The 72,089-nt window shown below is 37.7% G+C and overlaps 2 protein-coding genes and 1 pseudogene across 2 annotated transcripts; all 3 read left to right on the forward strand.

Annotated features, from left to right (window-relative positions):
• Window positions 1–15,877: 15,877 nt before the first annotated feature.
• On the forward strand, window positions 15,878–16,657 carry LOC113324541. The gene has a single exon (XM_026572858.1). The coding sequence runs from the start codon at window positions 15,878–15,880 to the stop codon at window positions 16,655–16,657; it is 780 nt and encodes a 259-aa protein (XP_026428643.1).
• Window positions 16,658–24,454: 7,797 nt separating this feature from the next.
• Window positions 24,455–33,504, forward strand: LOC113324542 (tubulin gamma-3 chain). The gene is made up of 12 exons (XM_026572859.1): window positions 24,455–24,508; window positions 26,390–26,590; window positions 27,135–27,246; window positions 28,136–28,536; window positions 29,774–29,827; window positions 29,914–30,018; window positions 31,187–31,261; window positions 31,346–31,390; window positions 31,532–31,660; window positions 32,297–32,401; window positions 32,521–32,597; window positions 33,311–33,504. Exons 1-11 carry the CDS (start codon window positions 24,455–24,457, stop codon window positions 32,587–32,589), a joined length of 1,350 nt encoding a protein of 449 aa, XP_026428644.1. The 3' UTR covers window positions 32,590–32,597; window positions 33,311–33,504.
• Window positions 33,505–38,644: 5,140 nt separating this feature from the next.
• Window positions 38,645–50,836, forward strand: LOC113324543 (annotated as a pseudogene).
• The last annotated feature ends 21,253 nt before the right edge of the window (window positions 50,837–72,089 follow it).

The following is a 72,089-nucleotide window of genomic DNA, read 5'->3' on the forward strand; positions in this document are numbered from 1 at the left end:
TCAGTCTCCATTGATCTTCGCACAATCTCAGCTTCCCTCCCTACAGACTGACCATTCTCCTTCTCTTGTGACTGAATTGAACCGGGAACGACCATTGTATTGGTTTAGGCTAGGGTCCTACAGATTGGTCCCTCGAACTCAAAGTACTCCCTGCAGTACATTTGTTTGAAGGCTCAGACGATTCACAACTCTGAGCACCTGCTTTAGCGAGCACTTTCCCATTCACCATTTTTTTACCAGAAAACCTGTGAGTTGTTTTTACCCACAAACAGTTATGTTCATTTAATACCTTCACACTAGCTAGAATATCAATAGGTCTTGTTCATTTTTTAGTCAACACTTTTACTAGCTTCTTTTCTTTGGAATTGAGCCTTTCCAGATAAGGATGATTAAGAAAACTCTCCGGAATAGGATGGTTATTGAAAAAGCGGGGGTCTAACAACCTCACCCAATATTTCGCTTAGCAATCTGTATGGACTAACTCCAGTATACTTTCAAGAGAATCAACTAGAAAGTCAGATTCAATATTAAGAAAAGTATATCAAAGAATTATGTCTTAATCTCTCAATTCAATCAGCAATCAAACAAACAATAATTTGCGAGCCCGATTGAATATAAGAGAGATAAACTTGAACCGTACTAAAGACCAATGTTCAGGGATCAATCAATTTCAATCAACAACCAAAGGTTGGATTTACCAATTGATCAATTCAACGCACAACCTGTGATATTTCAATTATATAACAAAATATAACGCAAAAAAGAAATAACACAGACACCAGAAGTTTTGTTAACGAGAAACCGCAAATGCAGAAAAACCCCGGGATATAGTCCAAATAGAATACCACACTGTATTAAGCCTCTACAGACACTAGCCTACTACAAACTAACTTCGTTCTGGATTGTAGTTGAACCCCAATCAATCTCACACTGATTCAAGGTACAGTTGCGCTCCTTACGTCTCTGATCCCAGCAGGATACTACGCACTTGATTCCCTTAGTTGATCTCACCCACACTAAGATTTGTTACGACCCAAAATCAAAGACTTTAATAAACAAATCTGTCTCACACAGAAAAGTCTACATGAATAGATAAATCTGTCCCCACAGAAATACCTACAAGTTTTGTTCCGTCTTTTGATAAATCAAGGTGAATAGGAACCAATCGATATACCAGACTTATATTCCCGAAGAACAGCCTAGAAATATCAATCACCTCATAATAATCTTAATCGAATAGCGAAACAAGATATTGTGGAATCACAAACTATGTGATGAAGGTGTTTGTGACTACTTTTCTATCTTGCCTATCGAAGAAATTAATCTCAAGCCAATCTTACGATTGTACTCAAATACGATAGAAACAACAAGATCAGATCACGCAACTACAAAGAAAATAGGGTCTGGCTTCACAATCCCAATGAAGTCTTTACGTCGTTAACCTACATGGTCTCGATAACAACCTAAGGTTAAAGGAGAATCGAATCTAGCTTACAACTAGTATCACACAGTATCACACAGGAGGTGTGGGGATTAGGTTTCCCAGTTGCTAGAGTTCTCCTTTACATAGTCTCCAAATCAGGGTTTGCAATCTAAGTTACCTTGGTAACAAAGCATTCAATATTCACCGTTAGATGAAAACCTGATTAGATTCAAGCTAATATCTTTGAACTGTTAGATCGAACTTAGCTTGTTATACACAAATGAAATGTAACTTCATTTAGGTTTGAGTAACCGTACCTAAATGTGTACACTTAGTTGGTTCAACAATAGTTAACCAATGATTAGCCATATGAGCACTTTCATATCAACCTTATTCATCTTCACCATAACTAGTTCAATGACTCAAAAAACTAGTTTGAGAGTTATTCAATTGCTTAGATCTCATAAAAGTATATAAGACACAATCGAAGCAAAAACGGTTTTGATTCACTCTAATCGATTCATGAACATTATAGCCACGGTTTGCAAAGATTGCATTCCTTAATTTATAAATGTCTTAGTTCACGAATAAATCATTTTCAGAAAATAACCCACTTAAGTACGCATACCGATACGCATACTTAAATACCCGGATTGAGCATGTTTTTGGTTCACAAACTCCAGCAGAAATTCACGGGATGTGAACTTCCGATAGTACGCGGACTTAGCTCCTGACATCCTAAACCAGTAAAGTACGCATACTTTCGTTCAAGGAATTTTGGACTTACACAAGTATGAGTTCACATACAATGTTTATATCCAATCATGGTTATATATTCTAAACTCTCATTTCAATCGTTGAAACTTTCTTAGAGGATGTTATATAGTAGTTATTCACAAACTATTTTTCATCAAAGCGATTTTCAAGTTATTGAAATAATCAACATGACTTTCATCACGAGTAAAGATGAACTTGGCCAAAGCGAAAACTTACCAACACATACTTCGAGAAATAAATAAGCGAGATAAACTCGGCTCGAAATAGCAAATGTGTATAATCGAAGTCTATATAGCAATACGACTTTTGTCTCAAGATAGGAAATAGAGTAGATAGACTTTTGAGTGACAGATGAGTTCAAGTCTCCACATACCTTTTTGTCGATGAAGTTCCAACAGTTCCTTGAGTATTTCTTCGTCTTTGCATGACGAATGCTGTGAAGTCTAGAGCTCGACTACACTTATTATCCTAGTCCGAGACTTATCTATAAGTAGACTAGAAATCAAGACTCATAGTTTTGGCAACGAAACTTGACAAACAAGCTTGAGATATAAATACTTGCGAGTTCGACCGAGCAAGGCTCTAACAGTTATGATAACCCGATTTAACTTCATGTCATATCACCAGCCGTGGGAGGATGGTACCGCTTATCAAACTTTTGCATGTTGTTAGCCGATAGGGTTAATAGCCGTTATTAGTAATTAGTTTAAATAATTAATTAATGGTTAATGATCATTGTAAAAAATGGTTGTGATGTAACCATCTGGGAGCTTTATGCCCGTAGATCATAGGTCAAGTAGTGGGGATTTATAATCCAGTGAGTATGTAGAGATAAGGCTATGAAAATGATAATCTAGAGAATCAATTTATCGATTAGGCTTTAGTTCATTGGAATCAAGGAGGTTACTAATTTATCATCAAAGTGTCGATCCAATCTTGTGTGGAAACACAACAATTGGTGTCAGAGCAGCCACGATCCATGGGGGATTTGAAGGCAAGTTCGATTTTACTAATCAAATGTTTATTGAGTTGAATGCTCAATGAGATCATGCAGCCGATCAAGATGAGAAGTCTGAGTTGTTGAAAGGAATTACCTCAATATCTCGGCAATTAAGCTGGATATTCGCCCAAATGTGTGGTATTGATTTGGTTGAAAAAGCTGATCCAGAAGAAGATAATAAAATAGTTGAGGAAATAGCTTCTTCAATAACTACTCAACCACCACTTGAGGAACAATTAGTTGTAGAAAGTGTTACTGAAATTCAGGAAGTCAAATCAATCCCTCCTGTTATTGAAGAGGAGAAATTCGATTTGTCTAATGTTGTGAGTTCTCCATTAGAAGAATTGAAATAATGTTTGCTGGAGTTGAAGACAAGAATGATTTTACCAAGGGTGAGAGTGTACAACTTGAAGAAGTGGCTGAAGCTAAAGTGAATAACTTCAACAAGATTGGTCAAGTCAAAATGGATCAGGTTAATGGTGGGGAACTTGAGAGCTTACAGGTAACACCAAATACTACCCACAACCTACTAATCAGTGAAGGTTTTTACATCATTATCAATTCCTCTAGTATTTTGTTTGATCGTGGCAAGGAGTCTGAAATTATTAAGGTTTTTTTTTTGGAATTATAAATTTTGTTCTATTTCAATTAATTCTTGTTCTTTGGTACCCAATGTGTATTCGAGTCTGAATGATTACAATGGGAAAATTGTTTATGAAGGTCTTCTAAAATTTGGGTACCATTGGGAATGACTGTCTGAGAAATCAATTGTGTTAATGGTGGATATGAATAGTGACAGTGTTAATGGTAGTAAGATGTTTGTAAAAATGCCACAAAAAGGTAATAGAACCAGATGTACTTCTACGCCTCTGTACGTAGGAATGGTTGCAATTAAGAAGACTCATCAGTTGTTTGGTATGTGGGGAGAAGATTCTATTTGGTTGCAATTGTATGATGGGTTTCTTGGTATTGTCGTTCTTCATCTTAAATCATTTAGATGGCTGTGAATTCAGTTAGGTAGTTTTGAAGCTGCCAATGAGTCTATTCCAGTGGTTGTTGAAACTATAATTCACCAAGGACTCTTGGAACTGCAGTTTGAGGGTCTTTCCTATCTGGTGTTGTTGTCTTATTCAAATAGTGCGGTGCTCATGATGCTTCAAATTCTAGATATACTAATGCTGGTAGATTACTTGAAGTGGAAATTTAAAATGTTTTTGATTGATTCAAAGAGTATGGAAGGGGGAGGTAGTTCAAAATGGTTCACCATTGTGCTGCTTAGATTACCTAAATTGACTGCATGTAGATGTAGTGAAATGTACGTAGAGTGTGAAAGTAAGAGTTAGCAATGGGTGTATTGTTACTATTATGATGGTTCCATGTTAAATTCCAAGGTTACACCGCAACCTCCACTCGATACTTCAGCTATATTCTATCACTGGTTCTGTCAAGTACATCCTGGCTTCAATGTTCATCACGTGTTGCAACCATGGTGTGATTATGGTGTTTGTTATTATCCTTATTTTGATTTTAGTCGGCCATTATTTGATCATGGGAAGGAGTTAAAATTCGTAAGATGGAATTCCTGTTTCGATGAATGTAATTCCATAGTGGGGAAGTGTCAAATTTATCTATCAAGAAGTGTATTTCCCTTGCACTTTTATTTGCTTAGATCTGAGTCATGCAAGAGTTTCTCAACGAATGAGACAGTGTTTGTGACAGAGGGGTATTCCCATCTGATGGGTGTATATGAAGGTGATTCCAGTAGGTATTCTTGTCTTTGTTACAGGTATATGCAAACAAAAAAGAATTCTCGTTGTGTTAATTATGTGTATGCAGGGAGGGTGAGAAGTATTGACATGACAATTCAATACTCTGTTTTGAGCTGTGACAAGTGTTTTTACATGAAAAATAGTTTCCCTTAACTAGGCTGGGGTGCCCCAAAGAGGGGAAAGGCCACACACAAAACATGGGTACTAAGGCCCAAGTCCACCAATAAAGTATCCATAAGATGGAAGGGATAATGAAAGAATCAACAAGAAAGAAGAAGGTTATATTAGAGAAGGGATGGCACTAATAGTAATTAAGGAGGTTTATGACACATGTAAAGATGTCATAAAAAGAAGGGGCTTTTGAAGAGTCTATATAAGGAAAGTATAATGGAAAGAACAACTCTCTCTCATACTATTCTAAGAAAAGTGAGGTCATCTTGGTGCACTAGGACGGGTAGGACCTAACGAGAATTCTGGTATTAACATTTAGCGACCACACCGGGAGGCTCGTGCCTAGTTCATCATGATGCAGCCGAGTGGTACCAACCCTAACGCAACCGGAAGTCAGTTGAATAACCCACCTCCTAACCTATAAGGGGAGCGGATAGGGATAGTAGCAGACCCAATCACGCAAGCGAGAAGACCTGAAGTGACGCAAGAGAAGGATAAGCAACTAGAGGGCGGAAGCACGTCACCTGCGCAACCCACCTTGAAAGAAATACAGAAAGAGTTGGAGGAGCACATCCGCAGGGAGAAAGAGTTGAGAAGATTGCTGAAAGAGGCCAGCAATGAGCAAAACGTCAAGGAAGCGTTAGAGAACGAGGAGAACAGAGGAGAGGATCACGGCGTGATGACAAAGGAGGCGATGGCCAAGTTTTTCGAAATGAACTACAAAGTGGTAAAACAGAATAATTACGACTTCATGTGAAGCCCGTACACCTATGAAGTTGTGGTTATCAATATCCAGAGGATTATACTTCACCAAAATTCAAGGTGTATGATGGACAAGGGAATGCGCGAGAGCATCTTAGTCGGTTTATTGCTTTTATGAATGACCGAGCCACTGATGGAAAGTTATGCTTAAGGGAGTTCTCGAAATCGTTGACTGAGACAGCCTTCACTTGGTATGATAACCTAAAGCCGGGAAGCATCAGCTCATGGGCGGACCTGTCCACACTCTTCCTCAGAAAGTTTTACTCTGCAAAAAGGAAGGTCACGACCATCGACTTGAGTAAATGTAACCAGCGACTAGGGGAAGATGTAGGAAAGTATATCACTCGGTTTCGCCACTTCGCGCTGAAATGCCACGAGGATATTAAAGAAGATGCACTAGTGAAGATCTGCGTGTGCGAAATGACACCATGCTTCAAGAAAAGCTTGGTAAACTTTCGATTCCCAACCTTCGTCGAGCTAGAAGAAGCTGCAGCAAGAATCACTGATTGCATTGAAGAGATCAATTCAGATTACATATGGCGCAACGCAGTCAATGCTGTCTCAACTATGCCAAGAAACACCCGCGCAAATAACAATCGAGAAGGATGGGGCACGCAAACGAATCAGTCGTACATGGATCAGCCGCTCCCTCCCCCATTGCCTTGCAGCAAAGAGCAGATAGTCGTACTCCTAGAATAATGGGTGGCAAACAACGAAATTCGGTTTCCTCCAACCAGAGCATACCCCAGCGATATCCACAAGAGCGATGCCAAGTACTGTCATTTCCATCGCAGAGTACAACACCCCACGGTCGACTGCTATAACCTAAGAAGAATGTTCCATAAAAAAGTGAAAGTAGGCGAAATTGAAATGGGAGACTCCGAGGGTGGAAAGGTGACTCAAAATCAGGTTATGATGCTCTCCCACGATCCCAGTGGAAACGAATGGAAACCGTGGGAAGAAAAGGATGAAGTATGCGAGATTGCAACGGAGGACCGTGCGTTTACAAACACGGGTAGCGTGGCTAGCAAATTCGTGGGTACAGTATTGGCTCAACAATTTTTCGACTCGCTAGGATTTAGCGAAGATCAAAGTAGGGAGGCGGCCAAATCCATAGCAACGATTGTCGCGGGAAAGCCCTATGATTACCTCCCAAAAGAAGCCATCGTATTCACATAAGAGGATATATGCTACCCGGGAGAGCACCATAGTCCCCTGTATTTGACCGCGTATATTAATAAGATTCCTTTGAAGAGGGCCTTCGTGGATAAGGGTGCATCTCTAAATTTAATCTCTACATACATGCTGGACCTTCTTGGAGTACAACAGTCAGCGATCAAAATGCGGACCACGACGGTAAAATGATTTGGGGACATACTCAGACGGTTATCGGGATCGTCCTTGGTTATGAAAATTGGTCCCATTCATGGGCTTACCTCTTTCTATCTACTAGAAGACGACACAACGTTCCACGTATTGCTAGGATGAGGGTGGTTACTCCATCATAAAGTGGTAGCGTCAACGTACCGTCAGTGTGTCAAGACTAATATAGGGGGGAGACAATTTCGGATACCAGCCACGAGCCACCCCTTTGAACCGGAAGAAGCTTACATGACAGATGCAGTTTTTTACGACTTGGCAAAGGAGTCGGACGAAATTCCTGATGTGAAACTTACTCCGCTACCAAAATGGAGTGAAGAATAGAAGACGAAGCCGACCAAGTCAGTCTTTAGCCCGTCCAGAATGACGTTCCATCGAAGAGAAAGAGGAAACACGAAGAACAACCCAGGTTCCAGCGTTTCTCAAGACCAGATGGTGGCACGTATACCACTTATAGCAACTAACCGAGGGAGCGTCTACAAATACGCAAAACTCCGAAATACTCGAAGTAGGTCCCCCCTCGAACGGTCAAAACCTAAGCGAGCTACCATACAATAAAATCGGCGATGAAGAACTACGTGAACTACTTACCACGAGCACACAATCTGTAGAAGAGCGATCTCCCGGGGACCTCACCATGGATGGCACAGAAGAAATTAACATCGGAACGGAAGAAGACAAACGACCAATCATGATCAACAGAAGTTTGGATGCGGAAGAAAGGGAAGCATTGATTGCCCTACTCAGGGAATACATGATTAATGATTTTCCGTGGTTGTAGTAATGAGGTTCAAACTCTCGGACTTTTGAAGGTAATGGATTTTTAGATTTAAAAATATATATACAAAAATATTGAAAAATTGGTAGAGAGGTACTGGGACTAATGATTCGGCCAATTTTCATAACATAGGGCTCAATGATTTATTCTCAACAATAATCGCTCAAAACATAAATTATATGGACTCTTATTTTGCCAAAGTAGATTCTCAAAACATTGATTGTAAATGTTAAGCATGGAACATCAAATCACCTAAGCTAAGCATGACCCATCTAATCAAATAACAACCAATTTAATTAAATCATATTTCAATTAATTTTTAATGCAAAAGTCTTAAAAAGAATTAACAAAATTACCCATGTATGAAGCTCGGCCTCCTCCGTCGTCCCAGTGATGGGTTCTAACTCCGCATATTGGAAACACGCTCAAAGGAATTTTTCATTGCTCAAAAGAGGTGTACAAATGATGAAATGGAGATAATAATGAAAATCGGGTGTTTGCAACGTTTATAATTGTTGCAAACACCATTACAAAGAACGATAAATGAAAAGTGCTGTAGTATATAGAATACTACGACCCACAGCTGACAGTCGTTGTTGCTGTAGTATGAACGACTGTCTCTGGTTGTCCAATGTTCTTCGTGTTCTTGAGTTGCAGCAGCAGAAATGGTGGCTCTGCAACTCGATTTTTCTTCACTCTGTAGCCTCCAAATCTTCCCCAAACTCTTGACACCCCTGGTAGTCGACCCAAGGAGCCTTTATATACTGACATGCACGCTGAAATCCCTCACAATAACTCCAAATAATTCTTCTTTACTCGGGCAGTGAAGAGAGAATATTTTGAGATATTTTCTTTCTCCACGCGTTTCCAGCTCTGATTCTTCCCTTGTTTAGACTTTATACGCATCAAAAAATAGTTATAACTCTCCCAGATCATCTCAGCCATACGCAAACACAAGAAATCCCGTGAATAATTCTTCTCTGCACGTTCTCCCCTGTTTCCAGTTCGTGGATTCCCTAGCCAAATTTAATCGACCACAACACTCGCAATATATTTCTAAATGTCCCAGGAACAATACCACAAATTTTCAGCGATTTAATCTCCCTATAACACCTTCATTTTGTTGATTAAAAATCTGCCAGAGAGTAAAAATATTTTCCCGCCAAAAAGTTTATTTGAATTTGAGAAGAAGGAAGGGTGTCCCCCTATCCTGAACTGGGATGCGAATAGCAGGTGTCCAACTGAGGTGCCCCTTAACCAATAGTGAGAGTCCGAATAACAATTGTCCTTCAAGGTTGCCTCGGGAAACTTTTCGAGCTGATTTTTCCAAAAATGTTTTATTCCCAAAAATGCCTACAAATACATAAAACACAAAAATTAGTACAAAATCGAGAGACAACAATATATACATTGAGGACAAATTAGACACAAAAATGTGTCTATCAAATACCCCCAAACTTATTATTTGCTAGTCCTCGAGCAAAACTAAAAAATAAAACCGAGTTAATCTCGGGTGGGTTTAACAGAGGTGTACCCACAAAAACCATGACTTCTAATTGGTCACAAGTATCCAAAGAGCTATGAGAACATACATATTCTCAACCTATCTCCAAGTAACTAGAATGCCAGAGAAATTAAAGGTGTCAGCTCTAAAGATGACTGAAGAAAAGGGGAGACACATCCGCACGACTGCTAGATAAAGAGATATTCGCTACACAGCTAGATAAACATTGTAAGATGCGTCCGCTGCTTTACAGTTGGATAAGATTAGGAGAGAGATAAAGATGAGAGGGACATCTGCTACCAGCTGGACCAATTACGTGTGATGAGTTAAAACAGTGCTAGAAAGATCTTGTGCCAGATTGAAAGCAGATTAACAAAGCAACCAAAATGCATCTTTCTTCGACTCTCTCACAGTGCTCAGTAGAAATAACGTCTTCTTCGGTCTTCAATTGTTGATGATAAACTCTCGAACCTCATAGAACCTTGACAATTAACTCTTCTCTTCAATTTCTTGCTTGACTTATAAATTTCTTCTTCCCTATGGCCTTATTGAACAAAAAGAACGTAATGATGTTTGTTTTTGTTTTTTTTTTCCATTTTTCATTTTTTTTTTTTTTTTTTTTTTTTTTTTTTTTTTTTTTTTTTTTTTTTTTTTTTTTTTTTTTTTTTTTTTTTTTTTGGGAACAAAAATTTACATGGCCATGAGAGAAGGACTTTAGACTTGGATCTTCACAACTTGTGATGTCTTGATATCATGAACTTCAACAACTTATATCATTTGCTCTTGTAACTTCTTGTAACTAAGTCTTCAACTTTGATTTTTGAATTATTCTTTTCTATTGTTGCTTCTAAACCTTAAACGTCTTCAACTTTTTCATAAATTTTGATGTCACTCCGCTTGTTGATGATGATAAGTTTCTACTGAGAGAGAGTCGTAATCCAGTAACTAAGACTACACTGTGAGGTTGCTCTGTCTTTCTGGCATTTCCTTCTGACCTACTTGCCTTTCCATCATGGATGGTTAGGTCCATCACGGTTACCCTCTAAAAAGAACAAGTTCTCTCCTGAATTTCAAGATCTCAATGTCTTTTTCTCTAATGTCTCAATAGGTTGTTATCTCTAGCATTCCAATTTCTATATTTTCGGTGAGAAACAGTATGTAAACTTAGCTAACCGGGTACTATGTGACGCTAGAATTTTCAAAAATGCGACTAAAATGTTTCTCCCATACCCCCAAACTTAAATCTAACATTGTCCTCAATGTTCTAAAGATAAAATTAAAACCATATGAACAAGGAGAAACTGTCACCATTTGAAGCAAAAGAGTTAAGGAAAGATATTACCGTGTCACATGAATATTGGGTTACCTCCCAAGAAGTGCTAAGTTTAAAGTCTTCAGCCAGACTAGGCAAGGATTAGTCAACTCGAATCGTATAACAGTAGCCGGAATAATTGTGGGTTTTTAAAACCAAAAAGAGCTGACAAAAGGAAACTGCAGTGAACCAAGAAAATGTACAAGACTAGCATGCCCTTATCTAGTTTCTGGATAACTATCGCTAATTGCGGTTCAGGTTCAGGTTCTATGAAGGGGTCTAAATAGACTATTTTCCTCGGATGCATTTTCTCATAGGTAGGATCCAAATTATTAGGTCCTAGAGTCTGGAAAAACTCAGATAAGAACCTGGAGTCACAAAATAACCTAAATAATTTAGGATCCTCTAAGTCAATTAGGTATGACTTACAAAGTTGACCACAGTCAGAGTAGTGGTCATTCTGAAGCAAATGTGTCGATTCTAATTTCCTAAAGTACTTAGGCTTAGTCTCAGAACTTAATAAGTGACATATTTGAAATCTTTACGTTCCCACAATTGGAAGAAAACTATTTGGTGGGAAAACAAAGTCAATCTGGGTATCATAGCCTGGGCAAACCACATCAACCAGAGGATGGGTTTCTAACGACTGAACTTTTTTCAGGACATCATTAGGTTCGGGAAACCTAGTATGAAGATAATCTTGTAAGATGGTTGAGGCATGGATATTAAGTCCTATGTGAGGGCACTTTCTGAGAGTTAAAGGTAAAGCACTAGGAAAGTGATAATCACCCCCAAACTTAGAGTTTTCAGTGTCTCTAGATAGACTAGTCACAATCTCCCTAATTTCTAGATCATCAGATTCTTGGAAGTGGTCAATTGATTCTTCTAAGTTTTTATCAGGTAGTGCATCTTTACTCATCTCTACGAGTCTATGTTCTTCATTCAAGATTATTGTTTCTGAGTCGCTAGACTCTAAGACAACATTTTCAGAATAAACCTGTTCCTCTAAACCACTATCGGCTTCGTAATCAAAAGGAAATACTACATCGTCTAAAACGGTGGTATTCCTAATCAAATCCTCGTCCTCTTGAATAGGTGAATAATTATTAAAATTATTTGGATTTGAACTAGAAAATCGTTATAATCATCATCACCATCCTCCTCCTCATCATCATCGCAATATAATTTTTGATATTCACGAATTCTCAAGCTTTGTTCCCAACTACATGGTCTATATTTATAATATTTCTCATAGATCGTTAGAGGTGATTCCTCAATAAAAGTTGGAGTATCCATATATCTCTGCCCACGCATATATTCACCAAGAGTCATTTCCGAAGACGTCTCTTGATAACGAGAATTTCTAGACATATATTCTCGTAACGTCATCTCATGTGGCATCTCCTGAAAAGGATTCATCACCGAGGAAACACAAACTACAGAGGAATTCTACGCAATCACAAACAAGGATGACTCGACCAAATCAAACCTATAAATTCTAGTAAACAAAAAGCATGATGGCTCCACTTAGATTGTTTCTAGACCAGCTTCTATCTTTCGAAAGGGAATTCGTTGCAATTTGAGCAAACCCCTCTGGAATCAATCCGAGTCAAAGTAAGTTGAATAGAGGCGAGGGAAGCTTAGTAGAGCTTTGATACCCAAGGCCTCACCGCATTAGGCGGCGCAGTCACGCATTCAACTCACAGAAACCATCATGAACTTTGAAGTGTGCTTAAAGAGCAACCAATATTCTTCGAACGAGTTTCCTATTAAGCCCGTTACCCTATCGGTCTCGTTCTATTCCAAATTTTAAGCTTGGGTTCGCGTTAGGTTTCGTTTTCCTAAGGCGGGAAAGAAGGGAGCGGTGATGAAATCCAAACCCTTATCTTGTATTGTCCAGGCCTTGCCCTTTACTAGGAATTTAAAAACAGTCCAAATTTGTCCTCAATCAATGAATCACCTTAAGGAATACAGTAACTCGCTTACAGGAGATTCGCGAGTGTTTCGATGGACTTACCTCCCGTACCAGACGGGGGATGAACCGCTGTTGTCGACTCGGGCCACGACTCTTATGCCGTGTGCGAACCCGAGGGGCCGAGACGATATAGTAATCGTCGTCCTTCCCTGCACACAATTTATATAATTTTTTTTTTTAATAATAATACCCTTCCGTAGGGTTAAAAAAAGAATAAAGTCCAATTGTCCAGAATAAAGTCCAAATAAAAAGTCCAAAAATTACAAAAATTATGAAAGATAAAGCCTATTTACAAATCCTAAAAAAAAATTATGTCTCTTTTTTTTTCTTCTCTTTTAGCTTTTAGCTTTAAGCTTTTTGTTCCCAAGTCCTTAGTATTCCACTTCGAACCTGTAAATCAAAGACACAAAAAGAAACGTAAAAAGGAATAAATAATAGTAAAAAAAAATAATAAAAACCTAAAAATTCTACCTATACACAAATCCGCGTCGGCGGCGCCAAAATGATTTAAGATTTTTCGTGGGGTTGTAGTAATGAGGTTCAAACTCTCGGACTTGTGAAGGTAATGGATTTTTAGATTTAAAAATATATATACAAAAATATTGACAAATTGGTAGAGAGGTACTGGGACTAATGATTCGGCCAATTTTCATAACATAGGGCTCAATGATTTATTCTCAACAATAATCGCTCAAAACATAAATTATATGGACTCTTATTTTGCCAAAGTAGATTCTCAAAACATTGATTGTAAATGTTAAGCATGGAACATCAAATCACCTAAGCTAAGCATGACCCATCTAATCAAATAACAACCAATTTAACTAAATCATATTTCAATTAATTTTTAATGCAAAAGTCTTAAAAAGAATTAACAAAATTACCCATGTATGAAGCTCGACCTCCTCCTTCGTCCCAGTGATGGGTTCTAACTCCGCATATTGGAAACACGCTCAAAGGAATTTTTCATTGCTCAAAAGAGGTGTACAAATGATGAAATGGAGATAATAATGAAAATCGGGTGTTTGCAACGTTTATAATTGTTGAAAACACCGTTACAAAGAACGATAAATGAAAAGTGCTGTAGTATATAGAATACTACGACCCACAGCTGACAGTCGTTGTTGTTGTAGTATGAACGACTGTCTCTGGTTGTCCAATGTTCTTCGTGTTCTTGAGTTGCAGCAGCAGAAATGGTGGCTCTGCAACTCGATTTTTCTTCACTCTGTAGCCTCCAAAGCTTCCCCAAACTCTCGAAACCCCTGGTAGTCGACCCAAGGAGCCTTTATATACTGACATGCACGCTGAAATCCCTCACAATAACTCCAAATAATTCTTCTTTACTCGGGCACTGAAGAGAGAATATTTTGAGATATTTTCTTTCTCCACGGGTTTCCAGCTCTGATTCTTCCCTTGTTTAGACTTTATACGCATCAAACAATAGTTATAACTCTCCCAGATCATCTCAGCCATACGCAAACACAAGAAATCCCGTGAATAATTCTTCTCTGCACGTTCTCCCCTGTTTCCAGTTCGTGGATTTCCTAGCCAAATTTAATCGACCACAACACTCGCAATAGATTTCTAAATGTCCCAGGAACAATACCACTAAATTTCAGCGATTTAATCTCCCTATAACACCTTCATTTTGTTGATTGAAAATCTGCCAGAGAGTAAAAATATTTTCCTGCCAAAAAGTTTATTTGAATTTGTGAAGAAGGAAGGGTGTCCCCCTATCCTGGACTGGGATGCGAATAGCAGGTGTCCAACTGAGGTGCCCCTTAACCAATAGTGAGAGTCCTAATAACAATTGTCCTTCAAGGTTGCCTCGGGCAACTTTTCGAGCTGATTTTTCCAAAAATGTTTTATTCCCAAAAATGCCTACAAATACATAAAACACAAGAATTAGTACAAAATCGAGAGACAACAATATATACATTGAGGACAAATTAGACACAAAAATGTGTCTATCAATACATATATGTTTTTGCTTATGATTATGATTATGATTATGACGAGATGCCGGGTTTAGATAATAACCTCGTACCCATAACCTCGGAGTGTCTCCCGAATTCCAACCAGTAAAACAAAGAAGCAGAGAGTTCCCGAGGGCCACGGCTATCGCGATAAAGGAAGAAGTGGAGCGTTTGATGAAGGCCAAGTTCATCAAACTCATCCAACACCCGACTTGGCTAGCCAACATCGCACCAGTTGTGAAGAAAAATGGGAAGATTCGATGCTGCGTAGACTATAGGGACCTCAATCGAGCCTGTCCCAAAGATGATTTCCCGTTACCCAACATCGACTTAACATTGGACGCAACTGGAGGCAAGACACACTTCTCCTTCATAGACGACTTCAACGGATATAACCAAATAAAGATGGCCGAGGTAAACGCAAAGAAGACCGCTTTCCAAACTCCGTACAGGAACTTGTACTATGTTGTGATGCCCTTCGGGTTAAAGAACGCCGGCGCCACGTACCAGCGTGCCATGACATCCATATTCCACGATCTGCTGCATCAGACGGTAGAAGTATACGTTGACGACATCGTCGTTAAAACCTCGGAGACCGAGAGCCATGAATCCCATCTAAAGACAGTCTTCGAAACGTGTAGAAAATACAAACTCAAGATGAACCTGCTCAAATGCGCTTTTGGGGTAACATCTGGTAAATTCTTGGGATTTGTCATAACCAACGAAGGAATTCAGGTGGACCCGAGTAAGTTCGAGGCGATTATGACTATGACATCACCAACTAATACCAAAGAACTCCAGGCGTTTATAGGGCGTATATCTTACATACGACGCTTTGTGCCTGGTCTGGATCAGATAATGTCAGTGTTCCTGCCCCTACTAAAGAAAGGGACCATCTTCAAATGAGAGGAAACCCAACAGATCGCGTTTGAATAACTGAAACAATACCTCGTCAGCCCCCAAGTCCTCAGACCACCAATAAAAGGAGTGCCTCTCTACTTTTACACGGCGTTCACCAGCTCAGTCATACGAGCGGTTCTGGCACAAGATATGGGAGGAAACGACTTATTACCCATCTACTACGTGAGTCGGGTTTTGAGAGATGCGGAGTTGAGGTACCCACGAGTGGAACAAGCGTGCCTAGCCCTCATCTATGCAATGCAGAAAATAAGACTGTATCTTCTGATGCACAAGACGATCGTTGTAGCTGCGGCGAACCCCATAGGTTACCTCGCCTCCAAGCCTGTCCTAACAGGGAGAACAGCTCGATGGATGTTGCAGTTATCGGAGTTCGAACTTGATTATCAGCGGCCTAAAGGAGTAAGGGGGCAATCGATCGCTGATCTAATGGCTATGTTTCCTGGAGAGGGGAATGACGAGATTCATGATCATGTGCCCGGGGAGGTAGCTGCTGCTGATATCAACAAGCCTTGGACTATGTTTTTTGACGGATCGTTATACGATACCGTCGGAGGAGCAGGAATGGTTTTTGAGGCCCCGCAAGGATATTTGCTCTCGTATTCGTTCAAACTAGACTTCCCGTGCAATAATAATGTTGCTGAATACGAATCTTTAATCCTAGGGTTCAAGATAGCGAAAGAACTCGGCCTAGGAAGCATAAAGATAAAGGGAGACTCGAGGCTTGTAACCAACCAAGTCAACGGGGATTTCCACGTCAAAGATCCGCATTTATCACCGTATCGATCAGAAGCTCAAAACATGATGAATCAGACATGGTCCACCCTAGATCATATGGGCATAGGTAAGAATAAACATGCAGATGCCCTGGCAACCTTAGCTAGCAAGATACAACTGAATGATAAGGAATAGGGTACAACAACAGTTAGAAGAAAGGAGTTGCCCAACACCTGGAAGGAGGACATGGCCTTTTAAGAGGCAGACGACTGGAGGCGTACTTACATCGACGATCTAACCAAAATGGAGGAGGGCCGCGTAATACCTATCCAAGCTCTGAAACAGTTCGTATTGATCCAAGGAGCTCTGTACTATGGAGAAGCAGTGGGATCTCTTGCCATGTGCGTAAATAAGAGGGAAGAAGAAAAAATACTCCAGGAGCTACATGCAACAACGTGTGGACAAACTGCAGACGTTCATCTCTACAGAAAGCTTCAGAGGATAGGGGTATATTGGCCAAGTATGTCAGCACAGGCAGCGTCCCTTCAAGACGGTTGCGCTGATTGCCAGGCTTCACTGCAACCCGCTGAAGTTTGCACAGTCGAGGGGTAGATTGGAGATAACCCTATATAGATTTCATCCCAAATGGTAAACTACCCAGTGACAGGAAGGCAGCGGTAAAAATTCAGAAGAAGTGGGCGCGTTTCTTCATCCATGAGGGGACCCTCAATCGTAGAAGCTATAACAATGCTATGTTAAGATGTTTATCAGACCAAGAGGCCGCCGAAGTAATGACTCGGTCCCACAACGTTGAACATCAAGGAATGCGGAAGTTATTTCTACATCTCTATGAAGGAGGGTTTTATTGGCCCACTATGGAAAGTGATACTGCAGAACATGTGAGGATATGTATCAACTTCAAGACACACAGAGACCTAATCAGAGCACCCCACACCTTGCTACATAGCGTGGTAACACCCTGGTCGTTTCACAGCTGGGCATTGGAAATTATAGGACAGATCAACCCAATGTCCTCGAAACGCCACAAGTACATAATAATCTCCACAGAGTACACCACAAAATGGGTCGAGGCAATACCTCTTAAAGACTACGTCGGGGCAACTATTGCAGCATTCATCAAAGAATACGTTATCTGCAGATTTGGCGCACCCATGATTATCAGAGCAGATAATGCAAAGTCATTTGTAAACAAAGAAGTGATAGATCTGATGCACCAATATAATGCAAGGCTTCACACGTCCACCCCCTACTATCCTCGGGGAAACGGGCAGGCGGAGGCAAGCAATAAGGCGCTCATCCGGATACCGAGCAGGACAGTGGAGGATCACCATAGAGAGTGGCATAAACATCTCCCACTCGCGGTATTGGCATACAAAATCTCGAAACGAAGCTCGACGGGGGCGTCGCCATGTTCTCCGGTCTATTGGGAAGACGCGATATTGCCGACAGAGATTGCAATTTTATCCGCAAGAGTAACAATGGCTAGTCATACGACACCGGACGAAGTAAGTCGCTTTTTTCCATTTAGATACAATAGAAGAAATGAGAGCACAGGTAGAACGGTTTGCAGAGGCATAGAGAAAGCGCATAGCAAATTACCATAACCAGAGCGTAAAGGAAAGAAAATTCGAAGTGGACGATTTGGTCCTTAAGATCGCTCCACATGTACAAAGAAATGCTAGTGCAAGGAAATTTTCCGCAAACTGGGAAGGACCCTTCAAAGTAAGGAACGTGTCAAAAAGCGGATATTACAAGCTCAAACGTATGAATGGTACGAAGGTCAAGTCACCGATCAATGGCAAATGGCTAAAGAAGTTCTACGCATAAACCGATCAATGTAAAAGCTCGTTTCAAATAAAAATCCAATTTTTGATATATTATTCGTAACATCTAGAAAGGTCGCGGGAAAGCCAATGGCGCCCGATCGACTGGCAAAAGGCTGCGGGGATGCCAATGTCACCCGATCGGCTGACAAATTCACTAAAGGTTGCGGGAATGCTAATGGCGCCCGATCAACTGACAAAAGGTTGCGAGAACGCCAATGGCGCCCGATCGACTAACAAAAGGCTGTGGGGACGCCAATGACACCCGATCGGCTGACAAATTTACTAAAGGTTGCGGGAATGCCAATGGCGCCCGATCGACTGACAAAAGGTTGCGGGAACACCAATGACGCCCGATCGACTGACAAAAGGCTGCGGGGATGCCAATGGCACCCGATCGGCTGACAAATTTACTAAAGGTTGCGGGAACGCCAATGACGCCCGCCTGACTGACAAAAGGATGCAGGGACGCCAATGGCACCCGATCGGCTGACAAATTTACTAAAGGTTGCGGGAACGCCAATGGCGCCCGATCGACTAACAAAAGGCTGCGGGGACGTCAATGACACCCGATCGGCTGACAAATTTACTAAAGATTGCGGGAATGCCAATGGCCACCGATCGACTGAGAAAAGGTTGTGGGAATGCCAATCGCGCCCGATCGACTGACAAAAGGTTGCGGGAATGCAAATGGCGCCCGATCGACTGATAAAAAGCTGCGAGGATGCCAATGGCACCCGATCGGCCAACAAATTTACTAAAGGTTGCGGGAATGTCAATGTCGCCCGATCATCTAACAATTCACAACAAACCTCGGGAACGGTAATAGTGCCCGATCGGCTAACATATACCCCACCCTCCCGATCCCCGTTGAGAAAAACAAGGGGGAGTAGGCGCGTTCAACATATACATCTCGCCCTCCCGATTCCCGTCGAGAAAAACTAAGGGGGAGTAGGAGCATTTAATGTATACCCCACCCTCCCGATTCTCGTTGAAAAAAAAACTAAGGAGGGAGTAGGCGCGTTTAATATATACATGTCGCCCTCCTGATTCCCGTCGAGAAAAACTAAGGGGGGAGTAGGTGCGTTTAACATATACATCTCGCCCTCCCGATTCCCGTTGAGAAAAACTAAGGAGGGAGTAGGCGCGTTTAACATATACACTCCGCCATCCCTTTTCCCGTTGAGAAAAAATAAAGGGGGAGTAGGCGCGTTTAACATACACATCTCGCTCTCCCGATTCCCGTTGAAAAAAACTAAGGGAGGAGTAGGCGCATTTAACATATACCCTACCCTCCTGATTCCCCTTGAGGAAAACCAAGGGGGGAGTAGGCGCGTTTAACATACATCTCGCCCTCCGATTCCCATTGAGAAAAACTAAAGGGGGAGTAGGCGCGTTTAACATATACATCTCTCCCTCCCGATTCCTATTGAGAAAAACAAGGGGGGATTAGGTGTCCCTAATCCCCTCATTGCTCACTCACCAATTCCTCAAAAAAAAAAGGGAGGAGGGGGAGGAGGAGAGTGAAAGGGTAAATATGTTGTCACAGATTCCTACCCAGCATTCCGGTTAAAGGGGGGATGGAGTAAGCATGTTCTTAATTAAACCCTCACATAGAGGGAGAGAAGGAAGGCAGACTGAGAGAAACACACTACATAGAATAAAGATCTGAATACAAAAGGAAAGCTAAAAAAAAGGGAGAAACTAATTAAACAAACGACAAAAAGTCGTCTGTCGTTTATTCATCATCTGATAGTAAAAAACGACAATGAGCAATGTCTGCATCTACAGACTGCATCATTGAGAGCGCTTCCTCGCGTTGATCAATAGCAATAGCTAATGCATAATCAGCCTCATTAGCCAATTCCGCGATTCCCTTTATTTCGCTGGGAGCCTTCGATTTACGAGCAGCGGCTAGCATTTCCTATCGATCATGATAGATCGTGCGCATCTTATCCGCATGCACTACTCGCAAAGCCAATAACATATCTATCTCCCCCCTTAGAAGGAGCAAGCGCCTCAATTCACCGGGACTATCAAAAGAGCGAACAAGCGCGGAAACCGCCGCGAAGGTTACAATATATCCCCGTAAGTGAGGAAAGGCCTGCTCAGATATGGACAGACGACAGTCAGCTATGGCTTGATCTATACTTTCCATCATAACAACAGATTCCTCAAAGAGCTGATCCACAGCTTGACGAATCTCAACCGTCTCATCCAATGCGCGCCGAATCTGGACATACACGTGCCCCCTCGCCCGAATCCTTTCGGCCATTTGGTATGTATTGTATTGATTGTAAAATTTGGATCGTTTGGAATCCCGGTCGATCTCCCTCCGCGGCTTGAGCGCTTCAATCTCCGCTTTTACCAACAATAGCCTCGCGAGTTCCTCCTCCTGTATCGAAGGTCAACCAGCAAGGGTATTGGCGTTAACGAAAGAACGTAACCATGAAGAAGATATGCCATTTAGAACGAAAGAAAGAAACAGACAAGTTGGAACTCAAAGAAGCCAATATTGCATGTATTTATAGAGAATCGTGAAAGTACAAAATGATAACATCGACCACAGAGACCATGGATGACACGTGGATAACATTGAAAGGGAACCATATCCCGAGAAATCCTGTCTTCGGAAAACCGGATACCTTTCAAACCCCAAAACTCTAAGAGAAATACTAAAAAAAAACAGAATTGTATAAAGAGGGAAGCAACACTCGCCTACAAACAACGAGTGATACATAGGAAAAATTCAGTCTGCTAACAATGAACGACAATGAGAAATATCCACATCCAGAGCCTCCACCATCAAGAGACTGTCGTTAACTTGCGCGTCGGCCAAGCATAAGTCTTGATCAGCTTCATGAACTAGTTTAGTAATGGCCTGAATGATCTTGTCCTCAGCCCCAGCCCCTTGGGAGAGTGAAAGAGTGTCCTCATGCTCATCATATTCCCTGCGTATTTTGTCCTGGTGGAACGAACGAATAGTCCATAACATTCCCACCTCCTCTCTTAGAACTAGCAGGCGAGTCAGTTCGTCCTCAATGTAAGGATGAGGTATAAGCAAAGTGGTCGCTGCTAAAATCAAGGTGTGACCGAGGAGTGGTCGCATCGCCTGGTTGGAAATCCATAGGCGACAATCCGAAATAGCCCGATATATAACAACTATCATCACCAAGGAATCTGCATACAACTGATTAGCCGCGCCATATGTGGTGGTAGCATCATTGAGGGCGCGTTGAATCTCTAACGACACACGACTTGATGGTTCCGCCTCTTGAGCGGCCTGATAGGCTTCAGACGCCTCCCTAAATTTAGTGTTCACGTCATCTCTGTTGGTAACTCTTCGCTCCCGTAGCGCCTCGACTTCAGCATTCACGAGCAGCAGACGCTTCAGTTCATCATATTTGAACATTATAGAGGTTAATGCAGGAATAGGCGCCAAGGCTAGCACATACACATGAAGAGAGTCAGCCATGCGAGTCAAGTAACTCACAAGGGGAAAAAGGGAGAAGGGAAGAAAAGCCAAGATACGAAATGAGAAGGCACAAGTCGTACACATATATATACGGAAGAGGGACACCATTTACGAGGCAGTGACCGGTGGCCTTCTCCATGCGTAACGAAACGCATGTATCGACTCGATCATATAAGTATGATTATAAGGTTATCTCACGATTAACCTCGTAGTCAGGGGACTAATGTTGATACATGAAAAATAGTTTCCCTTAACTAGGCTGGGGTGCCCCAAAGAGGGGAAAGGCCACACACAAAACATGGGGACTTGGGGACTAAGGCCCAAGTCCACCAAGGAAGTATCCATAAGATGGAAGGAACAATGAAGGAATTAACAAGAAAGAAGAAGGTTATATTAGAGAAGGGATGGCATTAGTAGTAATTAAGGAGGTTTAGGACACATGACAAGATGTCATAAAAAGAAGGGATTTTTGGAAAGTCTATATAAGGAAGGACAAAGTACAATCGAAAGAACAACTCTCTCTCATACTATTCTCAGAAAAATGAGGTCATCTTGGTACACTAGGACGGATAGGACCTAACGAGAATTTCGATATTAACAACAAGAAAGGGACTTATAGGAGCAATATGTCCTACAAGGATGAGGTCTGTAATCAACTTGCATCCACTTTCATGAGATTACCCAGTTGGCACCTTGCTACAATAAGTGGACTTTTTAGTATGGTAAATGGGACTGGTATTTTGGGTTGTGGTCATTTATTGTTTGATAGAGGAAAATGGTTTGACTCCATATTATGTCCATCCCATTTTAAAAGCTGGAGTGTCCAAGTAATTCAAAAGACTTCAGTAAAACTACTCAGACTTATGTTTTACAAAGAGGTACTAAGGTAATTAAATATCCTCCTTGATTGTTTCTCCTACTTCCGTATATTTTCGGGCGTGATGCAGTCCATTCTTGTGGGTTTTTAGAGGCTCAGACTATTTTGGAAGGATTGTAGATGGTAGACAGGCTGAAGATGTTATGTTGCTGATCATTCTTAAAGAGTCTAGTTATTTCCCGATGATTATCTTCTCAGTTTCCTTAACTACTAAAGCAAAGTTTTATCTCTCCAAAACTAGTTCAGTTTTTCATTTGCTAATACTTACATCTGAGGTATGTGGAGGAACTATGATGCAAAAAAAAAGTTATAACGACATTGTTATATTCCAGAGGTAGTTGTTTGAACACGTTTTATTATTGTCAATATCTTAATTGTCACTGCAACCTGAGATGGGGTTCTTGGTATGAACCAAAAAAGAGTTATTACTCGATTAAACTCTTTTCCAGGATAATGAGAACTCAAGTCTTACTTGTGGTAACTCAAATTCTAAAGGCATTGGTTAGGGTAGAGTATTTGAGATGGAAATTTAGATTGGTCTCAGCAGATTTATGGCGTATAGTAGAGATTAACGGTACTATGTGGCCTTCTAGTGAGCTAACTGCAACACCTGGCTCTATGGGCTGCAATCGTTGGTTGTTTGCAAAGGCAAAATGCCTGAACCGTTACCATGAAATTCTCATTCGAGAAGTTTCAGAGCTGCTTCTGTTTACAATTACACAGAAGTGAATGGGTATGGAGAGAATTATATGATTACAAAAAGTGGTGTAATAATGTGGATCTTGAGGAGATGCTTTATGACTGTAGAACATGCAAATAAGAATTATGCCTTGGTTGGTCTTAGCTCTTGTATGTCGCAGTTGGTAGTCTTCCTCCGCTGGCAATGGACAACAAATGGCGATCCTCAATTTGATTATGTACTGGTGCGAATTCCTGTATGGATCCTTGCTAAAGTTGTTATGCAGTTAGAAGATGCTTACCTTAATTTTGAAAGTAATGCTATGAGTACATACCAAACTGGTAGTGGTGAAGGTTATGGACTTGTTTGTTGCTGGGCATACAAGCTTGAGCAATTTTCTACATGGAAAGTAAGCTACCTACAGGGAAATGATGGCTTTATTCCTGGGTACAAAGTCAGTTTGAAACAACCGTACTTCTCTTTTGCGAAGAAGGTTCAGGAGATGGTGATGTCAGGGAGCCAAGTTGTTACTGAAATTAAGTCTTTACTTATATATGCTTGTGTAATTTCTTATGAAGAAGAAGACAAGGAGCAAGATTTGACCATGATATATAAATATGGAGATACACCACTTATGTTGTGTCATCCTGCAAGAACACCAGATAGTCAAGGCTGGGAGGTAAGGTCCGGAGATAATGGGCCTGTTTACCCTTTAGATATAAACAAAAGTGAGTCTGGTTCATGGGTTGTTGCTGGATTTCACTACAAGGAAGACGAGAAGATTACCACTAGTGTCTTAACTGAAGCATCTATTGTGAAGCAAAGAGTAGTAACGAAGCATGACAAGTTGAGTTTTACTGAAGAGTGGCTGACATCAGCTCTTGACAGAGATATTGGCAAGGCCTTGCACCTCAATTCTCCATTCTTGAGGACAAGGATGTCTTGGAGGGGAAGGTATTGTCATATCACCAGCCGTGGGAGGATAGTGCCCCTTATCAATCTCGTGCTTGTTGTTCGCCGATAGGGTTAATATCAGTTATTAGTAATCAGTTTAATTAGTTTAAACAATTAATTAGTGGTTAATGATCATTGTAACAGATGGTTGTGATGTAACCATATGGGAGCTTTATGTTCGTCGATCTTAGGTCAAGTAGTGAGGCTTTATAAGCCAGTGAGTCTGTAGAGAGAAGGCTATGAAAATGATAATCCAGAGAACCGATTTATCGATTAGGCTTTGGTTCAGTGGAATCAATGAGGTTATTATGTTCTCATCAAAGTCTCGATCCAATCTTGTTGTGGAAACACAACACTTCACTCATATACCACACTTGTTTTTCTTTATTGAAATTAAATTTAAGTTTAAAAGCTCACCCGCACTTCTTTGCACGAATAACTTTATTTTTCCTCGGGATCTTTAGTTGATACTCATAACCTTTTCTTTGATGAATCTCATGTTTCCCACTAGACTCCCAAACCATTTGAAAGCTGAATCTTTTAACTTGTTTATTTTGGACTATGATACACTCTTCTTCAACCCTTATTCTCGAACCCACTTCTTTGCATCGTACAAATATTTCCATTCAAAGTTGTTGGCATAGTGAGCGCTTGTATCCTTAGAAAAAACTTCTATAGGTGCGGTTAATCTTCCATTGGTTCAGGTAGAAGATCGATCTATAAATACGAAAAATATTGCAAAGGATTAGAAAAATACGCATCTGAAAAAGAAACTTACGGTTTGGAAAACAAACCGTACACCAGCATACGGTTGGAAATTCCAAACCGTAAGCCGCCCTGAAAAAACTACGACACTAAAAACAAATCGTAAAGTTTTCTACGATGAGATTTCCAAGCCGTAAGTTTCCCGGGGATTACATACGGTGTGAATTTCGCATAGTAAATGCATGAATAACATTTAATGCTTTCATGCACCTACGTTAATGTTTCACACTGTAGGTTGACCTACGGTTTGGAGTTCATATTATCCAAACCGTAGGTTCAGGGTTCAAAATCATTTACGGTTTGGAAGGATGAATATTCCAAACCGTATGGTCTACCTACGGTGTGGTTGATTAATTTTCTACACGTATGTCTCTTACCGTTTGGATATGGGGGTTTTCAAAAACTAAAAAAATCTAACTTTCTACGTACGTCATGCGGTTAAAAGCGAAAAAAAAGTGTAATTGGAGTTAAGTTAGAGGTATACCTCACTGTGTTGAGCATTTAGTTCTTGATATTCATCTTCTTTTAGTTCTTCAAATTCATAGTAGTGTTCATATTCTTCATGTATAGGTTGAGTTTGTGGTTGGGTTAGAAATTCTTGATTATCTATAGGAGTTGGAGGATTGTTGTTTAATTTGGTAGATGAGGATTCACCTACCTCACTAATCTTACTAGAGCCACTCATTTGGATTGAGAAAACCTAAATTTCTAGGTTTTTTTCAAACTTTTTCTTCTTCCTTCACTCTTAACACAAAAAAAAAGTTATGATTTTTTGATTAACAGTCACCAACTATAAACCAAATAATATTACTCCCTCCGTTTCTAAAAAATAGGCTTGTTTAGTTTTCACAAAAATTAAGAAAACTAATCATTGGAACCACTTTTCCATGTTTTTTTTAATTCACTGAAAAAAATTGGGTTAACTTTTTTTTAGTTAAAAATTAATGCAAAAAAAAAAAAAAAATCTTGGAGAGGTTGAAGTAATTTTCATCTTACAATGTATCTCTGTTGGAGAAATCAGAAGAATTTTAAGGCAAGCGTTAGCTGGTATACTAGGGTTTGATTTCTAAACCTCAGACTACTAAACTATTTTATTGCGTTGTGTTGGAAGGTTGATATCTTTGGGTCGAAGAATTTATATCCTACAATTTAGGGAGAAGAGTACATAAGTTATTCAACCATTACCAAAATGTTGAATTTTAAATGACATTCAACCTTTTTGTTAGAATTTCAAATATCTAATATGTTGACATATCCACAAGCCTCCGTACTCCCTTTTATGCACAAACTAACTTGACATTGACAGTGGTTTTCCCCAATCTAATTGTTGCAGGGGGGTGATAGGAAAGATGTATTTTTCTATCAAGCCGATGATCAACACTATATACCACGAGCTCTATTGATAGATTTGGAGCCTAGAGTTATCAATGGTATTCAAAACAGTGAATATCGCAATCTGTATAATCATGAAAACATATTTGTCTCTGATCATGGAGGCGGTGCTGGGAATAACTGGGCTAGTGGGTACCACCAGGTTTGTTAGTTGGTATCTCATACTGTGTAATTGGAATCCTCTTATTTTACTAGTGACTTGTGCATTGATGCGAAATGAAAACATTAATGAGGGGCAGTATCAGAAACCTTTATATTTACCATTTCATGCCTGGAACCTCGCAATCAGACAACCATTTGTTTTGCTTTCTCTTTGGTGTGCAAGATTGACAAATGTATAAGCACACTTCCACCTTCTCATTGTTCTTTGTGTACTGAAATCTGAAAGCCATCAAATCATTCCGTCCTTTTTGCTCAGTGCTACTCTATTTTCAGTCTACAATTGCTCAGGAAGAAAACAAGATTGTACATTCTTAGAAATTGCATAGGCATGTCGCTCAACAATATAACTGAACAAACTTCCACATGATAGATACCTAAAATGCTTCCAGGCATATGTGGTGTTTTACTTTCTCTCTCATTCTTTAATTTGTTCACTTGGGTGTGTCAGGATATTTCAACAAGCCTGTTGTAACCAGAATACCATGAGCTTCATTTTGTTTACTTAACCTTTGATCCTTAACCAGGGGGAGCAAGTCCAAGAGGATATAATGGACATGGTTGATAGAGAAGCAGATGGAAGCGATAGTCTTGAAGGATTTGTCTTATGCCATTCCATTGCTGGAGGAACTGGCTCAGGTATTTAACTTCCTTTTTAGTGCTTCTGATATTCTATTTTCTTCTTCTCAGTTTTAATAAGCCTGGTTGACTCATGATTGGCTACTCAAACCAGGGATGGGGCACAAACTGCTCTTCCAGCATGAACTTGAATAATTGTTCTGCATACACACATCAGATAGTAAACATGAAAACTCTATATTTACCATCATCCACCAGTTTGATGTTTTCGAACTAATGAAAGGTTTTATGAGCTAATTGGTTCTTCTTGCTATTTTTACTTGAAAATTTTGGTTTTCTTAGCTATAGAATTTTATTCATAAGGTTTATATGCAAGAACGTTGTATGAATTAATGAGGTACTTCTGGACTTACCTTATTGGGCTTGGGATAAGCCCGTTAAGTAAGTCCGCCAAAATTGAGATTCAACTATTCTGAACATCATGGCCTCTCCTGGGGTGTGGCCGTCATAGCCACTCTGGTTTTAGTGAGTTTCTCTTAGTTCCAAATTAGTTAAATGGTTTAACTGTATGTAACTACCCCACAATTATAGTTCACATTGTCTCTGGTACCCTTTTCCATCCATTCACAGTTCACACAGGTTTAGTGAAGCTTGAATGCAAAAACATTTCTACGAAGAGAGGGATCTTCAACATCTAAGTCAATTGCATTAGTTGTGTTTAGGAAGAAATGGTTAAGCTTATTTTGATATAATACGGATGGATGGAAATTATGATGCTTAAACGAATGGATGGAAATTATGATGCTTAAACGAAAAAACACCAAATAGTCTGAACCTTGAGCCTTGGGCTTTTAGAAGGAAAAGATGCCAATTGATATTCTTAGATATTGCTGGGCATGTTTTGAGCTTGGGGTTTATCCTACTGATTTATTACTTTGTCTTGCCTCAGGAATGGGTTCATATTTGTTGGAGACTCTGAATGATCGCTATAGCAAAAAACTTGTTCAGACATATAGTGTATTTCCAAATCAGATGGAGACAAGTGATGTCGTGGTCCAACCATACAACTCACTTTTGACGCTAAAGCGGCTAACACTAAATGCAGATTGTGTTGTTGTGCTTGACAATACTGCACTGAATAGAATAGCTGTGGAGCGTCTTCATTTATCAAATCCTACATTTGCACAAACAAATTCCTTGGTTTCTACTGTGATGTCAGCAAGTACAACCACCCTACGATATCCGGGATATATGAATAATGACTTGGTCGGCCTTCTTGCATCCTTGATCCCAACACCAAGATGCCATTTTCTTATGACTGGATATACACCACTTACAGTGGAGCGTCAGGTTATTTCTAATCCTCGAGTTCCCTTTTATAAGTGTGCTGGAATAAGGAACACTTAGGTTACCAACGAATCTATCCATTTTGTAGCAATTATGTTTTGAAACGTAATTTTAACTTGAAACTACTGAAGGAAGGCCCATTCTAAGGTCCCTGCCGTAGGCAGAGATTATTTGTTTTGCAATCCTTTGAGTTTAGACCTTTATCTGCAATGAAATTGTCTAGCATTAGCTTTTACTGTTGCATGTAATTACTTTCAAAGTCCTAATAAAAGGTAACTAGTCTATAATCCCCGCAACGCTTTCGTTTATGGAATATATAAATGAAACAACATGCCAACATAAGATGATTTTAGTTTTAGATATTGAAATATGGTTTGTATGGGAAAGTTTTTAGTAGAGAAGTTTTAGAGTGCCATAGAGGATGCTTTTCAGAAGATAAGTTAAACGTGGGGCTGCTGTTATGTGGCTACTTGATATTGGTAAAACTTAATGTGGATTTATAGTAACCGAGAGCTGAGAAAAACTGGTTTCTGTTTGCCACTAGGAGTTTTGGGGTTCCCACTATGGTGTATGTAGGAAGAATAAGGAAAGTCGCAAAACCATCGTAGAGGTCGATCTCGGTGCTTGCCCCAGAGCGTGGAGATTGAGCTTGTTGTCTTGCTAAGTTTCCTAAACGACAATAAGTTACTTACCTGAGAATTGTTGAGAAAAGCTATCACCTTCATTGTTGACCTTTTTGACACTTAACCCCAAATGGTAAAGAAGTTCTCAACCTTTCGTGTGATTCAACATGCTTTTAACTTAGCCTTATGTGTAGCCTAGTTGTCAGTTCAAACTAAAGATGACTCGCTTCTTTTCTGAAGCCTGAACTATAACCCATTGAACTTCGTATCACAGAGTGTGACCTTTCTAATCCTTGCTTGGAAATACAAAATATTCTTTCCTGAAACTTTTTTTTAACAAGGTCTAAATTTGCCTAAAATTCAGGCATGTATATGCATTTGACATTTGACTCTGTTACTCTCCTGGTTTTTGTTATGGATAGTCACTCCAATATTGCCGAACAGAATTCATGAATTCACACCCTTGCAGCATATAACCATTATTGATTATTCCTTTTTCTTTTACATATTGGTTTTTGTTTTTCGTTTTTTTTTTCGAAGTATTTGAAGTATGCATTAAATGCCATCTAAAAAAAGTTGTTCTGATGGTCTGATGCTGATACTTCTTTTATTGGCAGGCTAATGTGATCCGCAAAACTACAGTACTAGACGTTATGAGAAGACTTCTGCAGGCAAGATCACCATGCTGATTGAAATGCTTGCATAACTTTCGTATTTCTATTAACCTGCTTCTAAAACGATTGACATGGTTTTGCAGACCAAGAATATCATGGTTTCCTCTTATGCTCGAACTAAGGAAGCTAGTCAAGCAAAATATATATCAATATTAAATATCATTCAAGGAGAAGTAGACCCAACTCAGGTAATATTTGTTGCAAAACCTCTTCTTTAATCACCAAAATTTCATCTTTATATCGTATATTCTCATGATAAGTAATTTATAACATAGAAGTAAAACACTGAGTGAACTTCTCTCTAGACTTTCCCTTTCTAAGAAGTTCATAGCTTATATGGTGTAAGAAACATCACATTTGTTTGGCAAAGTCAGTTTTCTGCTTGGCAGTGGTTGTTCATTCAATATTTTTTTATTGTCGAATTGGTTCAACGTTCAAGAGGACAAAACGAATAGGAATGTCACTTGCGTACACCCAGTTTTCGTCTAGTCTAAAAGATTCAACATCTTGGTTATTAAGTCTTCTTGTAAATATTAGCATAGGATTTATCCTTTGGTGTTTGAATTAGACACCCTAGTCCTGGAGTCAAAGTAGGATTTATGCTGTTTCCCTAAACTCTAGAGACCTAAAGTTTGTCAAAAGTAGGGAAAACAAGCATTCATTATTCATATGGTCAAGCAAGCATGATGGCGTAGTCATTATTCGTAAGTTATAAAAGTGACTAGTTTGAGGCTTTGAGCATTGAAGTTCAACAATGTTAGCAGTTTTTACACATCACGGGGTTAAAATGGCATCGCCAGTTAGTTTTCCTTTTGTCAAATGGGCCATGGTTACAAATATTCATTGTCGGACCATATCATTTGTTTAGATCTATGGGAGGCGGCACTGAAGACAATTTTTTTTGTTATTCAAGTAACTATCTATGAATTTACAAAAAAAGAAAAGAAAAAGTAACTATCTACGAACATTAACTTTTGCGCGAATGAGTTTTGGTTCTGGATGGAAAGAGCAAAAAGTACCAAAAGGAAACACTGAATTCATTTCCTTGTGATTTTAAATGAATTTTAATTTTTGGTATTAATTTCCCATCCGTCCTTCATATTGATAATTTATCAGCCAAAGTTTTTTTTATTGTTCGAGTAACTTTTTTTTTATTACTTTGGGATGTTTTAGCTTTGGTGTACTTGAACTTACATGCTGTTGATTTTATTTTTTCAATGTAACTCTTGCTCAGGGCCTAATCTTACTTGCTGGTGACTTTGTTTCTGTAGTCCAATTTTTTTCAGTAATCAACTCTTATTTAATGTTTGTTGATTTTTCTGCCTGTTTGTTTATGCTTTCTTTTTCCAAAATCAGGTTCATGAAAGTTTGCAGAGAATACGTGAAAGGAAGCTGGTTAATTTCATTGAATGGGGTCCTGCTAGCATCCAGGTATGCTTTACAAAGCATTTTCTTAATCCTTATTTCATTTAGAACTTAAGTATCCATTTCAATCCATTTTTATTCTTTTTGCAGGTTGCACTCTCTAGGAAGTCCCCTTATGTTCAAACTGCTCATAGAGTAAGTTCTATCTTGTGCTCGAGTGTATATAGGTTCAATCCGCTATTTTCCGCTATTTTCTGATGCTGACATTCTTTGGTTCAAAAGAATCCAGAGGTATACATAAAACATTTCTAAAATTTCTTCATGCTCTCTTCTCAGGTTAGTGGTTTAATGCTTGCAAGCCATACGAGTATAAGGCACTTGTTCAGCAAATGTTTGAGCCAGTATGAGAAGCTGAGAAAGAAGCAAGCCTTTCTTGACAATTATCGCAAGTTCCCTATGTTTGCGGTAAGCCAAACACTCTTAAGTGTATTTGTTGTTTTAAGGTTCATTTCATTTTGAAACATGAATTCCACCACAATTCACTCTTCGGAATTGCCTGTGTTGGACTCCACTTTGTCATCTAATCTGAATCTCTATCTTTGCCATACCCTATCCACATGTCAGTCACAAGCTGAGACACTTGTAACCTTTGATGTATTATTATCATCATCTCTAAACATACGCATCTAATTTATTCAATCTAGCAAATGATCCGAAAGTGCCTTCAAAAAAGGGCAGCGTTTATATCTCAGACACATGTATTATTACCTACTTTACATACTCAACTTAAAGCCTGATTTAATTGTCTAATTTAATCCATTTGACAAACTCTCTTACTTTCCACGTTCATATACCATGCATCTGGTGAACTTTAAAATTGTTACCTTATTATGAAACAGTATGCTAGTCACATGTTTATTAGTCAAAGCTTGTAGTCAATCACTTAAACAGGTTTAGAAATGGATCATTAATATTTCTATAAATGCTAAAAATGAAAGAGAATGATTTTCACTTGCATGGTGCTGAGGAAGTTGAGTCGAATAAATAAATATATAGTATTTCCTTGAACATCTTACACGAATTATGATTTTTTTCTTCCAGGATAATGATCTTTCTGAATTTGATGAATCTCGAGAAATAATAGAGAGCTTAGTTGATGAATACAAGGCGTGCGAGTCGCCCGATTACATTAAATGGGGAATGGAGGTAAAGCTATCAGCTCCAAATTTCTTGAATCTTTAGTTCTTTATAGTAAATTCTACCGATGGATAATATTCTTTCCATTAAAAAATAAAAACAGAACTGATGAATACCATTGTGTACAGGATCCTGATCGTGCTATGACCGGAGAAGGCAGTGCTACAGGGATAGTGGATCCCAAAACAGTAGTGTAAATGTTTCGGTAAGCTACTTCTACTTTGCATTTCTATTAAAAAGCATAAACCTCGTCATTCGGTTTACCACTGACGCCATTGATTTCCCTTGTCATCATGGGCCTCATGGTCTTGTGTAGTGTAGGGCTTTCTGTACTTGGCGTTTTTCTCCATCAGAGACTTCACAAGGTCCTTTTGGTTTTCCTCTGTCCGGAAAAAAAAACAGAAGCTTGTTCTTCTGCTTTTCCCAATTTTTTTTTTTTATTATTTTCTTTCTTGGATGAACGTTTGTGTTATATATAAAATGGCATGAACAGGGCAGTTGGAGGTTGGAGGCATTAAAGAGGGTTGAAAAACTATGTAGACTAGCACTGTCATTCCATTTGAGCCTCTTTCTAAAATTTTATTGATAGATTTTCTTCACAAAGAATTGGAAAATAAAAAGAAGTAACTTTGATTTTCTTAACAAATGCTTGCTAAACCATACCGGCTGTTGCATTTAAAGTCGATCAAGTAGGGAGACGTTGCATTCAATTTTGCTTGTATTTAAAGATATCCCAGTGGCTAACAACATATTCGGGAGGAAAACATAGCAGCAGTTTTCCGTTTTTATCTGGTGTAAATGGCCGCTTCTTATGGTTAGCTTTAAAAACTAGTCCTATCTTCAGAATTATTCCATGCTTTTCAAGTGTATTACGTTTCTTGTGTAACTTTCATATCAGATATTTATATTTTTTTACAGGTTTGGAAAGTATTGGTTAGAACCTAAACGGGATTCAATTCCATATGGAAGTGTGGTAATGTTAATGTTGAAGGAGAGATGTAAAAGATTCATTTCCATATGGAAGTGTGGTAATGTTAATGTTAATGTTGAAGGAGATATTATGTAATAACGAGTTCATGCATTACTTTTTAATAAGCTTTAGAAGTTTTGCATCTCTGCCCGAGTGTTCTCTTTCATTTCAAAGTTGTTTACATATTTTTGTCATTGGACCGAGCGAAGCGAGGAAGGACCCTATATACGTTGACTTTGTGTCAACGTGAAGCGTGACATTTTTTTTCAGTTTGATAAAAAAGATTGGATTTGGTGTAACCAAAAAGGACACAGGTGTAATTTTTTAAAACAAAAACGAGTTAGAGGTCCTGGGGTCGAATCCTTGGACCAACAACACCGCCAAAACAGTTTTTTTTTGGATTTACAATCATTTATTTCGTTATCCCAGCAACACTTCTTCTTCTTCTTCTTCTTCCTCCTCTCGATTTCTTCTCAGCATCTTCTTCTTCTGAGAAGAACTGTCAACATCTTCTTCTGAAATCCCTGTCCACCTCCATCAACAGAAATCAGTTACGAAAATCGATTTTCTCTTTCTTCTTCTTCTTCTTCTTCTTTTTCTCTCTGCAAATTCTTCTTCTTCCTGTAGCAACCGATGGAGCAGAAAGTTGGTGATCAACAGTTGAATCAGTGAGGAGCAGAAGACATGAATTGTTGATGAAGTTGTTACTGAAGCTGATTGAGCTCTAAAAATGGTAAGTTAAATTAGGTTTTTAATTAATTGATGTTTCGGTATGAAAATTGATTGATTTTAGATGGGTTTGATCTTAATTGAGGTGGAGATGGTTCAATAGGATTTAATTTTAGTTTCTTAAGCAGATTAAAATCTGAAAGTAGGGGTTATACTAATTAGGGTTCTTGAGATTATACATCTTTTCCGAATTGATAGATTCAGGATGAATTGAGAATCAAAATATGAATTAGGGTTTGTTTCAGACTCTGAAGTGCAGTTGGTGATTGATGCTAACAGAGAAATTCAGAGAATTAGGAAGTAGTTGAATAATTGGTGAAGCATGGCTTCGATTCATGAGAAGATGGTGGTGGTCTTAACTGAAATGGTAGTGGTGCTGGTTTTGTTAGTTTCTGGTGGTGCTGCTGGAAGAATTTGAGATGAGCTGGAATTGGAATAAGAATGGAGATAAAGTTATAGGATTGGCGTTGATTCGTTGTGCTGGTTGTGACTGTGATTGTGCCGGCAGAAAGAGTTTGATAGATAGCTAGGGATGAGCTGTGATTGGTGGTGATCGTAAATGCAGACCTAGAATTCTGAGATTATTTTACAGATGATGAAGAGACTATGTAGTGGTGTTGTGAGATGGGCATGAGTGGATTTTGTTGTTATTATATGTGTTAGTGAAATGGTTGGTGAAGATGAAAATGTTGAGGATTAGAATTGATAATACTACACTCCGTAGGAGGTTGAGTATGAACTGGATTATGAGTGATGTGTGTTGGTGGTGGTAGACTTAAATTCCAGGTCTAGTGGTGATTTAGTTAGAATTGTGGCCTTGTGATGATTCTGGAGTTGCAATTCATAAAAGTGGTGGATACTGCATAGATTTTTTTTTGTAGCATGTTAGAAATATAAGTAATAATAAGATGATGGTTTTTAGGAAAGAGATAAAACGTTAGGTAAACAAAATAGCTAGTAAGATAGTGGGGAATGTGCATGTCGGTCTTTAGGGTACACAAATTTTTAGGGTACACAAATTTATATTCGATATATAGTTTTGAACTTATAAGTAGGCCCGATTCTGAAGCCCGGAAAGTTGTGCTCCAGCACAAGGTGGAGAAGTTTTTGAGCTATTATGGGCTTGAATTTTATGACCCAATATTTTTGGGTAGTTCAAAATTTAAAAAACATGGACTAAAACACCGACGGAAACTACAAAGTTAACTTAACTTTTCCCGAGTAAAAACGGGATGGATCATGCTCAATCCTAAAGAGGATACCCCAAGAATCCAGTAGAGTCTCAAAACCCTTTAGAGAAGAAGATGGCTAGCTTAGAGGAATCTCTTACTATGTTAGCTCATAGCACTGCAACATTTCAGCAATTTTCTCAACAAAGTCTATAATATAAATGCAAGACTTTACAGGAAAACACTCGAGCTATTTCAAATCTAGAAACCCAGGTTGGTCAAATCGCTGACTCGTTGAAATAAAGAGAAAAACGCAAGTTCCCTAGTCAACCACAACCCAATCCTAGATGAGTTCATGAAATATCTTTAACTGGTGAGAAAACATCAAACCATGTGAATTTGATTACAACCCATATGAGCGGAGGTACCCATGCCTAATAGTGGACATATTGTAGATCCACCTTATACTCCCAAGAGGAGCTAGTAGCCGAAGAGACTAAGAAAGTCTCTAATGATGCCAATGATGTTCCTGATAGGTCCGATTTTAGGCCGAGCCCCGTATCTACGATTATTAGTTCCAACAAAGAAGGAGTTGACTTTCAACGAAATAATAGAAATATTCGTCATCCCGTTAGAAGCAATTAGAAAACTGTCTTTTTATACCAAGTTCCTTAAAGATCTTTGTACACGAACGTGTAAGCTTAACGTGCAAAAGAAATCCTTTTTAGCTGGTCAGTTAAGTTCAATACTTTTAGTAAGACATTTAGAGGAATGATTTTTTTGGGACCATGGTTTTTTTGGGGGACCATGGTTCTATTTTTAGTAAGACATTTAGAAGTAAATCTAGGTCACCCTTATCTAGATATTTATATTAATACCTAAACTACCCTCCTGATTAATTTTGGGTAATGATTAAGCTAAAGAAATAGAATTTTTGAGAGAGTAAAATTAGAGAAGATGAAGAAGAAAAACATGGAAAATAATTTTTTTTCCAATTCACCAAGCTTGAGTATTCAAGTGATGATAGCTTATCTGATTCTTCATCTCCATCCTCTCCTAGAGTATTTGTTAATCTTCACAATGATCTAGATATGAGTTATTTCTTAGATGGTGAATGTATTCTTCCACAAACTCAATCTCAAGATGAAAATGATGGATTTTACCAACCACAACCGGAGGAAGAGTATTTGGGTACCCAAGTATGCTTCAAACTTAGATAATGGTGGTTGAATTGGTCCAAATATTCATAAAAATGTAAATTTTTATAAAAGATTCCTGCTAGATTCAGGTAGTTCGGTTACCAAGTGTGAAGAACAGGTAACCGAACACGGAGTTCGGTTAATAAATGTCAAGAACATATAACCGAACACAGAGTTTGGTTTCTTTCTTCAAACACGCAGGTAGCCGAACTTTAGTAATAAGATTTACAGAGGTATGTTCGGTTAGTTCGTAAACTTCAACGCAACCAAGTTCCCAACCAAACTGCAGGTTAAAAGTAACCTAGTATTAGAAGTTCGGTTGGTTCGCAAACTTCAACATATTTTGCGAATCAACCGAACTGGGATTATATATGCATATATGCAATTAGGAAAATGTTCGGCTACTATGAAATTTATTTCTTGGCGAATTAGGTAGAGTTCGGTTACAAAGAAAACTTAACATTTTTGCGAACGAACCGAACTTTTGGACTTCTCATTATTTTCGTAAACTAAAGTTCGGTGATATCCTTATTTTGCGAAGGAACCGAACTTATGGACTTGTGTTGTTATAATACAAGGAGTTCGGTTAAAAGTATTTTTTTGCGAATCAACCGAACTCTGAGTTCGGTAAAGAAAAAATTAATTCGTGATAACCGAACTTTTTGCGACGAAACCGAACGTTTTGCGACGTAACCGAACTTTTCTCTGAAGAAAAAAACTCCATTAAGCCTCTCTGTAATTTCCATTTTCAACTCATTTTGATGATTACTTCTCATTTATTCAACCAAAAACGAATGGCAAGTAATGGGTTTGTGAGAATATCTTTGTTAATGTTTTAAATTAAGCTATATATAGAGGTGGTGGTGGTTGGTGGTGGTGGTAGTCGGTGGTTGGTGGTGGTGATAATCGGAGGTGGTGGTGGTGGTAATCGGCGGTGGTGGGCGGTGGTGGTGGTGATAATCGGAGGTGGTGGTGATCGGCGGTGATGGACGCTGGTGGTGGGAGGAGTTGGTGGTTATATATATATATATATATATATAGGTGGTTATTAGGTTGGTTTTAAATTAAATTAAGTTAAGGGTAGGTTAGTAATTTCAATGCTTTAGGACATCCCTTATAACTATAGGGAGGGTGGCCTAATAAAACCATGGTCCCCTCAAGAAAAATCATGGTCCCTAAAAAATCATTCCAGCACAAGGTGGAGAAGTTTTTGAGCTATTATGGGCTTGAATTTTATGGCCCTATATTTTTTTTTTGGGTAGTTCAAAATTTAAAAAACATGGACTAAAACACCGACGGAAATTACAAAGTTAACTTTTCCCGAGTAAAAACGGGATGGATCATGCTCAATCCTAGAGAGGATATCCCAGGAATTCATAGAGTCTCAAAACCCTTTAGAGAAGAAAATGTCTAGCTTAGAGGAATCTCTTACTATGTTAGCTCATAGCACTACAACATTTCAGCAATTTTCTCAACAAAGTCTATAATATAAATGTAAGACTTTACAGGAAAACACTCGAGCTATTCAAATCTAGAAATCCAGGTTGGTCAAATCGCTGACTCGTTGAAATAAATAGAAAAACGCAAGTTCCCTAGTCAACCACAACCCAATCCTAGATGAGTTCATGAAATATCTTTAACTGGTGAGAAAACATCAAACCATGTGAATTTGATAACAACCCATATGAGCGGAGGTAGCCACGCCTAATAGTGGACATATTGTAGATCCACCTTATACTCCCAAGAGGAGCTAGTAGCTGAAGAGACTGAGAAAGTCTCTAATGATGCCAATGATGTTCCTTATAGGTCTGATTTTAGGCCCAGCCCCGTATCTACGATTATTAGTTCCAACAAAGAAGGAGTTGACTTTCAACGAAATAATAGAAATATTCGTCACCCCGTTAGAAGAAATTAGAAAAATGACTTTTTATACCAAGTTCCTTAAAGATCTTTATACACGAACGCGTAAGCTTAACGTGCAAAAGAAATCCTTTTTAGCTGGTCAGTTAAGTTCAATACTTTTAGACCAAACACCCTCTAAGTATAAAGACCCCAGATTCCCTATCATATCTTGTATGCTCGATAATCATTTGATAAGTCGTTGCTTGACTTAGGAGCTAGTGTTAACTTACTCCCATATCATGTGTACAACCAGCTAGGTCTTGGTAAGTTGAAATCGACCAAAATGACACTGCAGTTAGCTGATAGATCTGTCAAAGTTCCTCATGGTATCATATATGATATTTTGATTGAAGTTGATAGGTTCGTTTATCTAGTGGATTTTTTTGTTCTAGACGCCTATCCTGTTCAGGACCAAATTGCTCAAATACCGATGATTTTATGTCCACCATTTTTAATAACATTTAATGTTGTCATCAACTGTAGGACCAGACTTGTACACTTATCCTTTGGTAATATGACTACTGAACTAAATATCTTTAATGTTACTAGACAACTTTTGAGGTCGATGATTTAGAAGAAGTGAATATGATTAACACTTTAGTTCAGGATCATTTGCACGACACTCTATTTGGTGATTCCTTAGATGAATTTGATAATATCATTTTCTTAAATCGAATGTGTGAATTTGGTGGTCCAAAACGAGGGTGCCTTTAACAAATTTTCGAGCCAAAATTTCCAAAAATGTTTACTTCCCAGAAATACCTACAAACACATAAAACACCAAAATAAGTACGAAACTGGGTACCAACAATAGAGACACTGAGGACAATTCAGACACAAAAATGTGTCTATCAAATACCCCCAAACTTATTATTTTCTAGTCCTCGAGCAAATCTAATATAAAATGACTACACTTAGCACGTGAAGCAAGCCGTTAAACCGCTAGGTGGCCCTAGCGGCGGAGTGTTGCCTCCGGAGGGTTTACCAGAGGTGTACCCACAAAACCTTTACTCCAGACCCTATCTATCTACGCAGAACCTTGGAAGGCACTAAAGAATCTCCTTGGTTGGCAAAACATTGACTATAGGAGGAAGTACCCTGATGCGAAAGTCCATTTGTTGTACACGAGTTTGCACTCAACATACTATAATTCATATATAAGTGACATAGCTCTACTCAGATAGTTTCTAGACATCATAACCGGAGTCAACCAATCACATGGAAAGATTAAGAAGATGGATAAAGAGAAAAATAGATGGTTAAAGTGAACGGTGTTTCCCATATCTGTCTGAAGGCCTCTGCCAATGATCCTATCCTAATGGACTGAGATACCGGTCAGACTAATATCAACACAACTGGCCAATGCAAGGGAACCAGTGGTCGATAAACCTAACTATAGGTCAACACAACTGGCATATACAAGGGCACGAGTGGTCGACTTTATTGATTTTATTCCGGTTGGTCTGATGGTCTGGTTTCATTTTTTTTTTTGGTATCTCAATCACCCTAATTCACCTTACAAAAGGTAACAACTTGATTCGTGTGCCCCACCAAGTCACTTAAAAAAATAAAAATAGAAGTAGGATTCAACGAGATATGGCGAAACTACCATGTTTTTTTTTTAATTCTAACACCTGAGCTCTGTGCTTTTATGAATAGACTCTTTAGATGTTCCCATATAATCAGATTGATTCCTCAACTCCTACAACCAAGATGTTCCCATCCAATTAGATTGGTTAGTGCCAACCTTAATAAGCATAGATTTCTAGGCTATGGAGTTTATTTATTGCAACTAAAAGCTAACAAAAAGTTTCTTCCCCACCCCCAAACTTAAATCTAACATTGTCCTCAATGTTTCTAATGAAAGATCAATACCAAAAAGCAAAGTAACATGAGGAATCAGTAAAGAGAGAAGTCGTAAAGATAGTACTTGGGTGAAGAGAGAAATCAAAAACTAATATACAACATACAATCGCCTCGATGGTCAATCAAGGGTAAACAGAGTCCTCCAGAGGAACCTCCTCAACATCACCTGTAGGAAAGGGCTTTAAAAATGGTTTCAATCTCTGACCGTTAACCTTCGAAGAACTACTACCATCTGGTGTCTCGATCTCAACAGCTCCATGAGGAAAGACAATGCGAACAATAAAAGGACCCGTCCACCGAGAACGTAACTTCCCATGGAAAATATGCAAGCGGGTATCATACAGAAGAACTTTTTGACCTGGAGAAAATAACTTCCTTAAAATATTTCTATCATGCACAAGTTTCATTTTGTTCTTATACTCCTTCGCACTATCGTAAGCATCTATACGAATCTCTTCCAACTCATTGAGCTGGAGTTTCCTATGGGCTCCTGCCTTGTCAAGTGAAAAATTTAGCTGCTTAACAGCCCAATATGCTCTATGTTCTAACTCAACAGGTAAGTGACATGCCTTGCCATACACAAGTCGATAAGGTGACATTCCAATGGGGTATTAAACGCAGTACGGTAATTTCATAAGGCATCAGTAAGCCTAGACGACCAGTCTTTCCGATTAGGATTAACTGTTTTCTCTAATATACGCTTTATCTCCCTATTGGAAACCTCTACCTGACCACTAGTCTGTGGATGATATGGGGTAGCTACCTTATGTGTAATACCATATTTCTTCATCAAAAGCCTAAAAGGTCCATTACAAAAGTGCGTCCCTCCATCACTAATTATAGCTCGCGGTGTACCAAAACGTGTAAGTATATTATCTTTCAAGAACTCAATCACAACCCTATGGTTATTGGTTTTACACGCAACCGCAGCAATCCACTTAGAGACATAGTCTACAACGACAAGGATGTAAAGGTTACCAAAAGTATTAGGAAACGGACCCATAAATTCAATACCCCACACATCAAATACATCAACAACTAAAATATGGTTCAAGGGCATCATGTTCCTACGGGAAATGGTTCCTAATTTCTGGCAACGCTCACAAATAACACAGTGACTATGGGAGTCTATAAACAACGAAGGCCAATAGAATCCACACTGCAATATCTTAGCAGCAGTCTTCTTAGCACTAAAGTGACCCCACAAGCATGATCATGACAAAAGGAAATAATACTGGACTGGTCACTCTCAGGTATACATCTCCTAATAATTTGGTCTGGACAATACTTAAAAAAATAAGGATCATCCCAAGAGAAATGCTTCACCTCGGCTAAAAACCTAGAACTATCTTGTTTACCCCAATGTTGGGGCATTCGACCAGTAACAAGATAATTCACTATATTCGCATACCAAGGTGCTTGGGCAACAAAGAACAGTTGTTCATCAGGAAAACTATCCCTAACAGGAGGAGAATCATTAAGGGTATCCACAACAAGCTTAGGCAAGTGGTCTGCTACTATATTTTCTGCACCTTTTTTATCTCTAATGTCTAAAAAAATTCCTGCAACAATAGGATCCATCTAATCAATCAGCATGATCAGTAAAGATTATGACCTTAGAATCTAAGAGGTAGGATCTAAACTTGTCTAAGGCAAACACAATAGCTAATAGTTCCTTCTCCGTAGTGGTATAGTTCAACTGGGCATCATTCAGAGTTTTGCTAGCATAGTAAATCACATGAAGTAACTTATTTTCTCGCTGACCTAACACAACTCCAATAGCATAATCTGAAGCATCACACATGATCTCAAAGGGTAGGTTCCAGTTGGGTGCCTGGACTATGGGGGCGGTAGTGAGTAAATTCTTAAGCTTCTCAAAAGCCTCTAAACAAGCATCATCAAAGACATACTTAACGTCTTTTGCAAGCAAATTGCAAAGAGGTCTATAAATCAAGCTAAAATCCTTAATGAATCGACGATAAAAACCTGCATGCCCTAAGAATGACCTAATATCTCTTACGGTTTTTGGGACCTGTAAAGTTTTAATAAGGTCAACTTTGGCTCTATCTACCTCTATACCCTTCGAAGATACGATATGCCCTAGAAAAATTCCTGAACGAACCATGAAGTGACATTTCTCCCAATTAAGCACTAAATTCTTTTCCTTACACCTAGTCAAAACTAATGACAAATGATGTAAGCACTCATCGAAAGACGAACCAAACACTGAAAAATCATCCATAAAGACCTCTAAGAACCGTTCTACCATGTTAGAAAATATGCTCAACATACAACGCTGAAAGGTCGCAGGGGCATTACATAGCCTGAAATGCATGCGTCTATACGCAAAGGTACCAAAGGGACAGGTAAAAGTGGTTTTCTCTTGGTCTTCTGGGGCTATGACAATCTGATTATAACCGCAGTATCCATCTAAAAAACAATAATGGATACGTCCAGCTAATCTCTCTAGAATTTGGTCGATGAAGGGAAGGGGAAAGTGGTCCTTCCTAGTGACCTTGTTCAATTTTCTATAGTCAATACAGACACGCCAACCCGTGGTCACCCGGGTTGGGATTAACTCATTATTCTCATTCTGGACTGCAGTGATACCGGATTTCTTGGGAACAACCTGAACGGGGCTGACCCACTTACTGCCTTAAATAGGGTAGATAATGCCTGCATCTAACAGCTTAAGAACCTCAGTTCGAACTACTTCTTTCATATTAGGGTTCAGTCGACGTTGCATCTCCCTAGAAGGTTTGGTGTCACTCTCTAAATATATATGATGCATACAATCAGTAGGACTTATACTCTTAATGTATGTTATGGTCCACCCTAAAGCTTCCTTGTTATTCTGAAGGACGGTCACTAGCCTACTTTCCCGATCACTATCCAAGTCGAATGCTATAATCACAGGTAAAGTTTCAAATGGGCCTAAAAACACATATTTCAGGGAATCTGGTAATGGTTTAAGGTCCAACTTAGGAGGCTTTTCTAACGAAGCAACTAGGGTAGACTTAGAAACGGGTAGAGGTTCGAACTTAGGTTTCCAGCCATTACTAGTGTCTATCAAAGGGGTTGAATCTAACAAAGCATTTACCTCATTAATCACATCGTCATCATCAAAATCAATCCCAAAGTGGGATAGGCATTTCTCTAATGAATCTTCTAGCAAAGTGTTTGGTAATGAATCATCGACTAATGTTCCTATCATGTTCACCTCCTCTATGCTCGAGTCATCTAGTTCAGAGGGTAGATTACTAATATTAAAAATGTTCAGCTCAATAGTCATGTTACCAAAAGACAAATTCATAATACCATTTCGAAAGTTAATGATCGCATTGGATGTAGCTAAAAACGGGCGACCTAAAATCACTAGTATTTGGTTCTCTGGGTCAGGGACAGGTTGGGTATCTAGGATAACAAAATCCACTGGATAAATAAACTTGTCGACCTCAATAAGAACGTCCTCGATCACACCACGAGGAATTTTAACGGACCTATCATCTAACTGAAGTGTCATCTGGGTAGGTTTCATATCACCAAGTCCTAGCTTAAGGTACACATGGTATGGCAGTAAGTTCACACTGGCTCCTAAGTCAAGCAAAGCTTTCTCGACAGGGTATTTACCTATTGTGCAAGAAATAGTAGGGGACCCTGTGTCTTTATACGTAGGAGTAATGGTATTCTGAATAATAGAACTCACATGACTAGCTAGGAAGGCTTTCTTATGGACACTAAGTTTTCGCTTTCGCGTATACATATCCTTAAGAAACTTGGCATAAGCGGGAATCTGCTTAATCGCATCTAACAATGGGAGGTTGATAGTAACCTGCTTAAAAACCTCCAATATATCATTAAAGTTGGACTCCCTCTTAGTTGGAACTCGCAGCTGGGGGAACGGGGCTCTGGGAACAAAGCCGGGCTCAGCATGACCCTTATTGGTCTCTTTGGAGACTCTATTAGTCTCCTCATTTTCTGGCTCAGAAGGGTGAACTACATCATGTTCACTATCAGGCATGGCAACCTTATTGTCAACTTTATTTCCACTCATAAGGGTTGTTATAGAATTCACATGATTTTACGATTTCTATCCTTTAGGGTTAGGATCAGTTTGACTAGGGAACCTTCCATCTTCTCTTTCACTAAGAAACTTAGCTATTTGGCCGACTTGAAGTTTTAAGTTAGCAAGAGACTGGGAATTATTCTTAAAATTCTGCCTGGTTTCTTCTTGAAAACCACAGTGGTTCTTTGATAACATCTCATGGTTCTTTGCTAACATAGTAAGGGTTTCTTCTAAGGTGGAGATCTTTTTCTCATTCTGAAACTGGGGTTGACCTGAAGAGTTCTTAGCATAACCAAAACCTGGGGGAGACTGAGAATTACTAGACTGTCCCTGATTCTGACCCTTAGACCAAGAAAAATTAGGATGGTTTCTCCAACCAGGGTTGTAAGTATCTGAGTATGGGTCAAACTCCTGACGGTTCTCAAACCTAGCATTGTTATAGACATCATGGGCTTTCTCTTCACTAACCTGAACTTCCAAAAACGAGTTATTGGGTTCTACTCCACAACTAGACACTTGAGAGGCTCTAAACCTATCATCAGGTTCAACAAGAGACCTATGTTTAGGATGATTCAATTCCAAAGCGTCTAACCTTCTAGACAAAGCAGCAAACTTAGCATCAGACCCGAAGCTTGTATCTACCACATTGGTGCTACTTCTATTGACCAAGATTCTTTTGGGGGGTTCAACACAAGACTCACACTGTTGGGATTTTTCAGCGACAGCTCCTAAGAAGGTAAAAGCATCATCAACACTTTTACTAGTGAACTCACCAGCGCACATAGACTCAACCATGGCTTTGGTTGAATATTCTAAACCATCATAAATAATCTCTACGAGTTTCATCTTATCAAATACATGGTGAGGATACTGGGATAAGAGATCATTGAATCTCTCTAAAAACCTATAAGGACACTCTCCCTCTTGTTGCACACTAGCACTAATTTTCTGCCTATCAGGTCTTGGCTTTATCTCTCAAGGAAAAGGGAAACATCTTAAGTTTCAAGACTTCATCAATAAGGTCTTTTATTCTAATTGTCCCAAAAATTTCCTCAAAGTCCCTAATATGAAAATAAGGGTTCTCATCATCTTTCCCTAAGAATATAGGGATCATCTGAAGAATAATAGGTTTTATCTCGAAATTAGCCGTAGTGGCTGGCAATTTAATGCACGAAGCTCGGGTGGACCTAGTTGGGAACATTAATCTTTCAAAGTTGCCATCGCTGGCACAACTGAAGTTTATCACGAAGAGACAGATTCTCAAAACTGAAGTTTCCAAAAACAGGGCTCTCAAAAGACAGATTCTCACGAAGAGACAGATTCTCAAAACTGAAGTTTCCAAAAACAGGGCTCTCAAAAGAAGAGTCTTCGAGCTCCCTGATTCCACAAGAAGAACTACTAGGTTTTTCACTAATCAATCGACCTAGAGTGTTTCTTTTCCAAGCCCGCTCTTTAATAACCTTGGGCAAACACTAGAAAAACAAAAGAAAAAAAAAAGAAATCCTAAAAGGAAGGGAAGTTCTATGCAAACACAAAAAAGGCTGACTCCACCACAGCAAACCTACTGATTTCTAGCAAACAAAAAGCATGATGGCTCCACTTAGATTGTTTCTAGACCAGCTTTTAATCCTTCGAAAGGGAATTCGTTACAATTTAAGCAAACCTCTCTGGAATCAATCCGAGTTAAAGTAAGTTGAATCGAGACGAGGGAAGCTCAGTGGAGCTTTGATACCCAAGGCCTCACCGGCGTTACAAGGCGGTGTATTCAACTCACAGGAACCATCATGAACTTTGAAGCATGCTTAAAAGAGTAACCAATATTTTTCAAATGACTTTCCTATTAAGCTCGTTACCATATAGGTCTCGTTCTAGTCAAATGTTAGGCTTAGGTTCGCGTTTGGTTTCGTTTTCCTAAGGCGGGCAAGAATGGAACGGTGATGAAATCCAAACCCTTATCTTATATGGCCAGTCCTTGCCTTTTAATAGGAAATTAAAGCAGCCGTTTTCAAATCGTCAGCATATATGCAAACGAAGGATTACAGTAACTCGCTAACAGGGGATTCGCGAGTGTTTCGACAAACTTACCTCCCGTACCAGACGGGGGATGAATTGCTGAAGTCGACTCGGGCCACGACTCCTATGTCATGTACGAACCCGAGGGGCCGAGGCGATATCGTAATCGCGGTCCTTCTCTGCAAACAATTGATATTTAAACTACCCTTCCTTAGGGTAAAAAAAATAAAGTCCCAAAGTCCACAGTCCAAAGTCCAAAAATAAAATGCAAAAGAAAAAGATAATCTAAAAGAAATTCTAAAAAAAAATAAAAAAAATTGTCTCTCTCTCTTTTTTTTTGATTAATTTTTATTCTTCTTTTCTTTCACTCCTTTCGCTTTGCTTTTACTCCAAATCTTTAAGTATTCACCAAAAGCTTTGGCAAATTTTTCTTTCGCTCCAAATTCCAAAATCTGTAAGGAAAATACAAAAACCCAAAAACGTAAAGAAAAACAAATAAAATAAAAATGAAAAACAAATAAAAATAAAAATCTAAAAACTCTAGCCTAAAGACAAGTCCGCGTCGGCGGCGCCAAAAATTGATGTGATTTCAAATTGTTTTCTAGTAGTAGGTTCGTTGAGACTTGTGAAAGCAATAGATTTTAGACTTAATTTTAAAGCAAAGAAAATAAAGCAAATAAATGTTGATATGTTGTGAAAATTATGGAGATTCTGGAGCTAGGATTTCACCATTCATCAATACTTATGTGGTTTTAAATTAATTTATATCATGCAATTTAAACAATTGATTCGATTCTAAAGTATTACCAAAATCAGATTCCCAAAATATCAAATGTTAGTCGCAAGTATAACTCATCAAGAGTCTAAAACTAAGCATGCATCATCAAGAGAAAACACATTTGATTAATAAAAATCATTTAATTTTTTTTTCCTATCAATGCAATTAATCATATACAAATATTGCATAAATTTATAAAATAAATATTACCACATAATTCTTGAGAGAATGGCTTCCTCCGTCGCCCCAAGGATTGGGTTTAGCTCATCATTAGGAAAACACGCTCAAAATTCATTTTTTATTGCTCAAAGGTGGTGTACAAATGATGAAATGGGAGAAACAATGATACAACCGAATTTGTAACAGTTATATGTGTTACAAACTGAAAAGAACGATTGAACAGTACTGTCGCTGATTCTCGACCCACGCCTGTGTGTCGTTTCCACTGTTGAAAAACGACTGTCTTGGATGGTCTGTTCTTCGCGTTCTTCAGATGAGCAGCAGCAGAAAAATATTTCTGGAACTTGATTTTCTCGACTATGTGGTACTCTATAATCTCCCCAAACTCTCCGTAACCTTCTAAGATGCCAGAACACGCTTTATATACACAACAACTTCAAAATATCTCGTAATAATGTCTCCAAATTCTCTCACAGCAAAGCCATTACTCGTGAATATATTATTTTCAAAGTTACGGTTTTAAATCCTTCTTTACATCCTTCACGTGTCTATTGCAACTCAGAGTTCTCCATACATGTGCAGTACACGAATTAGAGTCCCAGCAGCACACGAAATTCATAGCAAGTCCCGTGAAAACTCTCCCACGAACGTGTTTCTCTGTTTGCTTCAAACCCACGATGCAGCCAACTCTAACCGAAAACATCGACCATACCATCCCTGTTTGGTCCAAACAGGCCCAAAGCAACCAAACCCAGTGATTCATTCTCGCTCAAACTCCTCGGAATTCGAAACAGAGCTTTCCGTTTGAAGATAAACCCGAGATTATGTTTTTCTTCAACTCCACCATTATAGCCAATTCTGGTCGAAACCATTGATCATACCATGCCTGTTAAGCTTAAACAGGCCTTCCCATGAAATTTCAACCATTGAGTCTCCTCGAATCTTCTCCAAAATCGAACTGTTGAAGAAGAACTAAATTTCCTGCCAAAAACATAATTGAATGTTTAAGATGAAGTGCCCTGAATCCGTTCTGCGGGCACTACACCATTTTTCCCGAATAGTAACTAAAATTCGTAACGGCCCAGCAACCGTTACAAAATTGACAGTTACAAAAAGCCGTTACAACCTAATTGTAACAGGTTGAAGCCGTTACGAATTTTTTTTGTGATTCGTAACAAGTGTCAGCTGTTACGAATCGTAACAGGCTAATTATTTACGCGTGCTGCTCACACGCTTGGTCACACTAGAGTCGGGTAACAGGTGTATTCGCGCGTGTGCCATTCAGTCGTGTGCCATTTTTTTCCCACCCAACATGGATTACGCTAGAGGATAATTTTACCCTTGAAGAAATGATTTTCCTCCCATTCCCATCGAGTAAACCCCATTTCTCTTTTCCCATTCTCTCTCTTTTTTTCTCCCCCTTCTCATCGAGTAAACCCATCTCTTATCTTCCCCCTAGATATTCAGATGTGCACCACATCTAATTTTAAGTCTTCTCAACTGAAGATTTCAGTTCTTCAATCATCTGTTAATCATCATCATCGTCATCATCATCAGTTTAGGGTTTCAATTTCAGTTTCTCATCATCAGTTTTAGGGTTTTATCTATTCTGTTATCAAATCATCTGATCTTTGAAGAATTGATCTTCAATCATCTGTTACGCGAGTTTAGGTTTTTGATTTCACAGATCTCTGTAAATATTTATCATCTGTAGGATTTCAGTTTGTAAATTAGATTTTAAGGTATTAGTATTTCAATCGATTTTAGGGTTTCTTATTACTCGTTTGATTTGGTATTGAAATTCTTAGGGTTGGGTTTGATTATCTGCAGACGAAGCCATATTTAATTAGGGTTTGATTTGAATCGTTGTAAACAAATTATAAACCTTCTCAATATGATGTACATAGTTATTATTTATGATTAGTCAATCTGAACTGAGAGTATATTAGATTTCTGATTCTGATTTACGATTTTAGCTGTGGTATGTACTGTTCATTGCATAAATAGGGTTTAGTGTTAAGTTTATGTCTCTTTAATAATTATACATGATAGGTAGGGTTCATTGCTTAAATAAGTTCAAATTTTTTCATGTAACTCATCTTTAAGTGTATGAATCAAGTATCAATCTTTTTTGCACATGTATTCATAAATCCAGTCAGTTGCACTGATATGATAGTATAGGAGTTTAGTTATATTTGTTTTGATGGTAGTTTGCAAATAGGCGTGCTGTCAAAGAGTTGTTGCTAATGTCATTGTTTGGATTTACAGATGCCAAGCTTTTGATTGGTAGGAGATTCAGTAACACCACTGTCTAGGGTGATATGAAGCACTGGCCATTCAAGGTTCTATCTGGTCCAGCTGACAAGCCCATGATTGAGGTCTCATACAAGGGTGGGGAGCATCAGTTTGCTGCTGAGGAGATCTCTTAAATTGAAGGTCATACCTGAAAAAGTATGGGGTTGTGGGTCTTCCTTAAGAGTGTTGGATATAAGTAGAAATTCTATTCATGAAATTCCTTCTCAGATTGGTTCTTTAAAATCAATCCAGGTATACGCTTTAGTATATACTATTGGTTTTATTCGATTTGAAGGGGATTGTAATTTTATTATGTTTGTAATTTGTCGTGCTATATGTATCTTGTGCAGTTTAACTTCATTACCGTCTTGATTGGGTGGTTTGGTCTCTCTAACGCAACTTCATGTTGCAAATAACAAGCTGACTAATTTTCCAGTTGAAATTGGACTTCTAACTCGTATGGAAATCTTGAAAGTAAATAACAACAGGTAATACTCACGTTTATAACCATTTTCACTTTGTGAATTTTACCGTGGTTAAAGTAATTGCTCTCTCTAAATTATTCATGTTATTGCTTTGGTGGCAGGATAAGCTCAGTTCCGTCGAATATATGGAATTGTGTCTCCCTTGTCGAGGTGGTATTCTGATCTTACTTTATTATCCAAAAATTCGTATATATATATATATATATAACTTGGATTTGTGATCCGAAAAAAATTCTTGGTGCAGGTTGATCTTGCATCAAATCTCTTGGTAGACTTGCCTGACACAGTTGGGAGTTTACGGAATCTTGAGGTACTCCAATCTTCTTTTTTCCTACCATTTTCAATTATCTGAATCATATCATCATTTACTTAGTCCCATGTTTGTGTAGGCTCTGCATCTGAGTAATAATGGCCTCAAATCCCTTCCTTCGATGCTATTCAAACTGTGCACCCAGCTCTCGACTCTTGATCTTCATAATACAGAAATCACAATTGATATTCTCAGTCAGGTATTGACTTTTGATTCTTTTTTTTATCTAAAACTTGTGCAAGAGGTGATAGTCTTATGTATCCAAGTATTATGTCACACAAGCAGTTTGAAGGGTGGGAAAGTTTTGATGAGCGTCGTAGATTAAAGCATCAAAAGTAACTGGATTTCAGAGTTGGAAGTTCTGGTGTGTTTGATGAAGGTGCTGATAAATATTAAAAAGGTACTCGATCTCTCAAGTCGCACATTGCCAAAGTATATGAATGCAGTTCCATATACATTTCAGATGATCAATCAAAGATAACTTATATGTTGAATGCTTTTTCATAATAGTTTTTTTTTTATTATTACTTTTGTAATTACAATATGCTTTTGTGCAAAAAAAATTAAAGGTATTGTAATCTTCCAATGTTTGCTGTGTCTGAGTTTCAGTCTTCAAATGTTTGCTTTCTCTGCGTAGTTTGGCTGAACATGCCAGTTGTTTCTCCTTCATATTCCTAGTATTTTCTTCTCATAATATTTAGAAATGAATTTTCTTGTCATCAGGGTATTCCTTTAAGAATTGAAATTGGATCTCGCGATGTTATGTGAGTCATGTTTGTGTAGATTTGTAGGTTACAAGTCCTAAAAAGAGTATATGTCATGGTTTGTGTAGTTTACATTCTCAGTATATCTTGCGTCTATATTGTGGGGCTGTAGCTGGGTTGTTTGGTCAGACATTTACATACCGGCTAGATGTTGTTAGGAGGCAGATGCAGGTACCTCTTGGTTTTTTTGTGTCCGCATATTCTATCTTAAGTATTCGTAAAGGCATTCAGTTTAAACTTGGTTTATTTATTACTCAACTTAAACTTGCTTTCTTTGGTCTTTTTCTGTGCATATTGTTCCTTCACTAACTACTGTATTCAAGGCGTACGACATGATGAAGTCTTGGCTACGAGTTTCTTTACTAAATTTATACTGTGTTTTGTATCAGCAAGGATATGTGATCAAACAACAAGAAGCACAAAGCAATCTAGTACGAAATCGCCAAGAACATAAATCTGTATTAGTAAGTTACAAACAACTCAAAGTCTTTGATTTTAAAATTCAACCTGCTAATTATTTTCCTGGCATGTTGATCTTACAAACTGTCTTAAAAGCCTCTTTTTTTTCTTTCAATATGCAGGTTGGCATACATATTTCTGGATAGCTTTAGTTCCCCTCTTTGTAAGCTTGGTAATCCCTCAAGCTCTTTATACATGTTTTCATGATTTCCTATTCCACCAATCTTTGCTTTTTGATTATGTTATCGTTTTTGTATTGTCCTATGTGATGTTATGTGTTATCTCTAACCAACTAAATTTGGTTTACACTCTTGCATTTGCCTAATTTTCTTGTCTAACAACGTTGCTGTTAAACCGTTGTTAACAGTGTTTTGTGTCTGCAGGTGAAGTACTGCGTAGCTGCTTCTTTCTTGGTAGAGAGATCCTGTAAGAGCAATGGCCATTGGATTGAAGATGCATAGCTGTTGTCGCGTTGGATTCCATCAGCTTTGTGAATCCTACTTCAGATGCAGCAGTCTGCGGCATGAGAAGGCTTTTATGTGAGTCGTGTTTCTGTTCCTGTTAGCATGTGACATGGGAAAACTTAGATATAAGTTATGAACTTAGAAAGTTTTTTAAGTTTTTATGAACTGAACTTTGGAAGTTAGTAAATTTCTATCTATGTATTCCCTCAGAATTTGATACTTAACAAAAAAAAAAAAATTGGTACTTAGAAAAACTTGTGTTTTTTATATGAATGTGTAGATATGAATTGATTGAGTATAGTATGAATTGATTGAAACTATTGTTAGATATGGATGATCGGTAGAATGAAATGTGTATTTATTTGGAATTCCGGCGTATCCCGGTCGAGAATGAGCTGCCGGTCAACCTTGATCCGGTCAAAATTGGTCACTGCTGACTGATTTTGACCAGGTCAAGGTTGACCGACAGTAATATTTTTACAGTTACAAAAAAATTCGTAACGGATTTAACTTGTTACAACGTCCTGTTACTAAAGAAATTCGTAACGGCTTGAGCATGTTACGACGGTGCCACGTAGTAACGGCTCTAAGCCGTTACAAGGGCCGCTACGAAAAAAATTCGTAACGGCTAGTGGGCCGTTGCGAAAAAATTGTAGCACCCCTTTTCGTAACGGTCAGGAACCGTTACAACCCCGATTCGTAACGCTCAAAAACCGTTTCGAATCGGAAAAAATGGTATAGTGGGGTGCCCCTAACACCGGGTGCTCTGGGAGGTTCCCTTATCCAAAATGAGGGTGCCTTTAGTAATTTTTCCAGGGTGCCTTTAACAAATTTTCGAGCCAAAATTTCCAAAAAATTTTATTTCCCAAAAATACCTATAAACACATAAAACACCAAAATAAGTACGAAATCGAGTACCAACAATAGAGACACTGAGGATAATTCAGACACAAAAATGTGTCTCTCAAAGGTCGTGGTTGTTCGCGTGGTAAGATTGTCATGCTCTCTCATGATCCACTTGCTAGCTTTTTTGTACGCTTCTTCTAGAGAAGTCAACTCTGAGCCAGTGAAAGAGTCTCTGATGTTACCTTGCAACAGAGCATTTTTGAAGAGAACACAGAGAAATCTCTCTCGAGTCTTCTCGACCAGTGCTGCTCCAACATTAAACCTAATCAAAAAGTTTGTGAAGCTTTCTTCTTCATGTTGAGTTACTCTAAAGACTCATTCTAGAACATCGATTTGTTTAATGTTGCGTGAGTAATTTTTGGATGAACAACTCTTTATTATCTTGAAATAATTTTACTGAGTTTTGTGGTAAACAACAGAACCAAGTTAGTGCATCATCTCCAAACTGCTTGCGAAGAATCGTGTTAAAATCAAAGTGTTCAGATACAATGTCGTTTGTTATTCATAGAGGAACACGTGTTCATTAGGATCTATATCTCCTTCGAAGCTTCTGAAGTTAGGTAGGTGGAATTTCTCCGGCAGTTTACTCTCTCCCACTTTGTTAGATATTGGGCCATCCTTGAAGGTATACGAGGGGTCTACCCTGGGTTTATTAATCAATAACTTGAGCCTGTTTTTTTCCCTCTGAAATTCTTCCAATTCTCGAGTCAACTGGCTTTTGGATGTCGCTACGAGTAACAACTTGGCTTGGCTCAAAGTTTTGGGCCCCTGGTTAGACGAGATATGGTTAGCCATCGAGTTGTAATTTCTAATTAAGTTGTACTGTCTTAGCTGCTGTTGATGAATAATCAATTATACTGTGTCAAATGGATGAGATATGTTCTCTGCTAACAAAGGTTGAGTTTCTGTCACCAACGGAGTTGTTGTTGTTGGTGGTGGTGGTGTTAGTGCCTATGAGGTCATACAATTGACTCTCTCAGTCAAGGTCGACATCGACTTCAACAACTCCCGGAACATGTCATGAGGTATTTGTACGACTTGAGTAGACAATGTTGGTGGATCTCGAGGTAGGCTTCTTCTCTCTCGTGGTGTGACAGTTATACCCACCAATACAACTATTGGTTTTCCATTTGGGCCTAGGACAGTAGGTGGTGTAGCCGCTGGGTTACCACTTGGAGTTGTTCTCGCAGATCGAGTTCGAGATGACGAATTTACTCGACCTGAAGGGGTATCTTGTATGAGTAGAGTTATTACCTCATGGGTAGTAGGTGTAACTATTCGACATGGCGGCATTACTTCAGGTCGATGTGGTAAGACTCTTTTACGATGTCATTTTCCTTGTACTACACAAGATGACAAACAACTCGTGAGTAGTCTGATGGTGCGATTTCATTGGATCTTTGATCTCAAATCGTCCTTTTCACCCAAAGTAATAAACTCACTTAATAATTAAAAAAAAATAAGGACAAAAGATGTTAGAACCATAAGATAATATGTATTTTCAGCGTAATAATGATAATGTTTCCATTTTGGCTGTCAGATTCTTACCAGATATGGAAACTTCTAGAAATATTACACTAACGACATAACCGACTTAGAATTATAGAACATAACTGCTTCATGCCTTGAAATTTTAAAGATGGATAATCGATCCAATGTTTCATCAATTACCTCAAAATCTACTTCAGATCATTCAATCCGTAAAAGGTAAGATGGATATAAAGTTAAACGTCGAATTTCTACGATGATATTACTAGAATTTGAGATAATTATGTATTTAATATAGAAAGATCTTAAATAATGATGATATTGGCAAGAAAGATGATTGACAGTAGCAAATAATGCTTTAGACTTGTCTAATCACATGCTCAAATTATAAATCTGAATGATTTTAATATAAATCAAGATGTTCATGCCTTGTGTCATATTTAAAATCGACGCGAGTTTTAGATATGTCAAGGTAACGATCTAAATGAATTAGGTGCAGTATAAGCTAAAGTATCAACTAATCATGGTTATATGATTTATTTAAGCAAGATTAAGATGCATATCAAGATATTCAACGCATATAAGCATAAATTACGCTTTAAAGCAAGATTTTAGATCAATATTATCATATGTGGATGCAAATTTGATTTTAAAACTCATTTTTCTCCTCAAGAAAGGATAATTATGTATCAGAAGTATGATTTTCGATAAATATTCAAGATTAGAATCAATATTACGATGCAGCCTTAGTGGGCACCAATGAAGATGCATTCTTTCGTATAGAGTGACCGAGCTTAAGAAATACGTACCATCACAATTTCATGATTAGATTACTGGTTTAGTCCTATCTCCAGACTTGATATGTTTTTGATCTTCATTTATACATGATTTATCCTGAGTCGAATTGGTAATTCTCGAGTTATCTCTTGGTTGGTGATCAAAAATTAGTAGGAGAGAGAATCAGAGAAAAATAATTCTTATTGATTTAGTTAGACTGAATCATACGTCTTATTTTACAAAGTGAAACTTTGAGGGCTTATATACAATTATTTTAGCTTGTAACTCGGGCTAAACATGTTAATACATAGGGACCACTTATGCCTAGCTATAGGTGACATCATAATCCACTCATACTTTACATCGTTAGTAGGTTAATCTCTCGACCTGTGATCTTCAATATCTCTCGAGCTCCAAGTCCTGATCCCGACAACCTTGGTCTTGTCTTCACTTCGTGCTCCAGAACTCGTGTCTTCCACATGTCATCATATTATGTGTCGTGTATCGTCCTCTGTAAAGTATTTATCTTCAGATCGTGATCGATGTGAGGACTTATTTCTTGATCTCGACGTGAGATACTTCTTATCTCCGAGCTCCAGGACGCTCCAGTTATCATTTGCTGGTAGATGCTATATTTTATCTTTTGCATCAAGATATAGTTTTGTACATCTAACATTGACAACAAGATTGGGATATAAAAACTTGCGAGTTCGACCGAGTATTGCCCTAACAATCTCTCCCTTTGTCAATTTTAGTAACAAAACTGTCAATACATGTTGATTCAAAATAAATAGACCTTTCATCTCAAAACTCATCATGTTTTATTTCTTTGGTTCCCCAACATCGTCTTGAATTCTTCGTTTTTCAAGTTCTTCTAGAGTTCTGCATATGATCGTTTCAACACCTTTGTTGTTGAAGATCGTTAACAATTATAACTTATGAGAATACTCGTTTAGAGCTTTTCTAGAAGGAAAAAGTCAATAACAACTCAATGGTTGTTATTCTGATACATAGTACTTTTACCTTCCTCAAAGTTCAATTATATCAAAACGGAATTTACATTTTCGTTTTCCTAGAATTTTCACTCTTTAAATGATTTTCTTAAATTTTATTCATACTTATATTGTGTAGCTATTATCCACAAATTTTTCTAAAACACACTATTATCCACAATATTTTTTTACTTCACATATATTATGCACAGTTTTTTTTATTGTGCAACTATTATCCATAGTTCTTTTTTAGTGTGCAATTATTATGCACAACGTTTTTTTAGAATGCAGTTATTATCCACGATATTAACTAACCTTCCTGATTATTAATGGTATAGTATGTACATCATTAGTAGCTAAAAAGACTCTCTTTTGATTCCTTAAATATTTTGTATGGATTTTAAGGGATAGTTAATGGCGTTTGTACACCGTAAACCACGATACAAAAGTCCGTAATGGTTGCACACAAAAATATTAGTGTGACAATACAAGCGCTCAAAAATAGTCTCGAAAGAGGGTAACTATGTTTTGAGATTTTATGGATAGTTTAGGGTTGCTTCTAAAATGAGTTATATTATAGGGGATCCGAACATTGGCATTTGAGGGCTCACAAGATGATGAAATCGGGTCATTAAATAGCAGTCAACAAAACCCCTTATCCTACTAATTTTTCTAATGCCAAGAATACAATTAATTAATTCGTGCTAATGATTGATTATCTAAACTAAGATTAGTGATTAGATTAAACTAATAGTTTGATTTATGATTAGTATTGGAAAATCAAAGATGAAAAAATTTTGATTTTTTCTGGAAAAGTAAACTTATGATTAAGTTTCCTAACCATAAATAAAATATATGGTTGGGAGTTCTTATCATCCAACCGTAAACAAATCCAGGGTAATTTACGGTTGGGAAAATTTGGAAAAATGAAAATACGGTTGAGTTTCCTAATCGTAAACCATAAATACGGTTGGGAGTTCACATTTTTCCAACCGTAGACAAATCCAGGAGAAAATTTGAAAATTTTATTTAAGACAGTTGGGTTTCCTAACCGAAAACCATAAATACGGTTAGGAAATATTGGTTTCCCAACTTTATTAAGTTCTGAAACAAAATTTTAAAACCCTAGTTTAATCAAATCCCAACCTATCCATACAATCAAAAGCAAAAAGGAAGTGTGATTTTTCCAGTTCTTACCCAATTATAATCATTATTGGCTAAGATAAATCGTCGTTAAAGCAGAAAAAATGGGAAAAAAATGAAGAAGAGGCGACAGAGGAGAAAAAGAGAGGAGAAGAAAAGAGGAGAGGAAGAAGAAGAAAAAAACATTTTTTTTGTTTAGGGTTTAGTTTTTGGTTTTAATTAGATTTAGGTTAGGTAATTTTTTTATTTTTTTTGGAAATCACATTTCAATTCATTCAAACTAAAATAGTGATTACATGATTGTTTACAAGATTATCAAAAACACCAAAATACAAGATAATCAAAACTCAAATACAAATGATGACACCAATTGCAAATACATCGCTGAGAGAAAGAGCCATGCACCGCAAATGTATCCAATTTTTGTACCAGCAGTATTGACGAATGATGGTGTGAACCGGAATCAACTCCGACCATTTGAAATAATTATCTTCTTCGATAAGAGATTCTCCAATTAAAATGGAGTAATTTTCCCAAAATATTGTAGATCCAAACGAATCCTGATGCCCTAAATCCCTCTTGTTAAAGATGAATCCAAAGCGAATCCGAACAGAATCATTGATGTTCTTGATGAATCGATAATAGCAAGCCAAGAAACACCATGGAGATTTGAGAGAATCTCTATTAAAGCTAAGAGAAAATCGTCCTAAAGACGAAGAAAATATCGCGCAAATAGCGAAGAAATGTGTCCATAGACACCAAAAACAAAACCTAAAACTACAAATTAGGCTACTTTTATTCATAAAAACTAAAAATCTTTGCTCAGATCTAGCTCAAAAGGACTAAATCTGAGCAAGAAGAAGAAGAAGTTCTAAAGTTTTTTTTTTCTCTTTTTTTCTTAGGAGAGAGAGGAGAGAAGGAGAAGAGTTAACCTCCAAAAAACTAGTTGTATCTCTTTTAGGTTAGGTAATTAGATTAGTTGTCAAAGGGTTCTCTTGTATTTTTATTATATAAATAAGTCCCCTCTCATCCACATTTAGGACATTTGAATCTATAGGAGTCCTCAAAACCAAATATTGGGAGCCCTTATTATAGACTTCTCTAAAATAATCTAAGGCCATAGAAATAATTTACATATTTAATTATATGATCCTTATATGATCATGGAAATAAAACACATAATTTTATATATGGTTATTTTAGTCTATTTACAATTATAATCAGTTTTAAAATAAGTTAAGGTCATAAAAATAATTTGCTATTTATTTCTATGATCTTAGAGCGTCCACAATGGACGACTAAACCCAAATATAGTGTCCAGTGGATAGGCGCAGTGGGACGACCATCGATCAAAATTTGATCAAAGACTAAAATCCAGACCAAATTTGGTCGGCGACCAAGATCAAATCCAAATATAGTCGGGCGTTTATATAGTCCACACCCCATAACCAGGCGGACGTATAGTCCAAGTCCCACCCCAGACGGACGTATAGTCCACGCCCCACACCAGGCGAACGTATAATGCACGCCCGTTTTTTTTTTTTTTTTTTTTTTTGTGTGGGGCGGGCTTAATACCTCCGCCCCACTCTTTACAAACTTCAAATGCATGGGGCGGGCATAATACCTCCGCCCCACTTTTTTTCTTTTTTTTCCTACACTGGGCGAACGTATACTCCCCGCCCCACACCAGACGTTGGTATATTTTACGCCCCACACCAGGCGTTGGTATAATGTCCGTCCGACCAAATTTAGTTTTTCCACCGTAGGGTCACACACCAGATTAAACCCAAAATTTGGTCTTTTTTTCCTCTTTGGTCTTTGGTTATACTCGTACCACTGCAGTTGCTCTTAGGGCCAAGAGAGTAAGACCCATAATTTATACGGTCACAAGAACAATTAACTCTTTTTTCTTTAAGGGTGGAATAAGTTTTAACCGTTGGTGGAAGAAACGTCTAGAAGAGCTGCAATTATGTGCGATGCTATCATCTTTGGGTGTGTATATATAGTTGTCCCGCGGGCCAAAATTTTGTGAAATTATTACTGCCGCGGGATTAATCATGTAAATCGTTTATCCCAATTGAGAGACTAAATTTTAATCTTCCGGTTAACCGAATTGTCAGTAGGCGAATATTTTTTCGTAGCCGGGACTACATTTTACTGAGTTATTTTCCGTCTAGCTTTAACCATCATCATATTCTCATACTAAATATCACGTTCCCTCGCGCATCACATGCTGACACCCAACTCAGTAAAGATTTGTTTGGGATGTGAATATCCGCCGTATGTAGCATCCTTTTTTCTTTTTAGAACGATATATTTAACATCTCATTCCTTTGGATATTGGGTCCTAGATTGTGTGGTTTAAAAAGTAAACCCCAAAGTAATCCAAAAGTGTGAAGTTCCATGTAGGTGCTAGTGAATAGAATATTTTCTTTATCTTGCATGAGAATATATATGAGTTCTGTTTACTGGGCACTAGTAAGAATATATGTGCAATGTAAATGCTTGAATTTCATTCAACAATATGAAAATAAAAATAATGAAATTTTTTGAGAAAAATTAAAATTTAATAGTCTTATTTGTAGATAATTGAAAGAGCTTTTGAAACATATAAATTTTATAAAAATTCGATGTATATTTTGAAAGATATTAAGTTTTTAAAATTTTGATATATTTTCAAAACAATTTTCATAATTATATAAATATTTATTTAATGTACATTCTCACCCTTTTTTATATTAAATTTACATAATAGAATAGAGCTTATTAATTAAAATGAGGACAACTTGGTAATTTAGAGGGTCTCCTACCAAAATGACATTTTCTCTTCATATGTAGTACTAGAAATAACCCGTGCCAAAACGGCACGACATGAGGTTAACAAAGAGTTCTAATAAATATCTAGAGATAGCCCGCGCCGTAACGACACTGCTTTAATATGATATATCCGACTGGTGTAATTTTTCTTTTTATTTCCGGACTTTAAATCGTGTTCCTTTGCAAGATAGTTTTCTATTTTGTTTTAAGCAAAAATAGTGTCTATAAATACATTGTAAAATTATTCATATACATTATCCAAAAACGAACACAAAATCATTTCCCATTAGATTCATCATGCCACCACTAAATCCAATTAATGTATGTATGATATATTATGATTTCATTTAATGTTTCTTTGAATATCTGGAGTTAAGAGTTTATGCAATAATTAAAGATTAATAAATTTTGATTCATAATGAGAGGGGTTACAGAAATGACGACCATCAGATGTCTTTCGCTGGGATGAGACTGGGATAGTCAGATGCAACGTTTGTCTCTCAAAATATCATCCGACCTTCCAAGATCAAAAACCCATTTTGTTTTGTATTATACTAGGTCTCAACCCGTGCCGTAACGGCACGGGCAAGGATATGTGTTTCAAATGTATCCATTGATTCATACATGTCGTAATTGTCTGAGAAGAATCAAACCGATCGATCCAGGTCTGAGAAGAATCATACATGTCGTAATGTTTTGAGGAGTTGGTTAATAAACATGTCTTTATCCTCGAATCTTTTAATATTGTGTATGTAAATCATACAACCCTTTGGAACAAACATAGTTAATTGTTAGAGCAAATCCTATGGGCAGTAGAACATTACTTCGTTCACTACTTCAAAAAAATATCATCAAAGGTCATCACCAAACTTGTACCAAAACTAAAAACACCTAAAATTACTTTAAAATCAATTAGATTAATCTTGCAAAATTTGTTAGCATTAGAATTTAATTTTTCTCTTTGATATAAATTGTTGGGTTCCCAATTTATATAGATTTGTGTTTATTCATTTTCCTAAAATTTATAATAATATTTAATTCTTGATCCATTTCTTTTTTTGTCTCTTTACCTATTATCATGAACTATTTCTCAATCATGCATGATTACACGAAGTTGAGGAGAAATGACAAAAACAGAATTCATGACAAAAGAAGGGGAATAAGAGAGATGTAAGAAACTGAATCGATTACAATTAATTCACGCGTAGCCTTGCATAATCCCATGAAGTAGGGGAGAAATAATGACAGAAACAGAAACAATGACAAAAAATAGGAATAAAGAGAGATGTGAGAAACTGAACGGATTACAATTAATTCACCGTAGCCTTGTGTTTGGTCAATTTTTTTTATAGGTTTTTCTTCCTGCACCCTACCCGGCTAATCTTAAAATCACAACATCTTCTTTTTTGAAAAATCTGGCCTTTAAAAATTGTTTTAATTTTAAAATATAATAAAAAAAAAGTAATTTGAAAACTAAAATCAAATTAAAACAAAACAAAACAAAGAAAAATTAACTAAGGGTGACTAAATAATTTACCTATCTTAGCACACTTTTTCACACCCTACTACCACCACTACTTCTTCCACCACCACATTATCATCACCATTCCACCAGTCTCACCAATACCCACCACCATTATCCCTACCGTCGATCCACCACCACCCACCATCACAACCACCATTAGTGATTAATTTACCTATCTTAGGACCCCTTTTCTCACCCCTACTACCACTACTTCTTCCACCACCACATTATCGTCACCACTCTATCAGTCTCACCAATACCCACCACCATTATCCCTACCGCTGCCCCACCATCACAATCACCATTATTGCTTACTGATATGGTTAATATCAAATAAATTTATTATGTATCAACAAAAATATATTCATTTGATTAATTAAAAAAACATTTATTATGAAATATCAATTGAACATTTATTATTAAATATTAATTAAACTTGATCATTTATAACGGTAGGTTTATGTTCTTAAGTATAAATTTGATCGTTCTTTATCTAGCCTAACTTGTCCAAATTTTGTTTTGTATTCTGGAAACGTAAATCAATTTTATTTTAATACTAAAAACCGTGATTTATTCGATCGGATCCCATTTTGGTGATCCAGCGGTCATGATCATATTATCTTATATGATTTAGTATCCTCCTCAAAATATTTGTGTTTCGTCCTTACCAGTTGTGCTAAAAACATCCAACTACATCTATCACAATAAAATGTTGCCCATTTTGTAAAGACACAAAACTATTATTGTCCACTACTATTCACTAACATCCACCACCGTACGTAAAAACCATCCACGCCCACTATTTTTTCCACCACCAGTAATGTTACCACCTCCATCACTCACAAATACCCGCCATTGTTTCCACCACCCACTGCTTCTTTCACTACCACCATTAAAAATTATTAATTATTAATCGGGGTCACTGTAGTACATTGGTAAAGTCATTGGTTGATGATACTGATTACCTGAGTTCGAAACTCGCCAGCACCAAATTCTTTTACTGATCAATAGATATATAGTTTTTAATAAATTTATTTATTACTCATTAAGTAAAAATTTATCATGAAAAATTAATTAATAAAATTAATTAATCATTCATCATGAACAATTAATAGGATACTAATTAATAAAATATTTATAATATTTAATTGAAAAAACCAAGGTGCTGATGTAACATCTAATGCTAAATATATCATCAACTAACTATTACACCTAGCTAGATATCAAGTTTCAACTAAAACCTGCATAGGTGAAAATGGTGAACCTTTTAACGAATAAATCAAGAGATCCCAGTGCCACGTAAATTGTTGTCATAGTGTTCATTTGTAAAGTTATCCTCCATGTTCTATTTTCAAAAGCAAAATTCTAGGACAAATAATTTTTGTAATCATCGTATCGAATTAATCATAAAAAAGATTTGATTCTTGCTTTAGTGGCACTCAAATGATGATCTATTCTATTTAATGCAGTTTAAGTTTTAAAGGCAACAAGTCAACAACGACACTCAAAGAGGTCGAAATTACCGGATGAATATTCCAAACAATGGGGACCCAGGACCCTAAAGAGCAAAAGTTTTATCAACCAAATTAGAGTATATTAATCATATGTCCTTCCTTTTCAAACCCAATAAACATATTCTATTCAATAATAAATATGTTACTACTTTTTTATAACCTTATCCATTTAATATTACATTATCTTAATATTCTTACACATGTAATATTTTTCTTTATTTCAAAATGTAACAAATTTCTTCCTCTATCACTTCACCACCACCACTAGCACCACCGCCACCAACATTCAACTACCATTCCACCACCACCATTCAACAACCACCACCTACCAACCGTCACCACCACAATATTCCACCACCACTCCTTCACCACCACCATTACACCACCAACAGTCCTCCACCACCACTAGTTCGTCGCCGCCACCACCACTAGTATGTTGTCGTCGCCGCCGCCACCACTAGTTCAGATATTTTTGTATCAACAACAATAGTTAATCCATTTCAGTTGGATCAACAATAGATGTTTATCCATTTCAGTTGGATCAACAGTGGATGTTTATCCATGATGATGGATCAACAGTAAGTGGCATAAAACTAAAATTGATATACCCTTGATAAACAGTAGAAGTTTACCCATTTCACAGTAGAAATTTATCCATTGCAGTTGGATCAACAGTAGAAGTTTATCCATTGCAGTTGGATCAATAGTAGAAGTTTATCCATTTTAGTTGGATCAACAGTGGATGTTTATCCATGCTGATGGAAAAATGATACCATTTCACCAGCTGCAGTTTCAGATCCACCAACAAAACCATCAACCACCGTTAATAATCCATAGCAGCAACTACCGCCACCATCGCCGCTGCCACCATCGGTTCAGATAATTTTGTATCAACAACAGTAGTTTATCCATTTCAGTTGAATCAACAATGGATGTTTATCCATTTCAGTTGGATCAACAGTGGATGTTTATCCATGATGACTGATCAATATTAAGTGGCATAAAACTGAAATTGATACATTTCAGTTAGATCAACAGTAGAAGTTTATCCATTGCAGTTGGATCAACAGTAGAAGTTTATCCATTTTAGTTGGATCAACAATGGATGTTATCCATGTTGATGGGAAAATGCTACCATTTCACCAGCTGCAATTTCAGATCCACCAACAAAACCATCAACCACCACTTATAATCCATAGCAGCAACCACCATTTTTCTGCTTTGAAGCTTCAACACCAATTCCAACCATCTGAACCACAATGAGTTGTGGGATGCAGATTTTTAATTCAATTCAGCATCATCCCAAATTCAGTAGAGATGTCGTTGACACAAAATGCCTTATTAGACATACCACCTCACACACAATCTAGAAAGCAAAACGAAATTCCAAATGAATGAAAATAAAGACTAAGCACCTTGAAGAACGCAACTCACCCTTTAATTCAGAGAATTCTAAATAGCTTTCTAACGGAATTCAGCCAGTGCCTGAATCTTGTTCCCACAACTAATAATGCCAATTTTAGTATCCCCATCTATCTTTGTTGATTTCAAGTTTGATTGTAAAGATTAGAAATCACATAATCGAAATCATTAGAGATGCCAATTGAAACATAATCCCCGATTGATATTTGTCTATGTGATTCCCACTGCTTCATTCCAAACTTAAAATTGAACTTCTTTAATTTCATTGAAAACCCACGATTTCTTCCGAATTCAAAGACGAACACTAAAAATCTGGTGCTGATTGTAGACAATCATTATCCGTAACACCAAGATCGGAAATCGGAAATCAGAATCCATTAATTTCTAGTTTTCTATATGAATCTGATGAATTAAAATATGAATCGAAATCAGGTCTTGAGTTTTATGTATCAGACCTGAAAATAAAACGAATATGTTGATCAACTCTACTAATAAATATCACTATTGGTGTTTCTTGTTGTAGTGGAGGCGATCAAGATGGTGGTGGTGATAGGAACGATGAATATGGTGGTGGGGAGAGCGATGGAGACGATGGATATGGTGGTGATCTCGATTGTTTCTTCTCTGAAAGAGAAATAAGAAAGATAAAAACAATAGATAGGAGGGCAAATTTGGAAGAATTGAAAACCTTATTGGACCCCTGATGGGCTTAGGGATGAAGAGGGACATATTTATTGTGTGATAAGGATATTTATATATACCATCAAAAGTAGGGACAAATATTCAATTACCACACCAAATTATGGCCATGAGTAAAGGAATAAAGATCAACAAATTTCATAAAGGGAAAATGATGGTCACCACCAAAAATTTTGATTATACTTTGAAATGTCCCCATTAATATGGCTTACTATCCTACCGCTCAATACATATTGCCTTCCTTTACATTCGTCAATTAAGGCATTTATTTTGTGTTCGGCCGATGACAAAAGCATAAATCCCGACATTTTTGCCCTCCTCAATATGGCTTACTATCCTACCGCTTAATCCATATTTCCTTCCTTTATATTCGTCAATTAATGCATGTATTATGTATTCCGTGGATGACAAAAGCATAAATCCTGACATTTTTGTTTTGTTTTAATTTATTTTTTTCGTTCTTTAAAAAATATCTTTTATTAAGCAGTAACACAGGTCCATGGAGTCCGATTTTGGCACACTTTTTAACAAGTTTGCAGGTAACATTTTAATCTTCATCACTGATTTAACTTAGAGAATTAGGCAATGAGGGTTGATATTTTAAACATGGATGATCAGTTGACTAATCCATCAATCAAATGAACATATCAAATATACTATCTACAGAGTCTAGATCTTTTGTTAGTCCTTGTTTCCTCCATGTCTTATTCTTTAGCTTCTTCAATACTCTGATTAGACTGGTTTCTACTGGCTTCACATATTTGTTGAACAAGAAGTTCCAAGTCTTCAATGATTTCAACTCCATAAGCTGTAGCTAGTTCATGGATATAGGAGATATACCCCTCCTATGTGAATCTTCTTATCATTAGGTCATCAGCAACATTGAGATACTCGTCATCTTTGTGATCTATAGTAAAAAACTTTGGGAAAAGTCTATGTGGTTGCCTTTCCCAATGAAAAAAAACCCATTTTGAACCTCCTGCAGCTGTATTCCACCGTCCCCCTATGTGTAAAGGCTTCCCTAAATCAATGTTGATTCTAGATGTGATTGTACTCCAAAAAATGGTTTACAGTTTTCTGGATCAACCCAGATCATGATACCTAGTTCTTATATTACCTCATTAACTACCTCTTCAGAATGATGTTCAAACAAGATGTCTTTGAACTGAATAGTCCATTCTTGATGTGAAAAAACCCAATCCTTTGCTGTGATGGCTGCATCATACTTCTTAAGATTTAGATGACATTTTTTGATATTCCATGGTCCCTTGGTGAGAACAACATTCATAAATTCCACAGTGTGGAATTTAAAGAGAAAAATATTTTTTTCAATGGTTCTAACTTCTTTAGTTCTGTATCTGCTTCAAATAGTATTTGTTTCTTTTCTAACTACATCAGTATCAATAGGGTTTTTTGAGAAAAGCCTTTCTATTAGAGTGGTACTCAATTCATCAGCTGCTTTCACAATGGAAGACTTCTACCCTACAACTCTTCTCGTCAGTCTGCACGATTTGGTTGATGAGAGAGATTTTGATACGAATGAGACATCTCATGCGATGACTGAGGCCCCTACAACTCTGGTAAAAAAAAATTTCTTAATCATTAGTATAATTTTAATTGTTTTAATTTCTCTATAAGATTATTAAACTTCATAGTGGTACATTCTGCTTGTCATTTATTGGTTTTATTAACGTAAACAACCCTAAAAGTGACTTGAGTATCAAGTCATAACCAATCTTTAGTATTTTAACCATGAAAATTCTAAGTTGGAACTGCCATGGCTTTTTAAGTAAAGAAACTATAGACCATCTCTTTCATCTATACTCTGTTTGCTCCCCTGATATCATTTTTATCGGAAACCAAAATAAATGATGACAAAATTATTAAGCTCACTAGTTTTCTAGGTTTACAAAATAATTGTTATGTTTCCTCTATTAACCAAGCTGGTGGTATCGTACTGTTATGGAAAAATGGCTTCACTCTACAAGTAGTAAATTCTTCCACTGATATGATCCATGACATTTTCAATAATGACCCTGCTAAAGGTGAATGGTTCCTCTCGTGTGTCTATGGTACCTCATATAGAGAAGAACAACCAATCCAATGGAAGTACATTAATAGTCTTAGTAAAACTGTCTTTGTTCCTTGGGTTCTCATAGGAGACCTAAATATTACTATGGATACATCTGAAAGAAACACTGGTGCCAATCTCACATCTACTAAAGTTCTTAATTATATTATAAACTCTAAACTTCATGATACGGGCTTTAGCGGCAACCCTTATACTTGGTCTAGTAACAGTCATGGCACCGGTAAAATTATATATAGACTTGATAGAGCCTTGATTAATAGTGAGTGGACTCTTAGTTTTCCTGATGCTAAACTAATCCATCTTCCTCAACTAGGGTCAGATCGTACTCCCATCTTGTTATGTATTTATAACAACAGTCTCATCACAGGAAAGAACTGGAAATTCTTAGAACATTGGCTTCAAAATGTTTAAATGAAATTTCAAATACTTGGAAGTCTAACATGGTAGGATCTGCAGCTTACATTTTAAATGATAAATTGTATAGTACTAGACATTTATTATCTATCTGGAGTAAGAAGACTTTTGGTCAAATAAAAGCTAGAATCATTGAACTTCAACAAGATTTGTCACACCTGCAAGCCACTGCTATTCAGGGTAGTAATATCTAAGAAGTTCCGAGGATTGAGAAGGAAATTGATGCTCTAAATGAGGTACAAGCAAGCTCTAATAGACAAAGATCAAGAGATCACTTTTGTAATGATATGGATAAAAGCTCAAATATTTCCATTTTAGAGAAAACCAAAAAAGATCTAGAAACATGATTGATTCTCTTTTATCTACAAATGAAACTTTGTGTCAAGATAGATACTCTATTAAAAATCTTCTTGTAACTCATTTTAAGAATATGAGTACTACTTTAAATCCTGCTGACAATTATCACTTTCTCCAACATGTCCCAACTTGCATCTCTGATTCAGATAATGAAAAACTGATTTCCATTCCATTAGATGAAGAAATATATAGTGCTTTATGGATTCCCACCTGGATTTTATCAAACTCAGTGGCAATTGGTGAAATAAGATGTATGTAAGATGATAAAAGCTTTCTTCAGTTCTAGTTTTCTACTCAAGAAGATCAACAATATTAGAGTTACTTTGATTCCCGAATATTTAACTGCACATAACCCATTTCATTGTGCAATACTGTGTACAAATTGATCTCAAAGATCATTGCTTTAAGACTCAAAAAGCATAATCAACATTATTTCTCCCATGCAATCTGCTTATGTTCCTGGCAGGTTAATTTCTGAGAACATTTACCTTGTCCAAGAGTTAGTTAAAGCTATGAAAAAAAAAAGGAAGAATGGGTCATCTTTCCATAAAAAGGGACATATCAAAAGCATTTGACAGGTTGGAATGGGATTTCCTCATTGAGGTTCTAAGGAAGTTTGGTTTTAGTGAGAAGCTGTGTCATCTAATTCAACAATGCATAAGCACTACTCAAGTAGAAATCATGATAAATGGTTCTCCTTCAAGATCTTTCAGACCTACCAGGGAATTAGGAAAGGAGATCCTCTTTCTCCTTACCTATTCATCATATCCAAGAAAGCTTTTTATAGACAACTAAATCATCATGAAGTTACAAATCAATTAACAGGTATGAAGATTTCAAGATCATCTCCAAAAATTAATCATCTCTTATTTGCCGATGATTGTCTTCTCTTTTGTAAGGAAAACCTATTGCAAACAAACAATTTACTTCAGGTGAAAAGGAGTTCAGTGCATGTTCAAGTCAACTTATCAACTTTCACAAGTCTGCTGTTTTCTTCTCAAGAAATATGAGTCCTTCTTCCTTCTAAGTTATTAGTAGTATTCTCTAAATCAGGTAGCTTAATATCAAACAAGAAAAATACCCGTGTCTTCCTTTCTTTGTAGGAAGAAACAAGAAAATCCCATTCTATTCTATCATAGAAAAGATGGTTTGTAGATTATCTAGATGGAGGAGTACAAATATATCTGAGGCTGCAAGATCAGTAATGATTAGGAATGTTACCAATGCAATTCATGTTCATCATATGATCACTTTCGAACCTCCAGATACTACTATCAAATAATTGAATTCAGTGCAACAATTTTTTTGGAGGAACAAGAAAACTAATAGAGGAAAACAATTTATTTCTTGGAAGGGTGTCAACAAACCTAAAGAAGGATGAGTCTTAGATTTTAGGGACTTAGAAGTGTTCAATAGAGCCTTTTTAGCCAAATCTGCATGGAGACTATGTACAAATAATACTACAATTTGTGCAAAATACATGTAAGCAAAATATTATTCAAATGGAGAAGTCTTCAATATATCAAAAAACAATAACTCTACTTGGTTGTGGAGAAGCATTAGCAGTGAACTTGAGTTTATTAAGAGATATAGCAGCTGGAGTCTTGGAAATGGAAACAGATTTTAATTTGGAAGCACAAATGGATTGCTCAGTTAGAAGGTCCACCTCTACCCAAAGATGGAGTTTCTAATCATCTTACATATCTCTTTGTACACTAAATGGTTTATCATAATACATAAGGCTGGGATTATAATCTAATCTTTGCTCTCTTTGATACAACAACAACAAGGCTCATACTCAGTATTTACCACCAACAAGAAGATAAAATGACCTGGACTCTTGAAAAGAATGGTTTTTTCTCCGTCAAATCAGCCTACCAGAAAATGTATGAAGAGAAAAATATTAATAACTCAGTTGGAAAAAGTATGCAGTCTATTTTCAAGAGACTTTGGAGACTTCCTTTTCTCCCAAGGATTAATAAGTTTTCTTGGAAATGTGTTAAAGACATTCTACCTACAATAGATAAGCCGATTCATATCATCAACTTTGGTAAGCTGTCCTTTCTGTACTCAATATGATGAAAATTCTTCTCATTGCATTCTGGAATGTGATACAGCTATAAGAGTTTGGTTTGTAACTCTTGGAATTCATATTCAATCTGGTATAAGCTTACAAGATTGGCTTTGTGGATTGATCGAGAATTTTCTTCCTAATCAGTTACAAGAAGATGAAGTCCGCAAAATGATTATTGTGGCATGGTGCATGTGGACCGAAAGATATGACAAGGTATTCAAAGAACGTAATACAACCCCAGAAAAAATTATTCATCGTTGCGGGAAAGAGATATCTGAATATGAAACTAAGCCTTATATATCTCGTGGCCTAGTTCATGTGAAGTCTCATGTTAACCTCCATTGGTGACCCCAACCAAGAGGGAATTTTAAATTTAATTGTGATGGTTCCTTTTCGTATACAAGAAAAAATGGAGGCATTGGTTTAACTGTTCGTGATTTTGCAGGTTGTCACAGGGGCTCAAAATGCATCTATCTAGCAGACTCATCAGGTCCAAATCAAGCAGAATGCAGAGTCTTTGGGAGGCATATCAATGGGCGAAGGAATTAAATCTCGAGAAGGTGGAATTTGGATAAGACTCAAAAATAGTTGTTCATGCAGTGAATAAAGCTTCGTTCAACATATATTGGACAATTCGAAACTTAGTTTTAGATATAAAATCTTTATTTAGTAAATTTACCTTTTGAAAATGTATCTATGTGCTGAAAGAGAAAACCTTTGTAATCTTTATTATAAAGTCGCAGATGTTCTTTATAAGTATGCAAGAGTTGATAGACTAAGCGGAGTCTGGTTGTCTGATCCTTCCGGTAACATAGTTACTCAGTTGCAGGAAGATAAAACCTTTGTAATCACTTTTCTTTGTATCGTCCTAAGAACTCGACTGAAAAGAGATCTGGTAAGAGGAAACGCCTCCATGTAGCAGCTATTCAGTATGCTCTACTGACCTGGAAGGAGCCCAATGGTTTCTATACCTTTCTTGACAAATTGCTGAACTTGCCAATTCGTCAACGGGCACCTAAACAGGATGATTTTTCTACTACACAAGACGGGAAAAAAGCATGATTGTGGAACTTTAATCGCCTGCCAAAATAAGATTAGTTGCGGACATTATGCTGTTGCAATCAGGGTGCTGTCTTCGAATGGAATTTCCCCCCGTGATGAGAGTACTTTAATCGAATTTCATTCCAAACACCCTTATGCTCCTCTTTCCTCTATCCCATCTGAGGCAGTCAGTTGCGACCCCATCATGGTTGATTCGAAAGCAGTTCTTGGAGCCATCAAGAGTTTTCCAAAGGGAACTTCTTGTGGATTGCGATGGCTTGCGCGCTCAGCATCTTATTGATGCGCTCAGTGGGACAACAGCGGCAGTGGAAGATGAGTTGCTGGCGTCCATTACCGGAGTTGTCAACCTTTGGTTGGCAGGCCAATGCCCTAATGTTTTAGGCGAATACATTGCTAGAGAACCACTTACGCCTTTGCTCAAGCCTGGGGGAGGCCTCAGACCTATTGCGGTTGGAACTGTTTGGCGTCGATTGGTCTCTAAGGCGGCCTCCTTATCTGTTGGGAAGACTATGTCGTCTTATTTAGGAGATCATCAATTTGGTGTTGGTGTGCCGGTGGGGGGCGAGGGTATTTTACATGCTGTAAATAGGTTGTTATAGTTTAAAGGTCATTCAAACAAGATGTCAATGTTTCTTATTGACTTCTCTAATACGTTCAACATGGTGTGCTTATCTCATCTCATCAAGGAGGTTCGTCTTCACTATCCAGGTATTTCTCAGTGGGTTGAATTTTGTTATGCCAAGCCGGACAGACTTTATTATGATCA

Source organism: Papaver somniferum, chromosome 11 (genome assembly GCF_003573695.1).
Source record: "Papaver somniferum cultivar HN1 chromosome 11, ASM357369v1, whole genome shotgun sequence".
NCBI classification, from domain to species: domain Eukaryota; kingdom Viridiplantae; phylum Streptophyta; class Magnoliopsida; order Ranunculales; family Papaveraceae; genus Papaver; species Papaver somniferum.

Bases quoted from the DNA above. Each gene is read 5' to 3' on its own strand.
- LOC113324541 (XM_026572858.1), top strand. From the start codon at position 15,878: ATGGGAGGAAACGACTTATTACCCATCTACTACGTGAGTCGGGTTTTG.
- LOC113324542 (XM_026572859.1), top strand. From the start codon at position 24,455: ATGGGAGCTTTATGTTCGTCGATCTTAGGTCAAGTAGTGAGGCTTTAT. The intron at 29,828-29,913 runs GCAAGATCACCA...ATGGTTTTGCAG, and splicing joins TTATGAGAAGACTTCTGCAG to ACCAAGAATATCATGGTTTC. The intron at 30,019-31,186 runs GTAATATTTGTT...TTCCAAAATCAG, and splicing joins GAGAAGTAGACCCAACTCAG to GTTCATGAAAGTTTGCAGAG.